This window comes from Babylonia areolata, chromosome 9 (genome assembly GCF_041734735.1).
Source record: "Babylonia areolata isolate BAREFJ2019XMU chromosome 9, ASM4173473v1, whole genome shotgun sequence".
Lineage (NCBI taxonomy): Eukaryota > Metazoa > Mollusca > Gastropoda > Neogastropoda > Buccinidae > Babylonia > Babylonia areolata.
In genome coordinates this window covers 49960883-50021830 of record NC_134884.1, presented here as the reverse complement: position 1 = coordinate 50021830, position 60948 = coordinate 49960883, and the positions used below count along the sequence as shown (strand labels likewise).

Genomic DNA, 60948 nt, shown 5'->3' with positions numbered 1-60948 from the left:
AAATGGAGCAAAAATAACACAGGGGTGGGGGTGGGCCTTGTGTTTTAAATGTTTCTGTAGTTTCCAGCGTTGTCATTCTGCACCTGTGTTTCCAGGCATTTCACATTGCTCCAACACTGTGCTTGCATGACCAGGAAATGGCTTTGGTGACACTGCCAGTTGAAATAAAACCATGAAATGTGTGCCATGTTGTCTCATTCTTTGACAGTAACTGTTGACTGGAAGAATTGTCACTGTGCAGCATGGGGCACAAAAAATGGAGAAAGAGACAAACACTTGCAGTCCAGTTTGCTTATAATCATGTCAACTTTTATTGTGAGCAAAACAAGACAGCCATGCATATGAGAATAGAAAAAAACAACAACACAAAACTACCAAAATAATGGATTTTCTTGGGCAAACAGCGGCAGGCAGGCAGACACACACACACACACATGTACATGCACACACACACGGAATGCATTCAAGCATAGTGACGTACGCACAAAAATGTACACACACACTTACATACACATGGATATACATACACAAGCACACACACACATACAAACATGCACACACACACAAACATGCGTGCGCGCACACACAACATGACATATCAAGTGATCTGGCACCACCACAGACAGAATGGAATGGTGAACAGTGTTCATGACGACTCCTCATCCCAACAGTCATTTCACAGAGGTGAGTGTGTAATAATAACAACCCTTATTCATATCACAATAATCATCATCTTCATAATAAATGTATTCATATAGCGCTAAATCTTGTGCAGAAAGAAATTAAAGCCTTTCATTTCACACCCAACTTTTACAAGCATTGAATACATGGAAACAGAACAACTCATGAATACATGGAAACAGAACAACTCATGAATACATGAAAATAGAACTCATGAATACATGGAAATAGAAGAACTCATGAATACATGGAAACAGAACCACTCATGAATACATGAACACAGAACAACTCATGAATACATGAACACAGAACAACTCTTGAATACATGGAAATAGAACAACTCATGAATATATGGAAACAGAACCACTCATGAATACATGAACACAGAACAACTCATGAATACATGGGAATAGAACAACCCGTGAATACATGGAAATAGAACAACTCATGAATACATGGAAACAGAACAACTCATGAATACATGAACACAGAACAACTCATGAATACATGAACACAGAACTCATGAATACATGGGAAAAGAACAACTCATGAACACAGAACAACTCATGAATACATCATTACATGGAAACAGAACAACTCATGAATACATGAACACAGAACAACTCATGAACACAGAACAACTCATGAATACATGGAAACAGAACAACTCATGAATACCCGGAAATAGAAGACAAAAGAATATTTGGAGAGAAAGAGAGGAGTTTTTTTGGAAACGGGTCGGCAGGTTTTAAGGCCAGACTTGAAAGAACTGAAATCAGACACTGATGAAGCGAAAGGGAGATTGTTTTAAGTGCAAGATCCAGAGATGGAGAAAGAATGGAAGCCAGCTGTGGGAAGGTGGGAACACCCAAACAGAAAGGGGCTGAAGATGGAAGCCAGCTGTGGGAAGGTGGGAACACCCAAACAGAAAGGGGCTGAAGATGGAAGCCAGCTGTGGGAAGGTGGGAACACCCAAACAGAAAGGGTCTGAAGATGGAAGCCAGCTGTGGGAAGGTGGGAACACCCAAACAGAAAGGGGCTGAAGATGGAAGCCAGCTGTGGGAAGGTGGGAACACCCAAACAGAAAGGGGCTGAAGCTGTGGCAGCTCCTGGATTTCTGTAGTTACACAGGTTGACACAATACATCAACACCATTGTATTTGCACCAACAATGTCTGTATGCACAACGCTGTATGCAGATCAACATTTTCTGAATATGTTGACCAATCTGTATATATGTACACCAACAATATGTGCTCAGCCCCATCCTGCCTTGAGAAACCTCACAACTGATAACTGACATGGTCAGCAAGAGTTTTCAGCATCATCTGTTTTGAAATGATTCTTTATATGACTCCTGGTCACCAACCAAAGCCCTCACACCTTGTTATGATGTAAGCTAAATATATACCTATGGAGAAGGAGGTGTGTGCGTGTGAGGGTTTGTTGTGTTACAGCAGATGCCCAAATTCAGCAGTAAAATGAGGACAGTTTACACAATACGGTCCACCAACAGTCAAGAACCATTTAGGAACCTGCAGTTTTCTGCTTGGCAGCAAGGTGAAGAAATGCTAATTTCTGGCCAACAGCAGCACATGCAGCCAATGTAGCCAGTGCCACTGATACCAGAAATGCTTTCTTGCACAACATACACTTCCTGTATTTATACACACTTCCTGTATTTCCTAAAACAATAACGCATTTCAATGTTTCATTCATAAACCACTGAAAGAATGTCAATTTTGGACAAAAACATCCGCTTGATGAAGCTTGCATAATTCAAATAATCTCCTGACTTTTGTTTTGCCATTTTTTGGTAACATTCATACTTTTAATGTTCTATCAAATGGTCTTTCTCTTTTGTCACGTCACTACTTCCTGTCCCTTCCTGTCACGTCACTACTTCACCATGTCCCTTCCTGTCACGTCACTACTTCACCGTGTCCCTTCCTGTCACGTCACTACTTCATGTCCCTTCCTGTCACGTCACTACTTCACCGTGTCCCTTCCTGTCACGTCACTACTTCATGTCCCTTCCTGTCACGTCACTACTTCATGTCCCTTCCTGTCACGTCACTACTTCATGTCCCTTCCTGTCACGTCACTACTTCATGTCCCTTCCTGTCACGTCACTACTTCACCGTGTCCCTTCCAGTCACACCACTACTTCACCGTGTCCCTTCCTGTCACGTCACTACTTCATGTCCCTTCCTGTCACATCACTACTTCATGTCCCTTCCTGTCATGTCACTACTTCACCATGTCCCTTCCTGTCATGTCACTACTTCACCGTGTCCCTTCCTGTCACGTCACTACTTCATGTCCCTTCCTGTCACATCACTACTTCATGTCCCTTCCTGTCATGTCACTACTTCACCATGTCCCTTCCTGTCATGTCACTACTTCACCGTGTCCCTTCCTGTCACGTCACTACTTCACCGTGTCCCTTCCTGTCATGTCACTACTTCACTGTGTCCCTTCCTGTCACGTCACTACTTCATGTCCCTTCCTGTCATGTCACTACTTCGCCGTGTCCCTTCCTGTCACGTCACTACTTCACCGTGTCCCTTCCTGTCACGTCACTACTTCGCCGTGTCCCTTCCTGTCATGTCACTACTTCACCGTGTCCCTTCTTGTCACGTCACTACTTCACCATGTCCCTGCCTGTCATGTCCCTTCCTGTCACGTCACTACTTCACCATGTCCCTTCCTGTCACGTCACTACTTCACCATGTCCCTTCCTGTCACGTCACTACTTCGCCGTGTCCCTTCCTGTCATGTCACTACTTCACCATGTCCCTTCCTGTCACATCACTACTTCATGTCCCTTCCTGTCACGTCACTACTTCACCGTGTCCCTTCCTGTCACGTCACTACTTCATACTACTTCATGTCCCTTCCTGTCACGTCACTACTTCATACTACTTCCTGTCCCTTCCTGTCACGTCACTACTTCATGTCCCTTCCTGTCACGTCACTACTTCATACTACTTCATGTCCCTTCCTGTCACGTCACTACTTCATGTCCCTTCCTGTAATGTCACTACTTCATGTCCCTTCCTGTCATGTCACTACTTCACCATGTCCCTTCCTGTCATGTCACTACTTCATGTCCCTTCCTGTCATGTCACTACTTCATGTCCCTTCCTGTCACGTCACTACTTCACCATGTCCCTTCCTGTCATGTCACTACTTCATGTCCCTTACTGTCACGTCACTACTTCACCGTGTCCATTCCTGTCACATCACTACTTCACCGTGTCCCTTCCTGTCACGTCACTACTTCATGTCCCTTCCTGTCACGTCACTACTTCACCGTGTCCCTTCATGTCACATCACTACTTCATGTCCCTTCCTGTCATGTCACTACTTCATGTCCCTTCCTGTCACGTCACTACTTCACCGTGTCCCTTCCTGTCACACCACTACTTCACCGTGTCCCTTCCTGTCACGTCACTACTTCATGTCCCTTCCTGTCACGTCACTACTTCCTGTCACATCACTACTTCATGTCCCTTCCTGTCACATCACTACTTCATGTCCCTTCCTGTCATGTCACTACTTCACCATGTCCCTTCCTGTCATGTCACTACTTCACCGTGTCCCTTCCTGTCACGTCACTACTTCACCGTGTCCCTTCCTGTCATGTCACTACTTCACTGTGTCCCTTCCTGTCACGTCACTACTTCATGTCCCTTCCTGTCATGTCACTACTTCACCGTGTCCCTTCCTGTCATGTCACTACTTCACCGTGTCCCTTCCTGTCACGTCACTACTTCGCCGTGTCCCTTCCTGTCATGTCACTACTTCACCGTGTCCCTTCCTGTCACGTCACTACTTCACCATGTCCCTGCCTGTCATGTCACTACTTCATGTCCCTTCCTGTCACGTCACTACTTCACCATATCCCTTCCTGTCACGTCACTACTTCACCATGTCCCTTCCTGTCATGTCACTACTTCACCATGTCCCTTCCTGTCACATCACTACTTCATGTCCCTTCCTTTCACGTCACTACTTCGCCGTGTCCCTTCCTGTCACGTCACTACTTCACCATGTCCCTTCCTGTCATGTCACTACTTCACCATGTCCCTTCCTGTCACATCACTACTTCATGTCCCTTCCTGTCACGTCACTACTTCACCGTGTCCCTTCCTGTCACGTCACTACTTCACCGTGTCTCTTCCTGTCACGTCACTACTTCATACTACTTCATGTCCTTTCTTGTCACGTCACTACTTCATGTCCCTTCCTGTAATGTCACTACTTCCTGTCCCTTCCTGTCACGTCACTACTTCATGTCCCTTCCTGTCATGTCACTACTTCATGTCCCTTCCTGTCACGTCACTACTTCACCATGTCCCTTCCTGTCACATCACTACTTCACCGTGTCCCTTCCTGTCACGTCACTACTTCATGTCCATTCCTGTCACATCACTACTTCACCGTGTCCCTTCCTGTCACATCACTACTTCACCGTGTCCCTTCCTGTCACATCACTACTTCACTGTGTCCCTTCCTGTCACATCACTACTTCACCATGTCCCTTCCTGTCATGTCACTACTTCATGTCCCTTCCTGTCATGTCACTACTTCACCGTGTCCCTTCCTGTCACGTCACTACTTCACTGTGTCCCTTCCTGTCATGTGACTACTTCACTGTGTCCCTTCCTGTCATGTCACTACTTCACCATGTCCCTTCATGTCACATCACTACTTCCTGTCATGTCACTACTTCACTGTGTCCCTTCCTGTCACGTCACTACTTCATGTCCCTTCCTGTCATGTCACTACTTTACTGTGTCCCTTCCTGTCATGTCACTACTTCACCGTGTCCCTTCCTGTCACGTCACTACTTCACCATGTCCCTTCCTGTCATGTCACTACTTCACCGTGTCCCTTCCTGTCACGTCACTACTTCATGTCCCTTCCTGTCACGTCACTACTTCATGTCCCTTCCTGTCACGTCACTACTTTACTGTGTCCCTTCCTGTCATGTCACTACTTCACCGTGTCCCTTCCTGTCATGTCACTACTTCACCGTGTCCCTTCCTGTCACGTCACTACTTCATGTCCCTTCCTGTCACGTCACTACTTCACTGTGTCCCTTCCTGTCATGTCACTACTTCACCATGTCCCTTCATGTCACGTCACTACTTCACCGTGTCCCTTCCTGTCACGTCACTACTTCATGTCCCTTCCTGTCATGTCACTACTTCACCGTGTCCCTTCCTGTCACGTCACTACTTCATGTCCCTTCCTGTCACGTCACTACTTCACTGTGTCCCTTCCTGTCATGTCACTACTTCACACGTCACTACTTCACCGTGTCCCTTCCTGTCATGTCACTACTTCACTGTGTCCCTTCCTGTCACGTCACTACTTCATGTCCCTTCCTGTCATGTCACTATTTCACACGTCACTACTTCACCGTCTCTCTTCCTGTCACGTCACTACTTCATGTCCCTTCCTGTCATTTCACTACTTCACCGTCTCTCTTCCTGTCACGTCACTACTTCATGTCCCTTCCTGTCATGTCACTACTTCACCGTGTCTCTTCATGTCATGTCACTACTTCACACGTCACTACTTCACCGTGTCCCTTCCTGTCACGTCACTACTTCACACGCCACTACTTCATACGTCACTCTTCATGTCACGTCACTACTTCACTGTGTCCCTTCCTGTCACGTCACTACTTCACCGTCATGTCATTACTTCACCGTCTCTCTTCACGTCACGTCACTACCACACCGTCTCTCTTCACGTCACGTCACTACCACACCGTCTCTCTTCATGTCACGTCACTACGACACCGTCTCTCTTCATGTCACGTCACTACCACACCGTCTCTCTTCACGTCACGTCACTACCACACCGTCTCTCTTCAGGTTTCCTCCAGGAACAGCAGTACCACTGGTATCATCATAACTGTAACAGTTATTGTCCCCTCATTATGTAATGGTTGACATAACACACTCACAGCCCATGATCTGTGCACTGACACGACACACTGACAACCCATGATCCGTGTACTGACACGACACATTCACAACCCATGATCCGTGTACTGACATGACACACTCACAGCCCATGATCCATGTACTGACACGACACATTCACAACCCATGATCCGTGTACTGACATGACACACTCACAGCCCATGATCCATGTACTGACATGACACACACAGCCCATGATCCATGTACTGACATGACACACACACAGCCCATGATCCGTGAACTGACATGACACACTCACAACCCATGATCCGTGTACTGACACGACACACTCACAGCCCATGATCCGTGTACTGACACGACACACTCACAACCCATGATCCGTGTACTGACACAACACACACAGCCCATGATCCGTGTACTGACATGACACACACACAGCCCATGATCCGTGTACTGACATGACACACTCACAAACCATGATCCATGTCGGCCAGACTCACAGCCCATGATCCATGTCGGCCAGACTCACAGCCCATGATCCATGTCGGCCAGACTCACAGCCCATGATCCATGTCGGCCAGACTCACAATCCATGATCCATGTCAGCCAGACTCTTTTCCAGCAGGCGTGTCATGGTGGTCAGCAGCGACAGGGGAGGTTTGTTGACAGGGATCTGACCCCACTGACCTTTCTCCTCTGACCTGTGGTCCAGACACTGCTGCAGCACGGCCTCCAGGCGGGGCGCCACAGAGGGTGGGGCGTTGTGGAACAGGGACCCCCCACCAAACACCCGGGGTAGCTGGCTGGACAGCACGTCACGACACAGCGTCTGCAGGGTGGCAAAAACAGTCATGTGCTAACTATACCGGTCTGAGTGAACGGGCACACAACCATAGGCATTTGTGTGTATGCAGGCAAGCATGCATACACACACAAACACTAACACACACACACATACACACACAGACTTCTAACAAAATGTGCACAGCTGGAAAAAAACTTTTTTTTTCTCCAGTGTTGAGACTGACCCCATGTTATATAACTCTGCCACCTCACTAAATGTCATCTCCAGTTCTGTTAGCTGTTTAGTTCAACAAAACAATTACGGACTGTAAAAACAGATATGACCTTCTCGTTCACAGATATGAACTGAAAGTGGATTGAACACACGCACATACACCCACACCCACACCCACACATGACCTGTAAATAAACTGACATTACCTGTAAATTGTTGATGATAACACTGACATCATCTGTAAATTATTGTTGGTGACTACACTGACATTACCTGAGAATCATTGTTGGTGACAACACTGACATTACCTGTAAATTGTTGTTGGTGACAACACTGACACTACCTGTAAATTGTTGGTGACAACACTGACATTACTTGTAAATTGTTGGTGACAACACTGACATTACTTGTAAATTATTGTTGGTGACAACACTGACATTACTTGTAAATTGTTGGTGACAACACTGACATTACCTGTAAATTGTTGGTGACTACACTGACATTACCTGTACGTTATTATTGGTGACTACACTGACATTACTTGTAAATTATTGTTGGTGACAACACTGACATTACCTGTAAATTGTTGGTGACAACACTGACATTACCTGTAAGTTATTGTTGGTGACAACACTGACATTACCTGTAAATTATTGTTGGTGACAACACTGACATTACCTGTAAATTATTGTTGGTGACAACACTGACATTACCTGTAAATTATTGTTGGTGACAACACTGACATTACCTGTAAGTTATTGTTGGTGACAACACTGACACTACCTGTAAATTATTGGTGACTACACTGACATTACCTGTAAGTTATTGTTGGTGACAACACTGACATTACCTACAAGTTATTGTTGGTGACAACACTGACATTACCTGTAAGTTATTGTTGGTGACAACACTGACACTACCTGTAAATTATTGGTGACTACACTGACATTACCTGTAAGTTATTGTTGGTGACAACACTGACATTACCTACAAGTTATTGTTGGTGACAACACTGACATTACCTGTAAGTTATTGTTGGTGACAACACTGACACTACCTGTAAATTATTGGTGACAACACTGACATTACCTGTAAGTTATTGTTGGTGACAACACTGACATTACCTACAAGTTATTGTTGGTGACAACACTGACATTACCTGTAAATTGTTGGTGACAACACTGACATTACCTGTAAGTTATTGTTGGTGACAACACTGACATTTCTTGTAAATTATTGTTGGTGACAACACTGACATTATCTGTAAATTATTGTTGGTGACAACACTGACATTATCTGTAAATTATTGTTGGTGACAACACTGACATTATCTGTAAATTATTGTTGGTGACAACACTGACATTATCTGTAAGTTATTGTTGGTGACAACACTGACATTATCTGTAAGTTATTGTTGGTGACAACACTGACATTACCTGTAAGTTATTGTTGGTGATGACCATATAGCACCTGCTGGCATCAGTCTGGCACCAGCCACCACAGTCAAAGAAGTGACAGTCGTCATGCGTCCGGCATTGTGACGTGTGAAATGTCTCCATCATGCGGCTGTCAAAGAACACACTGTCGGCATCAATCAGCTTAACGCTGCCGTCGGCGCACACACCAAAATTGCTTCCCTTGACATCGCAGAGGTGCAGCACCTGGGGGAAGTCCTGCTCCAGTCGCAGGATCAGCTGCAGAAGCTGGAGCAGCACGATAGCTTTCTGCCCCCACGGCACACGCTGCGACGGTGCCTCTCTGAAGGACAGCGTGGCCTCATCCAGCAGGCCAGGGGGACAGGACTCCTGGAGGTACATTGGTCCACACGTGCCGTAGATCCTGGGAACAACACCGCTGCCCTCCAGGGCTTTGACCATGCGGTACTCTGACTGGTCCATCAGCATCATCAGAGTCCGGAACGCCGTGTGCTGGGACGCTATGCTCCCTGAGTATCTACTCACCTCTCTCTCCCACATCAGCCGAGTCAGGTTGGTTTTGGATGGGAAAGGCACAAACCCCAACTCCCATTTCAACATGTTGTGGATCACTTCGCCCATGTGCTGATGAAAGTCTGCCGTTTCCTGGTCATAGGGAAAGGACTCTGGGTGGTTGGACAGCACCGTGCTGGAGTTGGCGTTGGGGAACTTGAGAATGGCGGCAACAGATTGGCCAGGAACACAGAAGTCAGAGCAGGACATGATGCTGACTCGTTTCCCCGCGTGGAAATCGGTGCACTCACTGAACCGCACCTGTCTGCTGTCACACAGCGGCTGACACAGCGACCCTGTAATGAGGCCGTCCCTGTACGCTTGACACTGAAACATTCAACAACACCCCGTGGGATGACTATCCTTGACACTGAAACATTCAACAACACCCCGTGGGATGACTATCCTTGACACTGAAACATTCAACAACACCCCGTGGGATGACTATCCTTGACACTGAAACATTCAACAACACCCCGTGGGATGACTATCCTTGACACTGAAACATTCAACAACACCCTGTGGTGTGACTATCCTTGACACTGAAACATTCAACAACACCCCGTGGGATGACTATCCTTGACACTGAAACATTCAACAACACCCCGTGGGATGACTATCCTTGACACTGAAACATTCAACAACACCCTGTGGGATGACTATCCTTGACACTGAAACATTCAACAACACCCCGTGGGATGACTATCCTTGACACTGAAACATTCAACAACACCCCGTGGGATGACTATCCTTGACACTGAAACATTCAACAACACCCTGTGGTGTGACTATCCTTGACACTGAAACATTCAACAACACCCTGTGGAGTGACTATCCTTGACACTGAAACATTAAACAACACCCCGTGGGATGACTATCCTTGACACTGAAACATTCAACAACACCCCGTGGGATGACTATCCTTGACACTGAAACATTCAACAACACCCTGTGGTGTGACTATCCTTGACACTGAAACATTCAACAACACCCTGTGGAGTGACTATCCTTGACACTGAAACATTAAACAACACCCCGTGGGATGGCTATCCTTGACACTGAAACACCAAACAACACCCCATGGGATGGCTATCCTTGACACTGAAACATTAAACAACACCCCATGGTGTGGCTATCCTTGACACTGAAACATTAAACAACACCCCGTGGGATGGCTATCCTTGACACTGAAACATTAAAAAAAACACCCCGTGGGATGGCTATACTTGACACTGAAACATTAAAAAAACACCCCGTGGGATGGCTATACTTGACACTGAAACATTAAACAACACCCCGTGGGATGGCTATCCTTGACACTGAAACATTAAACAACACCCTTTGGTGTGGCTATCCTTGACACTGAAACATTAAAAAGCACCCCGTGGGATGGCTATACTTGACACTGAAGCATTAAACAACACCTCGTGGGATGGCTATCCTTGACACTGAAACATTAAACAACACCCTGTGGTGTGGCTATCCTTGACACTGAAACATTAAACAACACCCAGTGGTTTGGCTATCCTTGACACTGAAACATTAAACAGCACCCAGTGGTTTGGCTATCCTTGACACTGAAACATTAAACAACACCCAGTGGTTTGGCTATCCGTGACATTATACAACAGCCAGTGGTGTGACTATCCTTGACACTGAAAACACCAAACAACAACCTGTGGTGTGGCTATCCTTGACACTGAAACATTAAACAGCACCCTGTGGTGTGACTATCTCTGTACACTTGACACTGAAATAACATATTTGACTTCTGTACACTTTGCTCTCACCAACAGTTTGCCTGTCGAAATCTACTGAGAAATATCAACATTACGATACTAATTTTAGTGGCACATTTTAACCTCTTCAGTGCCCCATGACGAATACATACATCATGAAAAATGCATTGCCATCTGACCCATGACATATATATATATATATATATATATATATATATATATATATATATATATATACAACAGCATCATTGTTGGATTTTTAAGTTGCATTTTAAAGTTGATGTGTCCAAAAGACACCATTCAGAAAGCTTGATACGTCTACTGACATTATCTGTGAGGAGCAACAGCCAGTCACACTCTGGTTGGTAGTTACTGGATATTACTGTCAGTACCCCTCTCAAAAAATTTCAAGATGGTGGATGGCGAAACACAAGGAGAAGGAAAAGGGTGAACAAACAATCAACGGACCAACAAAACGACGAAATAGAGAAAGAAGAGAGATAGAAGGGGGACAGAAAGAAAGATTAAGAACAGGGAAAAACACTCTGACTCTCTCTATAGAGACAGGCTGAGGAAGACTCTTGCTTACTCAAATGGAATAATTTTGTTTAGTTTTATTTAGGCATTTAATTGTCTCATTGAACAATCCTATTCAACAATCAACCCCTGGTTTTCTTAACTAGGACACAGTATTGATTCAAATCAACAAAGATATCAATTTCAAAATCAAAATCAAGATAATTTAAACACTAAAACAACAGAGATAGATTTTAGACCACACAAGCATCATCCCATCCCATCTATAACTCTAAGATGCCGCAGATCTATTGAGACGGGGTAGCAGAATTTCGGAAGTTTACGGGCTAGACCAGGGACAATTTTTGGTGTAGATTTAAACAAGGGCAATTGGGCAAGGTCGGAGGGAGGCGTGGGTAAGGAGAGAACAAGGATATGGCAATCAACGCAGTCAAAGAATGAAGAACGGGCCCCTGGAAATAGCACATAACACAATACATACCAACAATGCTAAGCAACTCTCTCCTTCTTTCTCTACAAGGGCCATTATATAAACAAAGAAACAAAAAAAAGTTCTTCCACTTGAATAAGCTTAAAACTGTACAGATCTATCAACTAACTTAAGCTTATTATTAGTCTACTCATTTAGTGTCAGGAATATTGGACTAAATTATGAACCTTAATCACACACACATTATTAGCATTATTTAAATACTCTTTCAAACAAGAAGCCTACTAAATATTCTAGAAAATCACAACTGGCTCTACCCAAATTTCAATATGGCTGCCCATGCCAAAAAGAACATGGTAAACTAGATCCAATTCTCCCCGTAACTTGGTCTAATATCTTAGTCTTGTCTAAGTCATGGCATAGTCAGTGACAACATATAGGCTTACCTTTTAGTCGATTTAACTTATAATCTTAATGTAACTTACTAACCTTGAATTAAAAAAACCCTTTATGCCAACTTGTTTCCTCAGATTGACATATACTGGCTCCCTGCCCCTTCTCAACCAGTCAAGAAAAAGATGCTCTCTAACTCAAGAAAACAGGAAGTGAGGTAATGGGACTTGGTTTTCTTTTTCTAAAACAATTTCCAACCTACAAATATAATTACTTCTGATAACTTTCTCCTCAAGATTTATTACAGACAAAGAATAAAATAGTAAGCTAGGGCACAATTAATATTCATTAGGATCCACTTCATAACATTCTCTTTACAAACAACTCTCCAAGGGAAAACAACTTATCAAAAGACTAAAACTGTGTGGTTGCTTCCCTTTGACTGTGCTTTTGTTTACCTGTCTGTCAGGCTGTCTACATTGTGATAAAACTGGAAATTCCATGAAATTGCAAGATGATATAAACAATTCACTAAATTGGTCAACTAAGTGGAATTTGTATTTTAATGTGTCCAAATCTAAAATTGTACACTTAGGAAAAAATAATCCAAAACATGACAATGTTATGAAAATAGACAGAACCACTAGTGTTATTTTGGAGTGTGTTGAGGAAAAAGGCCTGGGCGTAATATTTAATCAAAATTTGTCTTTTGATGCCCACAATCAGTCAGCTATAAATAAAGCAAATAAGATATTGGGTATTATAAGGAGAACTTTTACTTTTATGGATAAAGATATATTTGCTAACCTCTATAAGACAATTGTACGGCCAATACTAGATAATGGAAATATAATTTGGTATCCCAGATTAAAAAGTCAATCTGTAGGAAATGAACGGGTTCAAAAGAGAGCAACAAGAATGGTGTCAGAACTGAGGGAAATAGATTACCAAAATCGGTTGATACAGCTGAATTTACACTCGTTGAAATACAGACGCTATAGGGGAGATATGATACAAGTTTTCAAGATCATAAACAAAATTGATGACATTGACCCGAACACTTTTTTCACAACTAACAAATCTGATATAACCAGAAGTTCAAATACAAATTTTTATACACAATTATGTAGGACAAATGTTCACAACTCATCCTTCAGCATCAGAGCATGGAATGCACTATTAAAGGTAACAAAATCAGCTAACACTATAACCCACTTCAAAAATCTTCTGGATAACGACCCTAGACCATTAGCTCAGAAATATGATTTTGACAATTAATTGATAGGCAAATTAGCATGCAAATGCAAACCTCAAAATACATATTTCAAGAAGGGACGTGGAAAAGCCGTGAGGCTCATTATAGTCCCAACTTCTGTATCTGTATCTCTATCAGATAGTGTGTGTGTGTGTGTGTGTGTGTGTGTGTGTGTGTGTGTGTGTGTGACAGAGACAGAGACAGTGGGGGTTTTTTTTGTTTTGGTTTTTTGGTTGTTGTTTTTTTTTCCCTTTAATATTGAAAGGAAAAACCAAACATATGGACAAAATGATAAACTAATGGCTCCTGAGATTTTGCCATTACTCTCTATACATCTCACGTAGTCCGTGATGTAGGTCAACGATTCCAGGTCTTCACACTTGACGAACATCTCAAACAGCTGGTGACGGAAAGTATAGGCCAGAGACAGGCCGGCCAGAAGGAACGACACCACAGCCACGGAACAGAAGAACACTGTGGGACCACACCTGTATCGCCGTCCTGACCTGAACCATCGCCGCATCCTGCACCACGTAACAAACCGTAACATGCTTCGCTGTGGGGCTTCTTTCTCTGTGACTGAAGAGCGAGTGTGCTGACTGCTAAAGGTATGCCCATGAAGTTAACTGAAAGTGAAACAAAAGCAAACTATTGTTACCACTTCATGAAAATGCATTACAAAGTGCACAGTTAAACACTATTGAATGTCCCTAGCCAGGCCTTCTAAGGTAACCTTTCTCATTTCCTGAAATGGATCTGCGGTTTGATCTGCGAATCCGGGATCCAGCTGGGAAGTCGGTTCTTCTTTTTTTTCTTTTTTTGTTGTTGTTGTTTTGTTTTGTTTGTTTGTTTCTTTGTTTTGTTTTTCTTCCAAATTTCACCCACATTTTTACCCTCATTTGCCCAGTTTCCCCCAACCCTCCATTCATCCACATCTCCCACGCCTTCTAACCGATAATACTCAGATGTATTCATAAATACTTTAACAAAATGTCTTCAATCACCGATATGTGTGACGGGACATTGAACAAAAAATTCCTTCCTTCCTTCCTTCCGTTCATTCCTACCTGACAAGTTTGCGAGTAAAACTGTTTGTTTTTCTTTAGTTTCTTTTTTCCCTTCATTCTCTTTTCGGTGTCACATCTTTTGGGCGACTGCTGCTCAGTTTTACAACATCGGCGATCTATCAACGATGGTTTCGTCAGTGTTCCTTTTGTTTATATCCGCATTAAAGTTACCGGGTCAGTTACATTGCAATACGTTTGAGAACTTTACCAAACAGGCGATTTCTATTATATAGACAGCAGCTTCTCGGTGTCCTGTCAGACTGATACAACGACTGTGGCAGTGTGAAGAGATAACCGTCAACATTTTCTTTTTTTAATCAATCACTCAGACCAAGCGTATGTTGGTACGTTCTCCCAAACAAGGCAGCAACGTTTCTGGAATGTCACTCTGTCAGGCACTGACTTAAAGAACTGTTGGAAATGCTTCAGCATTGCATGGTAGATAATTTTTATCTACAACAAACACTTCGATGACAGAGCTCTTAAGCAGGACACCAGAACTTGAAGGCACAGCTTTCCCTGTTATAAAAGGGGGGGGGGGGGGGAGTGAAGTTCGACACAAGGTCAAGTGCATGCTTGGGCTGAAGACAGACATCTTTTATTTCCACACACTGAGGCCATCTGATATCACTTCAAGTGAAATTTTAAGACGTTAAACTGAAGACAACAACACCCAGTAAGGCCGGAAACCCGTCTGCCTGTTGCTCCACTGAGAACTCATGCACAGATGCAATGCAGACAAAACTTGTCCAAGCCATGAACTGCTTACAGTGCTGGCCACCACCGAAATCCATGTCACCATCTCACGTTTTCTTTTACTCGACCAACACGAACTTCGCTCTCAAAGTTCAGCCGCCATGTCTATCCACGAGGGCTGTTCATGGCACCGAATGAGCTCGTTCTGAGATGTGGCTTTCTGGGAACACCTTAGACCGACCAGCAGACTACAGTAATCCAGTTTCTCGAAAGTTTCTTCCTTCAGCCCTGATGCACAGTCATCCTCTCAAACCACTAGTCAAAGGCACCCGATCATGTTGACTGGGGTATGGCGGACTGGGAATATTGCCCTCGAAGAGAGTTCGGGCGTCTTCAGATGTCTCAGTGGAACTTCTTCCCCCACAACCGCTTCTTGACGAAAAGGAACAGAAGCCAGTCACCCGGGACCAGGTACAGTGACGAGTAAGGCGGATGAGTGACCAACCTCACGTTGTTTTCGGCCATGAGAAAGGCAAGAGTTGCTGCTGCAGTGCGAGCTTTGGCTTCACGTTGACAAGGTGACCAGTGGAGCAGCAGGCCAAGGTGTGCGTTCACATGTGTGGGCGGCGCTTCTACCATTCGTCGAAGACTTTATGTGGGCAATTATTGATATACCAGGTCACTGTCCTCCTCTTCCCGACTCGGAGAGGTATCACAACTATATTGCCAGATTTGGAGAAAGAAATCGCTCCCATTTCTCAGTTGCCAGCACACCTTGATCATTTGAACTTCACAGGTGGGTCCTCACCTTGGAAAACCTACACAGACGGCTAGTTTCCGGATCGTATTGAAAGACCAATGTTTCTTCGCCAGTCAGGATTTTCCAGACGCTATTTCAACGTCCTCCATTGGATTTCCCTTGCATTTGGTACATCATTCTTCTCAAACACCTGGAGCTCTTCAGTGAATCTGTTAAGGACCCAAAGGGTGCAACGCTTGCTGACTGACGCCGAGCTGATCAGTAGTGCAGAACTGTACTCAGGTTTCCCAATAAAATGCCCAGTTCCTGCAGTATCTCTTAGAATGTTATTCTTGGATCGTCCTTGATCAATGACTCAGGCTTCCCAATTAAATGCCCAGTTCCTGCAGTATCTCTTGGAATGTTATTCTTGGATCGTCCTTGATCAATGACTCAGGTTTCCCAATAAAATGCCCAGTTCCTGCAGTATCTCTTGGAATGTTATTCTTGGATCGTCCTTGATCAATGACTCCGCCACAGTTACTTTGTCCTCGGTAACGGCTGCTGTATACTGGACGGCCAGTTCGTTTGTCACTGAGTATTGAAGTGTCAGTTTGTTTGTTTGTTGTTATTGTTTTTTAGCTGAAATTCTCTGGACCACCTGAAAACTGTGACCCTGGACGATGACTGCTTTCCTTAACACACAGACAAACTCGAAAGGCATTTTTCCGGAGTCACGCCTTTTCGAAAGCCGGCCATACAAACTCATTGCACGAAAATCATGTTTGCTGAGTTCAGCGTTGGCTTGAAAAGCACAGTCACCCTGGCAGTACATTTTGCCTTGAAGTTCAAAATTCAACGGCCGGAAAATGCACATGAAAGCTCTGACAAAATAGCTATTATCATTACGTAATAATTTCTTTCGTCACTTTATTAGTTACGTCGCATCTCTGAACATAAAGAGAAGCCCTTGTATAAACCATTTACAATATTCCAACATGCCAGTCCATTGCACCACTTGTGTACAGCGTTAGGATTCTGGAAATCCCCCCACCCCCACCCCCACCCCCCAACCCCATACCCTTCCACCTCCAACTACCCTCTCCATAACCTGAAGTCATGATGAAAATAAGTATCCTACCTAGATAATGTGCCAAAAATATGTACATGCACATATAAATAAGCACTACATACAGCAGTTAGCTATGAAAAAGACTTCCTGTTCGAAATGATGTACCCCCAAGGTTCAGTTCTTGGTCCAACATTATTTAGTCTGTGCACTCAGCCACTGTCCGACATCATCAGACAACATCGATGTCATTTTCACAGTTTGCAGATGACACCCAACTCACTAAAGCTTCTCCCCCAAATTATTTTGCTATCCTCCGCAAAATCAGAGATGTGAAGGAGTAGATGCTGACAAACAATTAACCATAAACTCAATTACGCCAAGACAGAAGCCATACTTGTTCATGCCAGCTGCCAGGTGTTGGCATCTGTCAATCAGTGTCAGTCTAAAAGTAGCCTGTCTGGGTGTCACGTCTATTGATTTTAATTTTTTAATTTTTTTTATTGTCGTCTGTATCCAAAATCAGTTCTGTCCAAAGTTTCATTTTGGAAGGATCAACCATCCTTTGAGTGTACGTGATAAGGTTACCATTGAAAACTGTTTCATGGAGAAAGGCTGGGGTGGGAGAAGGGTCGAAAAGGAATTTCCAGGCAAGGGATGGAGTCATATCACTGTAAATAGACTTATCGCTAAAATATGCACTGCAGGGTCAGTAGCACGTAAAATTGGCAGTGGGAGACCTAAGACTGCATGTTCGGAGGAAAACAAGAACCGTGTTGAGGAACTGATTCAATCCCAGAAAAATCCAGGGACCCATAAATCTCTCAGAGAAGTTGCAAGCGATTTACAAGTGAGCAAGTCTTCTGTGCAAAGAATGGCGAAAGAACTGAAGCTCAAGCCCTTCAAGAGTTTTCGGGTATCAAGGAGAGACCAAAATGTTACACGGAAAAGAAATACTCGCCGCTGTTCCTTTACGATCTTTCTTCCACCCCAGCCTTTCTCCTTGAAACAGTTTTCAATGGTCTGAAGTTAACTGGGTTCGTGTTGTTGTTTTTGTTTTTGTTTTCACAGCCGGGTTTGAAATTAGCTGGGTTCGTGTTGTTGTTGTTTTCACAGTTTGAAATTAGCTGGGTTCGTGTTGTTCTTGCTGTTGTTGTTTTCACAGTCTGAAGTTAGCTGGGTTCATGTTGTTTTGTTGTTTTCACAATCTGAAGTTAGCTGGGTTTGTGTTGTTGTTGTTTTCACAGTTTGAAGTTAGCTGTGTTCATGTTGTTGTTGTTGTTGTTTTCACAGTCGCATATTATTCCCAGACCCCCCCCCTCCCAAAGCGGAGTATGGCTGCCTACATGTCGGGGTATAAACGGTTATACACTGTGTAAAAGCCCACTCGTGTACATATGAGTGAACGTGGGAGTTGCAGCCCACGAACGCAGAATAAAAATCTCTGTCTCTGTCTCCGGCTCTCTCTCTCTCTCTCTCTCTCTCTCTCTCTTTCTCTCTTTCTCTCTCACTGGCACACACACAGACACACACAGACACAGACACACACACACACACACACACACTGGCACACACACACGCACACGCACACATACGGCACACACACACACACACACACACACACACACACACACACGCACACGCACGCACGCACGCACGCACACCGACACACGGCACACTGTACACATACACCGCACACATGCACGCACACACGCACACACACACACACACACGCACACACACACATACACACACACACACACACACCGGACACACACACTCAGTGGCACACACACACTGTGACACACGCCGCACGCACGAACGCACGCATGGCACGCACACGCACAGGCACGCACACACACACACACACACACACACACACACACACACACACACACGCACGCGCGCGCGCGCGTGCTCGCACACACACATTCGCGCATAATTATGAATTTTTGGAATGAAACAACCGTCGTTTTGTGAATAGAAGAGGTGGCGAAATTTCGCACAGCTTCCATTCAGATAGAAGAAACTGGAAGAATTATCGTCTGCTTTTTGCGAGGAAGTGGCCGCCAAGAATCGATCGGACATGGATCATACGACAAAAAAGCTTGACAGTTATCAGCAGTAAGACTGTGGCACCATACAGCACTCATCGTCAGAAAGAACTGTGAAAATCTAAGACCTGTACATGGCGTGGGGAAAGAAGGAATCGTGGTTCAAGGTGGACACAGTATGGATTGCCTGGACTGGCCTTTTTTGTTTGGTAGAAGTATGAATGGATGGCACCGGCTGTCAAAATTTCTGAAGAAAAAGAAGAAAGAAAGGCAGCACAGGAGGTGGAGGGGAGGGGAGGTGTGGGTGGGAAACAGTTGCTGTGTCGAGGGGATTGGGTGGGGCGCGTGTTTGACGGGTGAGGGTTCGGGAAGAACTCTCTCTCTCTCTCTCTCTCTCTCTCTCTCTCTCCGGCAGTAAGTGTGTGTGTGTGTGTGTGTGTGTTTCAGTCGTCAGTGTCTGCCTGTCTTTGGAACAAATCACAGATGACCGGACGGTTTCAGTGCGTCTTGGATCCATTATGTAAACATCTGTTGGAACATGTGGGTAGTTTTTACTTCACTTGTGATTCATGGTCACCACAAAGTCGAAGAACCTTGAAACATCCATAATGAAACAAAATGAAGAAGTAATATATGAATGCCGTAAATTCACTGACAACAAAACAGGGCGTGAATTTAACATCAATGGCACTTGAAATTCCATCACAAGCTGTGCATTCAATTGGGGCGAAGGGAGGGCTGGGAGGAAGGGACGGGTGGTTGCGCAATGACGCGACCTTTGTCTTTAAGATGGCTCAACCCCTTTCCCGAGTCCTCCGCACCTGACTGGGACTATTCTGATAACCTCTTCCCGCCCCGCCCAACTGTTGGCTGACTGAAGAAAACTTGGCATGTTTACTGAAGGAGCCAACAAATTGTTCGCGCGCCACCAGTGTGTCCGGTTGTCGTGTCGGTGCTTCTTTTGCTGACTGATAAGACGAAGGGCGAGGAGGAGAGTTTGTCTTGAACCCTCAACTTTCACCCCTACCTCGCACACAGTACAAGACCGACTTAGTATTTGTGCGCTGTGATCGTCAGTGAACAAGCGGTCAACATGATGGTGAAAGTAGTAAGGCCTGCACTGATCGAATGAGCACTTGAGCACTGGATTAGTGCGATACCGTCTGCCGAAATCTTTTCTGCTGAGTGGATCCCAAGTGAGTCGTGACCTTATTGTCTTCACACAGACACCGATGTTGGTTGATGGTGTATGTGGTTTGAACGTGGAATGTACCATGTAAACAATATTGAGCTGATGTCAGATTTGGAGTGATAATGATATATTAACAATAATACACATTGTCATCATATCATATCATATCATATCATATCATATCAAGGCGTGCAGGCCTGACGAGGCCTTTTGCCCGCTTGATGTGGGGAAGAAAAAGAGAGTCCCCACATATGTCTGATGCATTTTTCAACATTGAGTGCGCACACTCCCTTTGGTATGTCTTCACTTTAAAAAAAAGAAGAAGAGGAAAATGTAACAGGTATGCTGTTGTGCACAGTGTTTAGATCCGCATGTGGGGTGAGGGGGGTGTTGGCCAGTGTTGCTGAGACATTGCCCAATCTGGCTTTCGATACCAGGAAGTTGTGTGTGTGTGTGTGTGTGTGTGTGTGTGTGTGTGATTTCTAATTTTAGATATTTGACAATGATAAAACATAAGTTGTTAACACCCAAGTGGAGATGGATGTGGCAACAGATAACTGTGCATGCAGAACTTTTTTTGATTTTGTTTTCTTTTTGGTCATGACTGACTCATTCAGGAATTAATGTGAAAATGAACAGGGTGAGGAAGAGGGGGAAAAGGTCAGTGAAAAATGTTGCCAATTTGAAAAAAAAAAATCATTTATTCATTTTGAGGGGAAGAAAATCTTATAAATGGAGGTGTAGAGAGGAAGTAATGTGGATGTTGCCCTACTAGAGAGATCTGCCCACCTTCTGCTCACTGGCATGCCAATAGTAGCAGTCTCCAGACACCCATCATTTATTTTGCTTCTTGTGCCTGCCACACATGTTATAAGTCTGTAGATTATTTGGCAAAACAATGAACAAGGCCTTAGGAGAGGCCTCAACCTTTGTACAAATAGAGTATAATCCAGCTATTATATTTGAGTGTATATGCTGCAGTTCCAGTGTTTTATGCACTAGCTGCCTAGCATGGTTACAGATTAGGTGTTAAAACAGACAGTGCTTCTTTCCCCCTCCCCACACCTCTCTTTTGGCAGCTTCCATGTTAGAAATTTGACCCAATGAAAGCACAGCACAAAATATCAATACTCTACTACTAGTTTTGCTTGCAGGTGTAATTACTGACTTACCTTGATTTTTGGTTCTGTAGATCAGTGTGTTGCAACACTGTGAGGCAGAAGTTACTGTCTGTATTGCAGATCAATGTGTTGCAACACTGTGAGGCAGAAGTTACTGTCTGTATTGCAGATCAATGTGTTGCAACACTGTGAGGCAAAAGTTACTGTCTGTATTGCAGATCAGTGTGTTGCAACACTGTGAGGCAGAAGTTACTGTCTGTATTGCAGATCAATGTGTTGCAACACTGTGAGGCAGAAGTTACTGTCTGTATTGCAGATCAGTGTGTTGCAACACTGTGAGGCAGAAGTTACTGTCTGTATTGCAGATCAATGTGTTGCAACACTGTGAGGCAGAAGTTACTGTCTGTATTGCAGATCAATGTGTTGCAACACTGTGAGGCAGAAGTTACTGTCTGTATTGCAGATCAGTGTGTTGCAACACTGTGAGGCAGAAGTTACTGTCTGTATTGCTACGTAATGAGGTGTTCTGGCCAGTTGCTGTTCTAGGCAGTTGTTACCTGTATTGGTAAGTAACAAGTGCTGCTCTGTGCAAATATTATCTGTATTTTTATGTAACACTTCCTGTGGTGGGCAGTTACTATCTCTATGGGTTGGTAACACTGGCTGTTCTATTTCTGATGAGTTTGTGACCAGTGTGAGTTTGTGAAGTCGGAAACAGAACAGGCAGTAAATTCCAGTCTTCATGCTCATTGTTATAACACTTATAAATATATGTTATATGTCCACACACACACACACACACACACACACACACACACACACACACACACACACACACACACACACACACACACACACACACACAGATATTACACACACACACACACACACGTGCACACGCGCAAACAGAGCTGTTCTCATCCTTCTTTTGTTACTCATATAATGAGTCATTTAGTTTAAATATCTATTGCACCGGGAATGATTAAGCGCTTATAGTTTTTAGAGGCGTTTGATTGGCTGAGAGCGGGTGGGCCCGTCTTTTCACTGTTAGCCGTGCGAAATTTGGCCAAGCAGAGCAAACCAATAGGCCTAGTTTGCATCAGTTTGACATGGTAAGTATATTTAACACCAAACATGGAGTATAATACAAACTCCTTCTATTGCACCAGCAGCAAACTTGTATTCACAGGTATTGTGACTACTGGCAGTTTGTGTTACTGAAGTCACTGGTGTGAGCAGAAAATTTGTGTATTGTATTCTGGTGACTTGGAATCAGTGTGCAACACAGACTAAGCTTCCAAACATGTTCTCTCGCTCTGTTCATTGATTCAGAGCTCAGACCTTTTGGATATTTCTCCTGTCAGCAAAGGAGTGAGCCTTCACATAACACATATCAATGTGTGTCAGGTGGGGGATGATTGATGTACATGTATCAGTGTGTCAGATGGGGAATGATTGATGTATCAATGTGTCAGGTGGGGGATGATTGATGTACATGCATCAGTGTGTCAGATGAGGAATGATTGATGTATCAATGTGTCATGTGGGGGATGATTGATGTATCAATGTGTCAGGTGGGGGATGACCAATGTATCAGTGTGTCAGATGGGGGATGATTGATGCATCAATGTGTCATGTGGGGGATGATTGATGTATCAATGTGTCATGTGGGGGATGACTGATGTATCAATGTGTCAGGTGGGGGATGATTGATGTATCAATGTGTCAGATGGGGGATGATTGATGTATCAGTGTGTCAGATGGGGGATGATTGATGTATCAGTGTGTCATGTGGGGGATGATTGATGTATCAGTGTGTCATATGGGGGATGAGTAATGTATCGGTGTGTCAGGTAGGGGATCATTGATATATCAATGTGTCAGATGGGGGATGATTGATGTATCAATGTGTCATGTTGGGGATGACTGATGTATCAGTGTGTCAGATGGGGGATGACTGATGTATCAATGTGTCAGATGGGGGATGACTGATGTACATGTATCAATGTGTCAGATGGGGGATGACTGATGTACATGTATCAATGTGTCAGGTGGGGGATGACTGATGTACATGTATCAGTGTGTCAGATGGGGGATGATTGATGTATCAGTGTGTCAGGTGGGGGATGACTGATGTATCAGTGTGTCAGATGGGGGATGACTGATGTATCAATGTGTCAGATGGGGGATGACTGATGCACATGTATCAGTGTGTCAGGTGGGGGATGATTGATGTATCAGTGTGTCAGATGGGGGATGACTGATGTACATGTATCAGTGGTCAGATGGGGGATGACTGATGTACATGTATCAGTGTGTCAGATGGGGGATGATTGATGTACATGTATCAGTGTGTCAGATAGGGGATGATTGATGTATCAGTGTGTCATGTGGGGGATGACTGATGTATCAGTGTGTCAGATGGGGGATGACTGATGTACATGTATCAGTGTGTCAGATGGGGGATGACTGATGCACATGTATCAGTGTGTCAGATGGGGGATGGCTGATGCACATGTATCAGTGTGTCAGATAGGGGATGGCTGATGCACATGTATCAGTGTGTCAGATGGGGGATGGCTGATGCACATGTATCAGTGTGTCAGATAGGGGATGGCTGATGCACATGTATCAGTGTGTCAGGGGATGATTCATGTACATGTATCAATGTGTCAGATGAGGGATGGCTGATGCACATGTATCAGTGTGTCAGATGGGGGATGATTGATGTACATGTATCAGTGTGTCAGATGGGGGATGATTGATGTACATGTATCAGTGTGTCAGATGGGGGATGATTGATGTACATGTATCAATATGTCAGATGGGGGATGGCTGATGCACATGTATCAGTGTGTCAGATGGGGGATGATTGATGTACATGTATCAATGTGTCAGATGGGGGATGGCTGATGCACATGTATCAGTGTGTCAGGGGATGACTGATGCACATATATCAGTGTGTCAGGGGATGACTGATGTACATGTATCAGTGTGTCAGGGGATGACTGATGTACATGTATCAATGTGTCAGATGTGGGATGATTGATGTATCAGTGTGTCAGGTGGGGTATGATTGATATACATGTATCAGTGTGTCAGGTGGGGGATGACTGATGTACATGTATCAGTGTGTCAAGTGGGGGATGATTGATGTACATGTATCAGTGTGTCAGGTGGGGGATGACTGATGTACATGTATCAGTGTGTCAGGTGGGGTATGATTGATGTACATGTATCAGTGTGTCAGGTGGGGGATGACTGATGTACATGTATCAATGTGTCAGGTGGGGTATGATTGATATACATGTATCAGTGTGTCAGGTGGGGGATGACTGATGTACATGTATCAGTGTGTCAAGTGGGGTATGATTGATGTACATGTATCAGTGTGTCATGTGGGGTATGATTGATGTACATGTATCAGTGTGTCAAGTGGGGTATGTTGATGTACATGTATCAGTGTGTCAGGTGGGGGATGACTGATGTACATGTATCAATGTGTCAAGTGGGGGATGACTGATGTACATGTATCAGTGTGTCATGTGGGGGATGATTGATGTACATGTATCAATGTGTCAAGTGGGGGATGACTGATGTACATGTATCAATGTGTCAGGTGGGGGATGACTGATGTACATGTATCAGTGTGTCAGGTGGGGTATGATTGATGTACATGTATCAGTGTGTCAGGTGGGGTATGATTGATGTACATGTATCAGTGTGTCAGGTGGGGTATGATTGATGTACATGTATCAGTGTGTCAGGTGGGGGATGACTGATGTACATGTATCAATGTGTCAGGTGGGGTATGATTGATGTACATGTATCAGTGTGTCAGGTGGGGGATGACTGATGTACATGTATCAATGTGTCAGGTGGGGTATGATTGATGTACATGTATCAGTGTGTCAGGTGGGGTATGATTGATGTACATGTATCAGTGTGTCAGGTGGGGGATGACTGATGTACATGTATCAGTGTGTCATGTGGGGGATGATTGATGTACATGTATCAGTGTGTCAGGTGGGGGATGACTGATGTACATGTATCAATGTGTCAGGTGGGGGATGACCACAGCAGAATGGATGAGCTAGAGGAAGGCACGTGGGCAGCAGACCCGAACCAGGAATCCCTGGAAGAGTCGGAGAGTGTTCGACGCATCAAGGAGGAGTGGACACGGCTGCAAGTGGAGGCCGACAGCCTGCAGTCACGGCTGGTGCAGGATGCCGGGGAAGTCCGGGGTGGGAGGGAGGGGGTGGACAGCGGGTCAGACGATACGGGGCTGGTGGGACAGGTAGAGTGGCATCAGGTTCGAACCTTGCCTCGCTCCCGCATGCCCTCGCTGGACGCCATGAAGGGTTCCACGTCCACCTTCCCCTCCATCAATGCTCGCTCCAGTCTGCGCAAAAAGTGAGGGGCTGGCTTTCCTGTCTCTTCTTTTTCTCTCCATGTATTCTCTCTTTCTCTTCTTTTTCTCTCCATGTATTCTCTCTTTCTCTTCTTTTTCTCTCTATGTATTCTCTCTTTCTCTTCTTTTTCTCTCCATGTATTCTCTCTTTCTTTTCTTTTTTTCTCTTCTTTTTTCTTAAAAAATAGAATGTTTGAGGGATGTGGTCGTGGTCAATGTTTATGATTGTGGTAAGTTTGAGGGATGTGGTCGTGGTCTTCATTTTAGGGGTGGTAATACTCATCAGTGTGGAAGTTATTGTCAGCAGGTGATATAGTGGGTAGCGTCCATACATGTTGAATCAGAACAGACACAGGCGAACACTGCCACAGTCACCCTGCAGCAGTGCAGGGTCTCCTCTGGCATGAGGCATTATGGTGACCTGACACTGATGGGTCCCTGTGTGCTGTGAGACTGGGAAGTTTATTTCTTCACATGTTTACATCCTTTTCATTGCTTGTGCTTTCACTTTTCTCTCCAGTGAGAGCATCCAAGAGTGTCAATGACATAATGTGAAAAGTGACTTAAGCAAGATGACATGTTTTTGTGACATAGGCTATTATCTGATTGTGACTTCGATTGAAATGCAGGAAATCATATTATTCATCATATCGTCCACTCAAATGTCTGTGAAACCACAGAAAGAATGCTGCATACTTTCATACCTGATTATCTTATAAAGGGGTTTCTTTTTAAGCGGTAATTGAGGTATTTGTATAATGAACAAAGTATGTACTGGACGCTTTTTGCAGCATTCTGGAAGGGAGAAGTGGAGAGCACCCCCTGGACCTGAAGGTGGAAAGAGAAGCCCCCCAGAAAGTGAGGCTCAGCCAGACAGCCTTCTGCTTTGGCAGTCACACCCCCACACAGACAGACATCAGGTGGACACCCCCGGCCAATGCACACCTCTTCACTCTCCTGCTGTATGACATCCAGGTGGACGGAGGTCAGGGCTGGACAGCCCTCACTCAGAGTCGTCTGCCCATTCTGCGTGTCTACTTCACCTCAGAGAAGATCATCATGGGACGCTTTTCACGCGCACAGGAAGCGGAGCCGGTAAGTGTGCGGGTGCGGGTTCGAGCCCTGGAGAAGATGGTGCGACAGGCAGAGGAAGTCATGCTGCCCGGGCCCTGGAGTGATGAGGTCTGGCTGACACTGGAGGGGTCACAGGTCACTTGCAACACTGCCATATGATTGGCTGACACTGGAGGGGTCACAGGTCACTTGCAACACTGCCATATGATTGGCTGACACTGGAGGGGTCACAGGTCACCTGCAACTCTGCCATATGATTGGCTGACACTGGAGGGGTCACAGGTCACTTGCAACACTGCCATATGATTGGCTGACACTACAGTGGTCACAGGTCACCTGCAACTCTGCCATATTATTGGCTGACACTGGAGGGGTCACAGGTCATTGCAACACTGCCATATGATTGGCTGACACTGGAGGGTCACAGGTCACTTGCAACACTGCCATATGATTGGCTGACACTACAGTGGTCACAGGTCACCTGCAACACTGCCATATGATTGGCTGACACTGGAGGGGTCACAGGTCACTTGCAACACTGCCATGTGATTGGCTGACACTGGAGGGTCACAGGTCACTTGCAACACTGCCATATGATTGGCTGACACTGAAGGGGTCACAGGTCTCTTGCAACACTGCCATATGATTGGCTGACACTGGAGGGTCACAGGTCACCTGTAACACTGCCATATGATTGGCTGACACTACAGTGGTCACAGGTCACCTGCAACTCTGCCATATGATTGGCTGACACTGGAGGGGTCATTGGTCACCTGCAACTCTGCCATATGATTGGCTGACACTGGAGGGGTCACAGGTCATCTGCAACACTGCCATATGATTGGCTAGTGCAGTCAGCGCAGTATGTACAGCATACTGCACATTCACACTGCACACATAAGGCATACAAATTGCATACACATTGCATGCACAAGGCATACACAATGGATACACACGGCATACACAATGGATACACAAAGCATACACAATAGATACATGAAACATACACAATGGATACACAAAGCATACACAGGGCTGTCACAGTGTATACACATTGCGTACAAAAAGAATGCACATCGCGTACATAAAGCATACACATTGCATACATAAAGCATGCACATTGCATACATAAAGCATACACAGAGTATACACGAGACATACGCAATACATGCACAATGTAGTCACAGTGCACGTACGATACATGTGGTGGATTTGTGAAATGCTGATGAACGGTATCATTGTGGTATTGCATGTGTTACCTATATAAAGTTGAAACACGGTTATTTATACATATCACAGATGGAATAGAGTGTCGTTATATGCCTGCCAATAATGTTGGAACAGAGTGTCCTTATACACTTGTCAGTAATGTTGGAACAGTGTCGTTATACGCCTGCCAATAATGTTGGAACAGTGTCCTTATACACCTGTCAATAATGTTGGAATACAGTCGCTATATACCTGTCAGTAATGTTGGAATAGAGTGTCGTTATACGCCTGCCAATAATGTTGGAACAGTGTCCTTATACACCTGTCAATAATGTTGGAACAGTGTCCTTATACACCTGTCAATAATGTTGGAACAGTGTCCTTATACACCTGTCAATAATGTTGGAACAGAGTGTCGCTATACACCCGTCAATAATGTTGGAACAGAGTGTCGCTATACACCTGTCAATAATGTTGGAACAGAGTGTCGCTATACACCCGTCAATAATGTTGGAATAGAGTTTCGCTATACACCTGTCAATAATGTTGGAATAGAGTGTCGCTATACACCTGTCAATAGTGTTAGAACAGAGTGTCCTTATACACCCGTCAATAATGTTGGAACAGAGTGTCGCTATACACCTGTCAATAATGTTGGAACAGAGTGTCGCTATACATCTGTCAGTAATGTTGGAACAGTGTGTGGCTATACACCTGTCAATAATGTTGGAACAGAGTGTCTCTATACACCTGTCAGCAATGTTGGAACAGAGTGTCGCTATACACCTGTCAGTAATGTTGGAACAGTGTCGCTATACACCCGTCAATAATGTTGGAATAGAGTGTCGCTATACACCCGTCAATAATGTTGGAACAGAGTGTCGCTATACACCTGTCAATAATGTTGGAACAGTGTGTTTCTATACACCTGTCAATAGTGTTAGAACAGTGTGTCGCTATACACCTGTCAGTAATGTTGGAACAGAGTGTTTCTATACACCTGTCAATAATGTTGGAACAGAGTGTCGCTATACACCCGTCAATAATGTTGGAATAGAGTGTCGCTATACACCCGTCAATAATGTTGGAATAGAGTGTCGCTATACACCCGTCAATAATGTTGGAATAGAGTTTCGCTATACACCTGTCAATAATGTTGGAACCATTTGTCTCTATACACCTGTCAATAGTGTTAGAACAGAGTGTCTCTATACACCTGTCAGTAATGTTGGAACAGAGTGTCTCTATACACCTGTCAGTAATGTTGGAACAGTGTGTGGCTATACACCTGTCAGTAATGTTGGAACAGTGTGTGGCTATACACCTGTCAGTAATGTTGGAACAGTGTCGCTATACACCTGCCAATAATGTTGGAACAGTGTGTGGCTATACACCCGTCAATAATGTTGGAATAGAGTTTTGCTATACACCTGTCAATAATGTTGGAACAGTGTGTCGCTATGCACCTGTCAATAATGTTGGAACAGTGTGTGGCTATACACCTGTCAGTAATGTTGGAACAGTGTGTGGCTATACACCTGTCAGTAATGTTGGAACAGTGTGTGGCTATACACCTGTCAATAGTGTTAGAACAGAGTGTCTCTATACACCTGTCAGTAATGTTGGAACAGTGTGTCGCTATACACCTGTCAGTAATGTTGGAACAGAGTGTCTCTATACACCTGTCAATAGTGTTAGAACAGAGTGTCGCTATACACCTGTCAATAATGTTGGAACAGAGTGTCGCTATACACCCGTCAATAATGTTGGAATAGAGTGTCGCTATACACCTGTCAATAATGTTGGAATAGAGTGTCGCTATACACCTGTCAATAATGTTGGAATAGAGTGTCGCTATACACCCGTCAATAATGTTGGAATAGAGTTTCGCTATACACCTGTCAATAATGTTGGAACCATTTGTCTCTATACACCTGTCAATAGTGTTACAACAGAGTGTCTCTATACACCTGTCAGTAATGTTGGAACAGTGTGTCGCTATACACCTGTCAGTAATGTTGGAACAGAGTGTCTCTATACACCTGTCAGTAATGTTGGAACAGTGTGTGGCTATACACCTGTCAGTAATGTTGGAACAGTGTGTGGCTATACACCTGTCAGTAATGTTGGAACAGTGTCGCTATACACCTGCCAATAATGTTGGAACAGTGTGTGGCTATACACCTGTCAGTAATGTTGGAACAGTGTCGCTATACACCTGCCAATAATGTTGGAACAGTGTGTCGCTATACACCTGTCAATAATGTTGGAATAGAGTGTTGCTATACACCTGTCAATAATGTTGGAACAGTGTGTCGCTATACACCTGTCAATAATGTTGGAACAGTGTGTGGCTATACACCTGTCAGTAATGTTGGAAAAGTGTGTGGCTATACACCTGTCAGTAATGTTGGAACAGTGTGTGGCTATACACCTGTTAGTAATGTTGGAACAGTGTCGCTATACACTGCCAATAATGTTGGAACAGTGTGTCGCTATACACCCGTCAATAATGTTGGAATAGAGTGTCGCTATACACCTGTCAATAATGTTGGAACAGTGTGTGGCTATACACCTGTCAGTAATGTTGGAACAGTGTGTGGCTATACACCTGTCAGTAATGTTGGAACAGTGTGTGGCTATACACCTGTCAATAATGTTGGAACAGTGTGTCGCTATACACCTCTCAGTGATGTTGGAACAGTGTGTGGCTATACACCTGTCAGTAATGTTGGAACAGTGTGTGGCTATACACCTGTCAGTAATGTTGGAACAGTGTGTGGCTATACACCTGTCAATAGTGTTAGAACAGAGTGTCTCTATACACCTGTCAGTAATGTTGGAACAGTGTGTGGCTATACACCTGTCAGTAATGTTGGAACAGAGTGTGGCTATACACCTGTCAGTAATGTTGGAACAGTGTCTCTATACACCTGTCAATAATGTTGGAACAGTGTGTGGCTATACACCTGTCAATAATGTTGGAACAGAGTGTCGCTATACACCCGTCAATAATGTTGGAACAGTGTGTCTCTATACACCTGTCAATAGTGTTAGAACAGAGTGTCTCTATACACCTGTCAGTAATGTTGGAACAGTGTGTCGCTATACACCTGTCAGTAATGTTGGAACAGTGTCGCTATACACCTGCCAATAATGTTGGAACAGTGTGTCGCTATACACCTGTCAATAATGTTGGAATAGAGTGTTGCTATACACCTGTCAATAATGTTGGAACAGTGTGTGGCTATACACCTGTCAGTAATGTTGGAACAGTGTGTGGCTATACACCTGTCAGTAATGTTGGAACAGTGTGTGGCTATACACCTGTCAATCAAATCAATCAATCAAAAACACTTTATTAATCCACAGGGAAATTAAGTTGTGCAATCACAGGCTCATTGTAAACACTGGCATAAAATCATGCGCAACATAAGAAGAGATTAAAACTAGTCAAATAAGAATTCCCAATAGCTGACGATATACTAACCCCCCACCCCCCACACACACATACTCATGTTAAGACAATAGGGTATTGCACAACAATATTAACAAATGAAAACATCCAACAAAAAAAGGGTATAAGATTACTAAAAATGACATGCGAGCACGCACGCACACGCACCCACACACACATACACACACATGCACACACACACACACACGTTACAATGTTGGAACAGTGTGTGGCTATACACCTGTCAATAGTGTTAGAACAGAGTGTCTCTATACACCTGTCAGTAATGTTGGAACAGTGTGTCGCTATACACCTGTCAGTGATGTTGGAACAGAGTGTCTCTATACACCTGTCAGTAATGTTGGAACAGAGTGTCGCTATACACCCGTCAATAATGTTGGAACAGTGTGTCTCTATACACCTGTCAATAGTGTTAGAACAGAGTGTCTCTATACACCTGTCAGTAATGTTGGAACAGTGTGTCGCTATACACCTGTCAGTAATGTTGGAACAGAGTGTCTCTATACACCTGTCAGTAATAATGGAACAGAGTGTCTCTATACACCTGTCAGTAATGTTGGAACAGTGTGTGGCTATACACCTGTCAGTAATGTTGGAACAGTGTCGCTATACACCTGCCAATAATGTTGGAACAGTGTGTCGCTATACACCCGTCAATAATGTTGGAATAGAGTTTCGCTATACACCTGTCAATAATGTTGGAATCATTTGTCTCTATACACCTGTCAATAGTGTTAGAACAGAGTGTCTCTATACACCTGTCAGTAATGTTGGAACAGTGTGTCGCTATAACACCTGTCAGGAATGTTGGAACAGAGTGTCTCTATACACCTGTCAGTAATGTTGGAACAGTGTGTGGCTATACACCTGTCAGTAATGTTGGAACAGTGTGTGGCTATACACCTGTCAGTAATGTTGGAACAGTGTCGCTATACACCTGCCAATAATGTTGGAACAGTGTGTCGCTATACACCCGTCAATAATGTTGGAATAGAGTGTCGCTATACACCTGTCAATAATGTTGGAACAGTGTGTCGCTATACACCTGTCAATAATGTTGGAACAGTGTGTGGCTATACACCTGTCAGTAATGTTGGAACAGTGTGTGGCTATACACCTGTCAGTAATGTTGGAACAGTGTGTGGCTATACACCTGTCAGTAATGTTGGATCAGTGTGTGGCTATACACCTGTCAGTAATGTTGGAACAGTGTCGCTATACACCTGTCAATAATGTTGGAACAGTCTGTCGCTGTACACCTGTCAATAATGTTGGAACAGTGTGTGGCTATACACCTGTCAGTAATGTTGGAAAAGTGTGTGGCTATACACCTGTCAATAGTGTTAGAACAGAGTGTCTCTATACACCTGTCAGTAATGTTGGAACAGTGTGTCGCTATACACCTGTCAGTGATGTTGGAACAGAGTGTCTCTATACACCTGTCAGTAATGTTGGAACAGAGTGTCTCTATACACCTGTCAATAGTGTTAGAACAGAGTGTCTCTATACACCTGTCAGTAATGTTGGAACAGAGTGTCTCCATACACCTGTCAGTAATGTTGGAACAGTGTGTGGCTATACACCTGTCAGTAATGTTGGAACAGTGTCGCTATACACCTGCCAATAATGTTGGAACAGTGTGTCGCTATACACCCATCAATAATGTTGGAATAGAGTGTCGCTATACACCTGTCAATAATGTTGGAACAGTGTGTCGCTATACACCTGTCAATAATGTTGGAACAGTGTGTGGCTATACACCTGTCAGTAATGTTGGAACAGTGTGTGGCTATACACCTGTCAGTAATGTTGGAACAGTGTGTGGCTATACATCTGTCAATAGTGTTAGAACAGAGTGTATCTATACACCTGTCAGTAATGTTGGAACAGTGTGTCACTATACACCTGTCAGTGATTTTGGAACAGAGTGTCTCTATACACCTGTCAGTAATGTTGGAACAGAGTGTCTCTATACACCTGTCAATAATGTTGGAACAGAGTGTCTCTATACACCTGTCAATAATGTTGGAATAGAGTGTCGCTATACACCTGTCAATAATGTTGGAATAGATTGTCGCTATACACCCGTCAATAATGTTGGAATAGAGTTTCGCTGTACACCTGTCAATAATGTTGGAACCATTTGTCTCTATACACCTGTCAATAGTGTTGGAATAGAGTGTCACTATACACCTGTCAATAATGTTGGAATAGTGTGTCTCTATACACCTGTCAATAGTGTTAGAACAGAGTGTCTCTATACACCTGTCAGTAATGTTGGAACAGTGTGTCGCTATACACCTGTCAGTAATGTTGGAACAGAGTGTCTCTATACACCTGTCAGTAATGTTGGAACAGTGTGTCGCTATACACCTGTCAGTAATGTTGGAACAGTGTGTGGCTATACACCTCTCAGCAATGTTGGAACAGTGTGTGGCTATACACCTGTCAGTAATGTTGGAACAGTGTCGCTATACACCTGCCAATAATGTTGGAACAGTGTGTCGCTATACACCTGTCAATAATGTTGGAATAGAGTGTCGCTATACACCTGTCAATAATGTTGGAACAGTGTGTGGCTATACACCTGTCAATAATGTTGGAACAGTGTGTGGTTATACACCTGTCAGTAATGTTGGAACAGTGTGTGGCTATACACCTGTCAGTAATGTTGGAACAGTGTGTGGCTATACACCTGTCAGTAATGTTGGAACAGTGTCGCTATACACCTGTCAATAATGTTGGAACAGTGTGTCGCTATACACCCGTCAATAATGTTGGAATAGAGTGTCGCTATACACCTGTCAATAATGTTGGAACAGTGTGTGGCTATACACCTGTCAATAGTGTTAGAACAGTGTGTCGCTATACACCTGTCAGTAATGTTGGAACAGTGTGTCGCTATACACCTGTCAGTAATGTTGGAACACAGTGTCTCTATACACCTGTCAGTAATGTTGGAACAGAGTGTCTCTATACACCTGTCAATAATGTTGGAATAGTGTGTCTCTATACACCTGTCAATAGTGTTAGAACAGTGTGTCACTATACACCTGTCAGTGATTTTGGAACAGAGTGTCTCTATACACCTGTCAGTAATGTTGGAACAGAGTGTCTCTATACACCTGTCAGTAATGTTGGAACAGAGTGTCTCTATACACCTGTCAGTAATGTTGGAACAGTGTGGCTATACACCTGTCAATAATGTTGGAACAGTGTGTCGCTATACACCTGTCAATAATGTTGGAATAGAGTGTCGCTATACACCTGTCAATAATGTTGGAACAGTGTGTCGCTATACACCTGCCAATAATGTTGGAACAGTGTGTGGCTATACACCTTTCAGTAATGTTGGAACAGTGTGTCGTTATACACCTGCCAATAATGTTGGAACAGTGTCTCGATATACACCTGTCAGTAATGTTGGAACAGTCTCGATACATGCCTACTCTCTCTATGAAGTCAGCAACTGAAGAAAACTCTCTCTGTATATACAGTCAGCAACTGAAGAAAACTGTATGTATATATAAACAGTCAGCAACTGAAGAAAACTGTATGTATGTATGTTTTTATAAACAGTCAGCAACTGAAGAAAACTGTATGTATATATAAACAGTCAGCAACTGAAGAAAACTGTATGTATGTATGTATATATAAACAGTCAGCAACTGAAGAAAACTGTATGTATATCTAAATAGTCAGCAACTGAAGAAAACTGTATGTATATATAAACAGTCAACAACTGAAGAAAACTGTATGTATATATAAACAGTCAGCAACTGAAGAAAACTGTATGGATATATAAACAGTCAGCAACTGAAGAAAACTCTTAGAGAGAGAGAGAGAACGAACGAACGAACGAACAAACAAAATTGTTTTAATTAACTTTGGCCATGGACCACAATTCAAAACCAGATGTTGCTTGGATTAGATTTAAATGGAAAACAGTGTTGGGCTTCTCAAGTTAGAGAAATATTATGTACAACAGGTTTTAATTTTGTGTGGTTGCAACAAGGTGTTGGTGATGTGAAAGGATTTCTTATTACTTTCAAGCAAAGACTTATAGATATCTTCATTCAAGAATGGTCGGGTACTGTTAGTGATAGAGACAGATGTTATTGCTACAGATCATTCAAAGTTATATTTGAAAAAGATAAATACATAACAAATACTGATGAATATTGTTTCAGAGTGGCGTTGTCTCAGGCCAGATTTAATGTGCTTCCTTTAAATAACAATGTTAATAGGTACACTGAAAATGATGTTTTAAAACATTGTCCTTTTTGCCAAGGTGAACTAGAAGATGAATACCATTTGTTGTTTGTTTGTTCTGTATATATTGATTTACAGACAAAATTTCTTCAAGGCTGTTTAAACATGTCACTTAGTTCACTTCTCCGATCAAACAACAAGCAGAGAAATTGCCATGTATCAAAATTTATTTTCCATGCAATCAAAAGGAGAAATCATATACTCAGACCTAATTAAGTAGAATTGATGTCAAGTCCATGAACATTATGATATTGTGTCATATATTCGTTATAATACCCCTTCCCATGAGGGAGAGAGAGAGAGAGTCAGCAACTGAAGAAAACTCCTTGACACTTTTTTCTCTTTTCTGCTGTCTATGACGTACTATCTGTGCTGTTTTGCTCTGGTGATTAGGTAGCGAGATGTAAACAGTGGGATGGGCACTACTGTCCATTCTGCAGTGTTATTTGCCTGCAGTGTTATTTCTGGTGATTAGGTAGTGAGATGTGAACACTGGGATGGGCACTACTGTCAGTTCTGCAGTGCTATTTCTGGTGATTAGGTAGTGAGATGTGAACACTGGGATGGGCACTACTGTCAGTTCTGCAGTGCTATTTGCCTGCAGTGTTATTTCTGGTGATTAGGTAGTGAGATGTGAACACTGGGATGGGCACTACTGTCAGTTCTGCAGTGTTATTTGCCTGCAGTGTTATTTCTGGTGATTAGGTAGTGAGATGTAAACACTGGGATGGGCACTACTGTCAATTCTGCAGTGTTATTTGCCTGTTTGGCAAGGTCTGTATCTGTTGAAAAAGTGTCTTGAACTCAATCACGGCAAAGTGAACCAGGCCAAAATGCATTTGATATTACGACAAATTTAGATATTATGCTGTCTTTTTATAGATATGTTATATATATATGTACTTGTTCCTGTATCTGTTTGAGAGAAAAAAGGATCTGAATTTCCACTGGCCATCAGGATACCAGCAGCATGTGTATATGTTGAAGCACTTACATTGATATGTTACTTGTGTGTGGTGACAACATACAACATATCAGTTTTTCTAATTATGAAATGGACTTGCCACAAGGTAATGTACTTTATTCATGTTCATTACATATCAGAATGTCTCATGATGAAATGTAGTACATGTACCCATAAGATAATGTGTCAGTTAATTTCATCATATGTATATCAGGATATTTCAGAATGAATAGGCTGCCCAGAAGATAATGTATTAGTCTTGTTCATCATATGAAAAGACTATGTACCCACAAGATATTGTATTTTTCATGTTCATCATATGTATATCAGGATATTTCAGAATGAATACACTACCCACAAGATGATGTATTGGAATGAAATAAGACTTGCCACAGATAACATGTTTTGGTCATGTTTCAGCTCAGTGTATCATTCTGGTATATAACATGTTTTGTTCATGTTTCAGCTCAGTGTATCATTCGGTACCAGATACATTGAAGGTGTGCTGAGAACATGCAGAATCATTAATGGCCCAAAGATTGCTTGATATCCTAAACTGCAGTCTGTTATTATTGTGAGGTTTTTGTTCTTTAATTTCACATCTTTTACCACTGCACGTGATATTGAATGAAGGGTAGGGGGAAGGTATGGTGAACAACAACAACAATAATAATCATGATAATGATCAGAATAATGATAAGAAAAATTGTTGTTGTTGTAGCGATTCTTCTATGATCATGATCATATCTGTCCTTGACACATGATGCATTCAATGATTCATGTTGCTAAAACAGAGGATGCAGGCAAAGAGGACACAGTGCTGTTTTTTGAGGTGCTGAACATTTTGATTTCATGTTTCAAGATCCATTCCTTTGTTGTACAGAAAAGAAATATGACCATCATGTCAAACAGTGTCATTCATGATTGACTTCAAGCAGTATGTATTCATTTAAGTGGTGACAATAATATGACCATCATGTCAGTGTCATTCATGATTGACTTCAAGCAGTATGTATTCATTTAAGTGGTGACAATAATATGACAATCATGTCAAACAGTGTCATTCATGATTGACTTCAAGCAGTATGTATTCATTTAAGTGGTGACAGTAATATGACCATCATGTCAGTGTCATTCATGATTGACTTCAAGCAGTATGTATTCGTTTAAGTGGTGACATTTTTGCTGAGGGTGCTCCTAATGTTGATATTTTTACAAGTTAGGAATTTTTGGTGAGTGGAAACCCTTATTATTTATTTTGCTCAGAAACGGTGCTATACAAAGACAGGTTTAAGTTATATGAAAACTTAGCAAAATGCCAAGTGAAGAACTGATTGTCTGTGAGGACACACACAGAATTGGCAGGGTCAAGCTCACATGTGGGTGTGAGAAAAAAGACAGTGGGGGTGTGTGGGAGGGGGCTGTGGAGAGGTGGTTGTGAAGAGATCAGGTTTTTGTAAAAATGAACAAATATAAGGAGGGGGCCAGGATGTTTTGATTTGGAGATAAAAGACGTTTTAGTTAACATGGTCACAAAGAATGATATGGACACATTGAGAAAGGATGTGATTGATCTGACCACAGCTCTAAGCCAGTGGAAGTGCCCGAAGTGATGTTTTCGAATTACACGATAAAGTCAGTGAAGTGGATAATCTAAAAGAGAAGAACACTGAGCTCAAAAATGAGCTAAAACAGAATGAACAGGATTATAGTTAATCTCAGCAGAATTGTAAACAGCATGGTCGTCAATGGAATGTCAGAGTATCTGGCATCCAGAAACAGGGGCGTATATCAGTGTGGACATCACACACTGTGCATAGTGTACATCATATATCAGTGTGGACATCACACAATGTGTAGTGTACATCATATATCAGTGTGGACATCATACACTGCATAGTGTACATCATATATCAGTGTGGACATCACACACTGTGCATAGTGTACATCATATATCAGTGTGGACATCACACACTGTGCATAGTGTACATCATATATCAGTGTGGACATCACACAATGTGTAGTGTACATCATATATCAGTGTGGACATCACACAATGTGTAGTGTACATCATATATCAGTGTGGACATCACACAATGTGCATAGTGTACATCATATATCAGTGTGGACATCATACATTGTGCATAGTGTACATCATATATCAGTGTGGACATCACGTACTGTGTGTAGTGTACATCATATATCAGTGTGGACATCACACACTGTGCATAGTGTACATCATATATCAGTGTGGACATCACACACTGTGCATAGTGTACATCATATATCAGTGTGGACATCATACACTGTGCATAGTGTACATCATATATCAGTGTGGACATCATACACTGTGCATAGTGTACATCATATATCAGTGTGGACATCACACACTGTGCATAGTGTACATCATATATCAGTGTGGACATCACACACTGTGCATAGTGTACATCATATATCAGTGTGGACATCACACACTGTGCATAGTGTACATCATATATCAGTGTGGACATCACACACTGTGCATAGTGTACATCATATATCAGTGTGGACATCACACACTGTGTGTAGTGTACATCATATATCAGTGTGGACATCATACACTGTGCATAGTGTACATCATATATCAGTGTGGACATCACACACTGTGCATAGTGTACATCATATAATTATCAGTGTGGACATCACACACTGTGCATAGTGTACATCATATAATTATCAGTGTGGACATCACACACTGTGCATAGTGTACATCATATATCAGTGTGGACATCACACACTGTGCATAGTGTACATCATATATCAGTGTGGACATCACACACTGTGTGCAGTGTACATCATATATCAGTGTGGACATCACACACTGTGCATAGTGTACATCATATATCAGTGTGGACATCACACACTGTGCATAGTGTACATCATATATCAGTGTGGACATCACACACTGTGCATAGTGTACATCATATATCAGTGTGGATGTCACACACTGTGCATAGTGTACATCATATATCAGTGTGGATGTCACACACTGTGCATACAGACTGATCAAAGAAGCGCCACAAGTGAAGGTGAAGTTTAGTTCCTGGGCCTTGCCAACCAGGGGAGAATGATAATGCCAAAACAAAATGTCATGAAATCCTTGTTCAATTATTCATCTCTTTGTCTCATTCTCTGTTGATTCCCTAGTCCCATATCATACATTGACTTGTCGGATGCTCTCTCTCTCTCTCTCTTTCTCTCTCTCTCTCTCTCAGTTAATTCCTTAGGCTCATATCGTTCATTACACTTGTTAACTAATTGATGTCTCTCTCTCCGTCTCTGTCTCAGCTGATTCCCAAGACTCATATTATTCATGACATTTTGTCTAAAGTGTTTTGCAATGTAAACCATGGAAACACAAGTTATTTGTGATTAATATGATTTCATAACCAGTTTTTGTTGTTTACTTTCTGAATACTTTACTTCTCAAAGATCTTGGGGTTTTCCTTTTATTTCTTTTGAAAGAATTTGTCATTGTCAGACCCTGTACCTTTTGAGAGTGCTGTTTAAGTTTTCCTCATGAAAATGATCTGATTTGGTGAATGTTGGCTTTTCCAACACTTGTTAAACCTGCACATGTTTAGTCACATAGTATGGCGTGTCTTTTAATCCTTTGTTTTCTCAGATGATATTCATTGTTTTCTCGATATTCATTGTTTTCTCAGATGCTGTTCATTGTTTTCTCAGATGATGTTCATCAGAATGCAGCAGCAAAAGAAAGAGAAGAAAGGATGCTGTGTTAACCATGTTTCCAGCACAGTGGCCAGCCCTACTGCATTCATTGAGGATCTTGTTTCTGTTGGATGTTTGCCTCTTCTTCTACAGTATTGACATATTTTTTGAGTCTTGTATGTTTGTAGGTTAGTTTGCTGTTGTCATCACAGTATGACTGTGACAGAGTCCTTCAGGTGTGGGACTTGTGATGCTGTGTTCACCACTGGTCGGGGTTCAGGTCCCCTTGGGAAAGGCACTTCATGGTGCCTGCTGCCATGGTTTCATGGTGTACATAGATAAGAACATTTATACCTGCTTCAATGTGCACATGTTAGTACTTATACTTAGTGTAAACTGTGCATCAGTATGATCAAGTGATACACAGCAGAGTATTTGTTTTCCAGTGATACACAGCAAAATATGTCAACTCATGTTTACCAGTGATACACAGCAAAATATGTCAACTCATGTTTACCAGTGATACACAGCAAAGTATGTCAACTTATGTTTACCAGTGATACACAGCAAAGTATGTCAACTTATGTTTACCAGTGATACACAGCAAAGTATGTCAACTCATGTTTACCAGTGATACACAGCAAAGTATGTCAACTTATGTTTACCAGTGATACACAGCAAAGTATGTCAACTTATGTTTACCAGTGATACACAGCAAAGTATGTCAACTTATGTTTACCAGTGATACACAGCAAAGTATGTCAACTTATGTTTACCAGTGATACACAGTGACGTATGTTAAGTATTGTTTACCAGTGATACACAGTGACGTATGTTAAGTATTGTTTTCCAGTGATACACAGTGACGTATGTTAAGTATTGTTTTCCAGTGATACACAGTGACGTATGTTAAATATTGTTTTCTAGTGATACACAGTGACGTATGTTAAGTATTGTTTTCCAGTGATACACAGTGACGTATGTTAAGTATTGTTTTCTAGTGATACACAGTGATGTATGTTTAGTGTTGTTTTCCAGTGACACACAGTGACGTATGTTAAGTATTGTTTTCCAGTGATACACAGTGACGTATGTTAAGTAGTGTTTTCCAGTGATACACACAGTGACGTATGTTAAGTATTGTTTTCCAGTGATACACAGTGACGTATGTTAAGTATTGTTTTCCAGTGATACACAGTGACGTATGTTAAGTATTGTTTTCCAGTGATACACAGTGACGTATGTTAAGCATTGTTTTCCAGTGATACACAGTGACGTATGTTAAGTATTGTTTTCCAGTGATACACACAGTGATGTATGTGAAGTATTGTTTTCCAGTGATACACAGTGACGTATGTTAAGCATTGTTTTCCAGTGATACACAGTGACGTATGTTAAGTATTGTTTTCCAGTGATACACAGTGACGTATGTGAAGTAGTGTTTTCCAGTGATACACACAGTGACATATGTTAAGTATTGTTTTCCAGTGATACACAGTGACGTATGTTAAGTATTGTTTTCCAGTGATACACACAGTGATGTATGTTAAGCAGTGTTTTCCAGTGATACACACAGTGATGTATGTTAAGCAGTGTTTTCCAGTGATACACACAGTGATGTATGTTAAGTGTTGTTTTCCAGTGATACACACAGTGATGTATGTTAAGCAGTGTTTTCCAGTGATACACACAGTGATGTATGTTAAGTATTGTTTTCCAGTGATACACAGTGACGTATGTTAAGTAGTGTTTTCCAGTGATACACAGTGACGTATGTGAAGTATTGTTTTCCAGTGATACACAGCAAAGTATATTAGGTTACGTTTTCCAGTGATTAACAGCAAAGCATGTTATGTTTTCCAGTGATACACAGCAAAGCATGTTATGTTTTCCAGTGATACACAGCAAACTATGTTGAGTTATTTTTTCCAGTGATGCAAAGTGAAGTATGTTGGATAATACTTTCCAGTGATGTAAAGTGAAGAATGTTAAATCATAGTTTCTACAACTTTCAATTGATGCAAAAGGAAGTATGTTAGCTAATACTTACCAGTGATACAGACAGAAGAATGATGATTTGCACTGTTTACAACAAAACAGCAGCCATGCCAAGTGAAGATTGTTGAATCATTCTGTTATTTCCATGTCTCCACACAACAGGGCCCTGGGTTCAGTCCAGCCTTTGACCTTTGATGTCTGTGCAACCAGCTGTTCAAAATGTCTGTCCATTTCTGCAGCTTTTTTTTCTCTTGGTGCAGACAACTCTGACAGCACCACACCCACACCCTCCCCCCTCCCAACCTGGCATTGCCCGGAAAGCCCAGAACAATGCCAAAGCCCAGAACAATGCCACATCAGAAATGGAAAAAGAATTTTTAAAACCTGTAGGGTGTAAAACAAAACACCTTTCAATAAGAGGCATCTGTCAGTGGTAATAGTGTGTCTTACTGTACTACCTGCAGCCTTTATCAGCTTTTTCCATTTACAGACACCTGTGTTTTGTATCATGTTGTGTTGAGACAACTGTCAGTGTTTGTGAAGGTCCAGTTGTGCTTTCCTCATTTGGTTGTCTTTTTGTATCATGTTGTGTTGAGACAACTGTCAGTGTTTGTGAAGGTCCAGTTGTGCTTTCCTCATTTGGTTGTCTTTTTGTATCATGTTGTGTTGAGACAACTGTCAGTGTTTGTGAAGGTCCAGTTGTGCTTTCCTCATTTGGTTGTCTTTTTGTATCATGTTGTGTTGAGACAACTGTCAGTGTTTGTGAAGGTCCAGTTGTGCTTTCCTCATTTGGTTGTCTTTTTGTATCATGTTGTGTTGAGACAACTGTCAGTGTTTGTGAAGGTCCAGTTGTGCTTTCCTCATTTGGTTGTCTTTTTGTATCATGTTGTGTTGAGACAACTGTCAGTGTTTGTGAAGGTCCAGTTGTGCTTTCCTCATTTGGTTGTCTTTTTGTATCATGTTGTGTTGAGACAACTGTCAGTGTTTGTGAAGGTCCAGTTGTGCTTTCCTCATTTGGTTGTCTTTTTGTATCATGTTGTGTTGAGACAACTGTCAGTGTTTGTGAAGGTCCAGTTGTGCTTTCCTCATTTGGTTGTCTTTTTGTATCATGTTGTGTTGAGACAACTGTCAGTGTTTGTGAAGGTCCAGTTGTGCTTTCCTCATTTGGTTGTCTTTTTGTATCATGTTGTGTTGAGACAACTGTCAGTGTTTGTGAAGGTCCAGTTGTGCTTTCCTCATTTGGTTGTCTTTTTGTATCATGTTGTGTTGAGACAACTGTCAGTGTTTGTGAAGGTCCAGTTGTGCTTTCCTCATTTGGCTGGCTGGCTGGCTGCTTGGTTTCATCATTCCTTGTTGACTGATCACACTTATCTTTGAGACAGGATGGTTTTGAGGAGTATATCTGAATGGTTGGTGTATTTTCTGATCACGCTATGGACTGTTTTTCTCATGTAAAGAAAGATGGGGTTTGGGGGGGTATGGGTGTTCAGGGGTGTTTACTTTTTATGTTGTTGTTTTTGGGATTGAGAGCGGTGTTGGGAGTTTGGGATTTTTTGTTTTGTTGTTGTTGTTGTTGTTGCTTGTTTAAATGTTTACAAAGAAGCCATTACAGTTTGTTTCCAGTGGTGATGGTTGTGACAGGCGGTACAGTTTGTTTCCAGTGGTGATGGTTGTGACAGGCGGTACGGTTTGTTTCCAGTGGTGATGGTTGTGACAGGCGGTACAGTTTGTTTCCAGTGGTGATGGTTGTGACAGACGTACAGTGTGTCTGTATTGGTGATGGTTGTGACAGGCGGTACAGTGTGTTTCCAGTGGTGATGGTTGTGACAGGCGGTACAGTGTGTCTGTATTGGTGATGGTTGTGACAGGCGGTACAGTGTGTCTGTATTGGTGATGGTTGTGACAGGCGTACAGTGTGTCTGTATTGGTGATGGTTGTGACAGGCGGTACAGTGTGTTTCCAGTGGTGATGGTTGTGACAGGCGTACAGTGTGTCTGTATTGGTGATGGTTGTGACAGGCGGTACAGTGTGTTTCCAGTGGTGATGGTTGTGACAGGCGTACAGTGTGTCTGTATTGGTGATGGTTGTGACAGGCGGTACAGTGTGTTTCCAGTGGTGATGGTTGTGACAGGCGTACAGTGTGTCTGTATTTTCTGCATTGTTCCAGTGGTGATGGTTGTGACAGGCGGTACAGTGTGTCTGTATTGGTGATGGTTGTGACAGGCGGTACAGTGTGTCTGTATTGGTGATGGTTGTGACAGGCGGTACAGTGTGTCTGTATTGGTGATGGTTGTGACAGGCGGTACAGTGTGTCTGTATTGGTGATGGTTGTGACAGGCGGTACAGTGTGTCTGTATTTTCTGCATTGTGCCTTTACAACAACTGTTGACATTCCAAACAATTTGCTGTGGCTGTGAGTTTTGTGTACTGCATATCAGTAGAAAAAATACGATGAAATATCTTGCCTTAAAAAGAAGCATTTCAGTCATTAAACAACATTTACCACAGACTGTTGTGTTTGTTGATCACATGGATGCTCTATTTTGGATGAGAAACATGGTTTTATAATGTGTGTTGACTCCTGTGTGTACATGTAATCACCCAGTCTTGGTGGTCTGTGTCAGTGTGTGTGTGAGCGCAGTGATGCCAACTGTTACGATTTCGCCGTATTTTGTTACGCTCAACTGCATTTTGTTCTGATGTTACGCCAACGTAAAAATTGTTCCGACCAGTTCACTTTCGGCTACATTACCTGGTCACTCTGGACCTATCAATCATGAGGTCACTCTGGACCTATCAATCATGAGGTCACTCTGGACCTATCAATCACGAGGTCACTCTGGACCTATCAATCACCAGGTTACTCTGGACCTATCAATCACCAGGTTACTCTGGACCTATCAATCACGAGGCCATGACAGTCACTACCAACCTTCTCACGGGATGATGTTCAAGTAATCATGTGCATGTTTACATTGTTGAGTCCAAGTGTTCCTACTGAATTCAAAATGTTCCTACCCAATCTCACGATTGTACCTACAAACACTTCACATGGGTTGGCATCTCTATATGTGCACAGACCTTTCCAGTCACTGTCTTCATTATGACGGGGGAAACAGCATGGTACAGACCTTTCCAGTCACTGTCTTCATTATGCCAGGGGAAACAGCATGGTACAGACCTTTCCAGTCACTGTCTTCATTATGACAGGGGAAACAGCATGGTACAGACCTTTCCAGTCACTGTCTTCATTATGACAGGGAAAACAGCATGGTACAGACCTTTCCAGTCACTGTCTTCATTATGACAGGGAAAACAGCATGCTACAGACCTTTCCAGTCACTGTCTTCATTATGACAGGGGAAACAGCATGGAACAGACCTTTCCAGTCACTCTTCATTATGACAGGGAAAACAGCATGGTACAGACCTTTCCAGTCACTGTCTTCATTATGCCAGGGGAAACAGCATGGTACAGACCTTTCCAGTCACTGTCTTCATTATGACAGGGGAAACAGCATGGTACAGACCTTTCCAGTCACTGTCTTCATTATGACAGGGGAAACAGCATGGTACAGACCTTTCCAGTCACTGTCTTCATTATGACAGGGAAAACAGGATGCTACAGACCTTTCCAGTCACTGTCTTCATTATGACAGGGAAAACAGCATGGTACAGACCTTTCCAGTCACTGTCTTCATTATGACAGGGGAAACAGCATGGAACAGACCTTTCCAGTCACTGTCTTCATTATGACAGGGGAAACAGCATGGAACAGACCTTTCCAGTCACTGTCTTCATTATGACAGGGGAAACAGCATGGTACAGACCTTTCCAGTCACTGTCTTCATTATGACAGGGAAAACAGCATGCTACAGACCTTTCCAGTCACTGTCTTCATTATGACAGGGGAAACAGCATGGTACAGACCTTTCCAGTCACTGTCTTCATTATGACAGGGGAAACAGCATGCTACAGACCTTTCCAGTCACTGTCTTCATTATGACAGGGAAAACAGCATGGTACAGACCTTTCCAGTCACTCTCTTCATTATGACAGGGAAAACAGCATGGTACAGACCTTTCCAGTCACTCTCTTCATTATGACAGGGAAAACAGCATGGTACAGACCTTTCCAGTCACTGTCTTCATTATGACAGGGGAAACAGCATGGTACAGACCTTTCCAGTCACTGTCTTCATTATGACAGGGAAAACAGCATGGTACAGACCTTTCCAGTCACTGTCTTCATTATGACAGGGGAAACAGCATGGTACAGACCTTTCCAGTCACTCTCTTCATTATGGCAGGGAAAACAGGATGGTGGTGTGTGTCTATCGAGATCGATGATGACCATCATTGTCATCCAGCTGGGGGATGGGGGGAGGGTGGTGGGGGGGGGGGGAGGATGCTCATGAATCTATCTGTGAATGCGCAGATGGCTGAATAGTCTGCGCACGAAATGTTCGCTGACAGTTGGGGCAGACAAAGACAGGCATACCATTGTCAGGGAGCTTGTTTGCCCGTGACTTTCTGGCCTGCCTCTTCTGAACAGCTGCAGCAGTCCTGTTGGCCTCGCACAACTTGGTGCCTATGTGCACAGCAGCGCGCCATTTGTCACGGTCCACTGCAGATTCCTCCCAGGAGTCCGGGTTGATATCAAATGCTTTCAGAGAGACTTTCAGAGTATCTCTGAAGGGCTTCTTCTGACCTCCATGTGATCTCTTCCCTTGTTGCAGCTCGCCATAGAAGAGCCTTTTGGGCAGCCGATGGTCTGGAATGCGCGCCACGTGTCCAGCCCAGCGAAGCTGGGACTGCATCAGGATGGTGAAGATGCTGGGAAGGGTGGCTTTGCAAGCACCTCCGTGTCTGGGGTCCTGTCTTGCCACTTGATGTTCAGTAGCTTCCTGAGGCATGTTGTGTGGAAGTGGTTCAGCTTCTTGGCATGTCGTTGGTACACTGTCCAAGTTTCGCAGGTGTACAGTAGTGTGAGGAGAACTACTGCTCTGTAGAACTTTAGCTTGGTCTCAAGACCAATGCCTCTTCTGTTCCAGACATTTGCATAGAGTCTACCAAAGGTTGCGCTTTTTCTTGCAATCCTGACGTTCACTTCATCGTCGATGGTCGCATTTCGTGACAGTGTGCTGCCAAGGTATGTGAACCTCTCTACTCACGGTGTCGAAGGCCTTAGTGAGGTCGACATTGGTCGAAACAGGATGCTACAGACCTTTCCAGTCACTCTTCATTATGACAGGGGAAACAGCATGCTACAGACCTTTCCAGTCACTGTCTTCATTATGACAGGGGAAACAGCATGCTACAGACCTTTCCAGTCACTGTCTTCATTATGACAGGGGAAACAGCATGGTACAGACCTTTCCAGTCACTCTTCATTATGACAGGGAAAACAGCATGGTACAGACCTTTCCAGTCACTGTCTTCATTATGACAGGGGAAACAGCATGGTACAGACCTTTCCAGTCACTGTCTTCATTATGCCAGGGGAAACAGCATGGTACAGACCTTTCCAGTCACTGTCTTCATTATGACAGGGGAAACAGCATGCTACAGACCTTTCCAGTCACTGTCTTCATTATGACAGGGAAAACAGCATGGTACAGACCTTTCCAGTCACTGTCTTCATTATGACAGGGAAAACAGCATGGTACAGACCTTTCCAGTCACTGTCTTCATTATGACAGGGGAAACAGCATGGAACAGACCTTTCCAGTCACTGTCTTCATTATGACAGGGGAAACAGCATGGTACAGACCTTTCCAGTCACTGTCTTCATTATGACAGGGGAAACAGCATGGAACAGACCTTTCCAGTCACTGTCTTCATTATGACAGGGGAAACAGCATGGTACAGACCTTTCCAGTCACTGTCTTCATTATGACATGGAAAACAGGATGGCAGGTCAGGTTTTCAACTGGCTAAAAAAAACAACCAAAAAAAACCCAAAAAAAACCTTGGACATAGCTCTTGTCCATCTGGTTTTCATCAGACTTAGGGTTATGACTACCCATGATGCACGTTGAAATGCACAGTCAACATTCAAGGTTACAATGTGGCATGATATGATTATTTCAAGAAATTTGAGGTAGACAATAGATAAGGTTTTGCGTACCGTCTCCATCAAAATTGAGAGCAGAAAGTTCACAGAGTTGATGTCAAGGGTCAGACTTTAAGGTAACAATGTGACATGATGAAAAACGCAAAAGAGGGACATGAGTTTTCTTCCAGTTTTAATCAGATAGGTACAGTGACTGGTTATTGCTAAACCAGACGTTTTTTGTTTTTTTTAACTGCAAGATTAGAGGTCAAAGGTCAAGGTCACAATAATATGCAATCAATAATGTCCTGTTGGAAGATGCTCTGCTAAGCATTTAATTGTAACTTTTGTTCCTCTTCCATCATTTCCGAGTTTGATTGATTTGGTATCACACACCAATCTTGAAGGCCTTGCCTATCTATTTGTTTTTGATGTTGTTTTTTCCACTTGCAAAGTACAGAATTGATATCATCATTGTGAATATAAACAGACTGATGTGAGTGGTTTCACACACACACACACACACAAACTTAGGCACACACGAACATTAACAAACAAAATGACTCGTGTTCTTCATGCACATGCTGTGTCTATTTCTCCATGCAGGGAAACTCTTAATGCAGATATATATTTTTAGAAAGTCCTGGTGCGATGGTTGAAATGCTAACACACAGTGCCATTGTATCTGAAGTCACACACAGACAGTGCACAGAAACCAGTTTTCTGTACTGCATTGTTCCGACACCCAGACGGAAACCAAGTCAACTGCAGAGAAGCAAATAACAAAGAGAGGATATCTGGACACGTTTTCAAAACATTCATTCAAATCACAATTAAAAATGATATATATGGATACAATTTCTCTACAACAACAACGAAAGAATATCAACAAAACACACCAACATACTGCTGTATAATGTGAAAGAGAAATAGGATCAAAACAAAAAAAGGGTTCACAATGTTTTAACAAATCAAATGTTGACACATTGCTTTACACATACCCAGCATCTCCCCTGCATGACTTCACAGAGAAAAACACAAGTGAGGCTTTCAAAAGTGATCTGGAAAACTGAGTTGTGAAGTAAAAAGAACAGTTTCAATTCTTGAGATATTTCAGAACAATTTGAAATAAAGTGAGGGAGAGAGAAGAAACCAGGTGCAGTATTTCAAAGAAGACGACTGAATCAGACATATTCTTTATATCAACATGATAATAAACATGTGTGCAGTTTTGAAGTGCATCTCTATGCCATAACATAGTTGTCACAATATTTTTTGGTGACTGGAATAGGTATGTATGTCATTTTTTTTTCTTTCCTTTTATGGGCAGTCTATACTTATATCAGATGTGCTGAATTCTTTTAAAATGATTCTTTTCTCTTCTAGAATTATACTGTATTATATATATATATATATATATATATATATATATATATATATATATAAAATGGTTCAATAATCAATCATTATTTGGGGAAGAGCACAGTGCATTATATTTCACCCAAACCAACTTTTTCACTGAAGTTCACAACTGCAAACAACAACAACAAAACTACCAAAAAGAAACCAAACCAAAAACCTGTCCTCCTTCGAAGCAGTCACAAAGGAAACATGCATGTCTGTAACACTGCTACGTGAATGTAAACTATCAAATGAAAAACTGTCACAGATTTTGGCAACAATGTGTCACAAAAACAGAAGGGTCCTTTTGCCATTAGCCTATCACTTGTGACACAAACAGAAGGGTCCTTTTGCCATTAGCCTATCACTTTGCCATTAGCCTATTACATTGCCATTAGCCTATCACTTGTGACACAAACAGAAGGGTCCTTTTGCCATTAGCCTATCACTTTGCCATTAGCCTATCACTTTGCCATTAGCCTATCACTTGTGACACAAACAGAAGGGTCCTTTCCACAACACCCAGTATATCACATGACCCATTCCCCAACACCCACTATATCACATGACCCATTCCCCAACACCCACTATATCACATGACCCATTCCCAACACCCAGAGTGTCACATGACCCATTCCCCAACACCCAGTATATCACATGACCCATTCCCCAACACCCAGTATATCACATGACCCATTCCCCAACACCCAGAGTGTCACATGACCCATTCCCCAACACCCAGAGTGTCACATGACCCATTCCACAACACCCACTATATCACATGACCCATTCCCCAACACCCACTATATCACATGACCCATTCCCCAACACCAAGTGTCATCATCACTTGGCCCACTTTCCGTAGCCAGGTCGGATTCCGTTAGCGTTGATGACATTGACGACCATGCTGTGTTTGAACTCATTCCACTCCCGCTTCTGTTCCTGCTGCATGTACTCCCTCTGGATGTCTTCCTGGTGACACCAACACCACACACATGTACTTCTGGATGTCCTGGTGACACCAACACCACACACCTGTACTTCTGGATGTCCTGGTGACACCAACACCACACACATGTACTTCTGGATGTCCTGGTGACACCAACACCACACACATGTACTTCTGGATGTCTTCCTAGTGACACCAACACCACACACATGTACTTCTGGATGTCCTGGTGACACCAACACCACACACACATGTACTTCTGGATGTCCTGGTGACACCAACACCACACACATGTACTTCTGGATGTCTTCCTAGTGACACCAACACCACACACATGTACTTCTGGATGTCCTGGTGACACCAACACCACACACACATGTACTTCTGGATGTCCTGGTGACACCAACACCACACACACATGTACTTCTGGATGTCCTGGTGACACCAACACCAGACACATGTACTTCTGGATGTCCTGGTGACACCAACACCACACACACATGTACTTCTGGATGTCCTGGTGACACCAACACCACACACATGTACTTCTGGATGTCCTGGTGACACCAACACCACACACATGTACTTCTGGATGTCCTGGTGACACCAACACCACACACATGTACTTCTGGATGTCTTCCTAGTGACACCAACACCACACACATGTACTTCTGGATGTCCTGGTGACACCAACACCACACACACATGTACTTCTGGATGTCCTGGTGACACCAACACCACACACACATGTACTTCTGGATGTCCTGGTGACACCAACACCACACACATGTACTTCTGGATGTCCTGGTGACACCAACACCACACACATGTATTTCTGGATGTCCTGGTGACACCAACACCACACACACATGTACTTCTGGATGTCCTGGTGACACCAACACCACACACACATGTACTTCTGGATGTCCTGGTGACACCAACACCACACACATGTACTTCTGGATGTCCTGGTGACACCAACACCACACACATGTACTTCTGGATGTCCTGGTGACACCAACACCACACACATGTACTTCTGGATGTCCTGGTGACACCAACACCACACACACATGTACTTCTGGATGTCCTGGTGACACCAACACCACACACACATGTACTTCTGGATGTCTTCCTGGTGACACCAACACCACACACACATGTACTTCTGGATGTCCTGGTGACACCAACACCACACACATGTACTTCTGGATGTCCTGGTGACACCAACACCACACACATGTACTTCTGGATGTCCTGGTGACACCAACACCACACACATGTACTTCTGGATGTCCTGGTGACACCAACACCACACACACATGTACTTCTGGATGTCCTGGTGACACCAACACCACACACACATGTACTTCTGGATGTCCTGGTGACACCAACACCACACACATGTACTTCTGGATGTCCTGGTGACACCAACACCACACACACATGTACTTCTGGATGTCCTGGTGACACCAACACCACACACATGTACTTCTGGATGTCTTCCTGGTGACACCAACACCACACACACATGTACTTCTGGATGTCCTGGTGACACCAACACCACACACACATGTACTTCTGGATGTCCTGGTGACACCAACACCACACACATGTACTTCTGGATGTCCTGGTGACACCAACACCACACACATGTACTTCTGGATGTCCTGGTGACACCAACTCCACACGGGGCCCAACAAATCCATTCTGTATATAGTTACTTGGAAATTTATCCGGTATTCCAAAGCAAGCATAACAGCAACTTATTCAACAGTAAATATAGATAACATACTTTAAAGATAAAATGACCTTTCAATTTCAAGTGTGGCAATGACAAGAACTTCCCCTGCATCATTATTTTCAAACACCGATCCATCTGTAAACACCTGAAGGTGGTTTTGATACTTTTCATATAGATGAGTGTTTGGATTCAATTTCTTAATATTGAAATTTTATCCCTTTTCACATCCCAATAGTTGACATCAAAAGTCGGTTTCAGTGTTTCCGACCATGATGTGGGTGAGGAAGTCAATGCAATTGCCACATTTTTATATATCTATTCCTGAGCTTTTGATTAAGTCAGAGGTATATGTTGCGGTATATGTTGCGATTGTCATTTGAGATGAAATAGTGCTGGCCCTTTTCGGAAAGTCTCTGTCTGATCTAATTTTCAACTCCTCTCCAGTATTGTTATATATTGGAGAGAGAGACAGAGAAACACAGAGAGAGAGTGTGTGTGTGTGTGTGTGTGCATACGTACATGCATGCATGTGTGCGTGAGTGTGTGTGTGTGTGTGTGTGCATATGTGCGTGTGTGCATGCATATGTGTGTGTGTGTGTTTGTGCATACGTGCGTGTGTGTGTGTGTGTGTGTGTGTGTGTGTGAGACTTAACAAAACAATGTTCACAAACATGTGAAAACAGTGGGTTTTATACACTGGTGTAAGGCCAGTTTGTAATTGTGAAAAACAACTCACTGAGTGCAAAACAAAAGGGCTCCCTTCACCCGACCTCCACCCTCCCCCATCCCCCACCTCCACCATCCCCCTACCCCCACCTCCACCTCACCTCCACTCTCCCCCCCCCCCCCACCTCCACCCCCCCCACCTCCACATACGTCCACCTCCCCCCCCCCACCTCCACCCTCCCCCTCTCCCCACCTCCATACTCCCCCTCCCCCCACCTCCACCCTCCCCCTCACTTCCACCCTCCCCCTCCCCCCACCTCCATACTCCCCCTCCCCCCACCTCCACCCTCCCCCCACCTCCACCCTCCCCCTTGCCCCCAAGCCTCTACATACTTCCCCCCACCCCCACCCCCCAAAATAGACCACAAAAACGGAAATGATATGATGGAAACTGTTACCTTAGTGAGTTCTCCAAAGGTGCGCGTGTTTGACTGTTTGAATAACTGCACTGTGACTTCGTCCAGTTCTGGTGGGAAAGACACCAATATCATACACGATGATACAATGACAATACACCCGATAATGGTTATATGATAGAAAGATAAATATCACACAGTATCATCAATATGATAATGAGATGAATATCGCACAATAACAGTAATATGATAAAATGATAAATACATATAATAACGGTAATATGTTAAAAAGGTATTAAATATCACACAATAACAGCAAAATGATAAAAACATAACAGCAGCAATATGATAAAAAGATCAATACAATACAATAGCAATATGACACAAAGATAAATACCACACAAAAGTAATATGACAAAAAGTCAAATACCATACAATAAGAATAATGTGATAAAGGCATAAATACTACACAATAACAGTAATATGACAGAAAGATAAATGCTACATAATAACAGTAATATGATGAAAAGATGAATAGCATATGATAACAGCAATTTCGTGCAAAGATAAATACTACATAATAACAATAATATAATAAAGCATGAACTTTTACAGAACTGGTTTATTTACTTATGTTGCCATATAAGTTGTCGAATTTAAAATTCCAATGAGACATTTGCATCAGATATGGAGGAAGAGAAAGCCTTATTGGTTACGTTCAAGTAACTTCAGCTGTCAATTTTTCTGTTCCCACAAAAGCTTTGCAACATTTTCCACACACACAAATATAAGAACAGTGATGTTTTAATATTGCAGTTGTCACTTCTTCTAGGGAAAAGGGTATGAATGTGTCTGTAAAGAAAACAAGGGGAGCAATTACCTGCTTGATATGTTCAAGTAAGTGCTCTGATGCTCATGTACTGGTGTTGAAACAAACACAAAAGTCAAGCTCCCCTATCATTATGCTGTCATGACTACCGTTCCTGTTTGAACAGGGCACAGGTTTTGTGTGTTTGGTTATTATGCAGGGTTGTCATGACTACCGTTCCTGTTTGAACAGGGCACAGGTTTTGTGTGTTTGGTTATTATGCAGGGTTGTCATGACTACCGTTTCTGTTTGAACAGGGCACAGGTTTTGTGTGTTTGGTTATTATGCAGGGTTGTCATGACTACCGTTTCTGTTTGAACTGGGCACAGGTTTTGTGTGTTTGGTTATTATGCAGGGTTGCCATGACTAACATGTTGTTATGACTGAGGAGAAAAGAACCATCTTTGAATGGGGAAAAAACAAACTAACAGGCACAATAGCCTAATGGTTAAAGCATTGGACTTTCAATCTGAGGGTCCTGGGTTCGAATCTCAGCAACGGCACCTGGTAGGAAAAGGGAAGAGATTTTTTTCTGATCTCCCTGGTCAACATATGTGCAGGACCTGCTTATGCCTGATCCCCCTTTGTGTCTATACGCAAGCAGAAGATCAAATACGCACGTTAAAGATCCTGCAATCCATGTCAGCATTTGGTCGGTTATGGAAACCAGAAGATACCCAGCATGCACACCTCTGAAAACAAAGTATGGCTGCCTACATGGCGGGGTAAAAACGATCATACATGTATAAGCCAACTCGTGTACATTCGAGTGAATGTGGGAGTTGCAGCCAACAAACGACGAAGAATGGGGAAAAAAAAATACAACAAGAGGCAAAGCCTTCAAGACTCATGGAATCATGAGGAGAAAAAAAGAGACATTTAAAAAATCGTTGAAAAGTGCTCTGTATAATATGATATATAAAATAAGCTTGGGAGAAAAAAAAGAGAAAAAAAGGGCATGCGAGCGGGATCGAACCATGCTTATCCCATTCCAAAGCAAGCAGAATCCCCACTGCTGCTGCATCTGACGTCACCTGACTAAATTTAATACTTAAAGCTATGTCCCTTCTTTGTGTGATAAATAGATGCGATCTTAGTGGACGTAATAACGCCGTTTAAATCATGTTTTTGTGTGTTTTATTATATCTCGATTATTCTTTTATTTCGGCGGTATAGGAGACTGCTATCCCTTCAAGCACAAAGCAAAACCTCTAGATCTGCATGAACCAGTCGAGGCCTACAAGCTGAAAGAAGCGAACGATTCAATTTTTCTTTTATGTTCATTCCAGTAGAATATTTATATGCAGTAAACACGTTGATGGTGTAGTTAGCATTACTGTATGTGTTCTGTCCAGAATTTGTATTTCTTTCTTTTTAACTGTGAACAAGAAAAACGAGGTCATGTCTTCGAAAAGAACCTGGAAGACAAACGCCAAGCCTACAGAGTCCAGGGAAGAAGACAAGAATGACTGCAGGATTCTTCAAAGACAAAAAACTAAAGTTATAAAAACCTTTTGGGTGGTAGTTGAATCCTCTTTGTTTTGACACGACGTTTCGGACCATTGGCCCGTTGTCAAGTGATGAGAAGAGGACAGTGTGAATAGGAAAGCCTATGTGAGGAAAGGGTGATGACATCTCACTACTTTCTGTTTTGATGGGCCATGCACACTAAACACTTGCTGATCACCATTCAGTGCCATACGTACTCACACACACATCCATGCACGCACACACACACACACACGCACACACACACACGCATACCCACACACACACACACTCTTAAAAAAAAAGAAAAAAGAAAGAGGCATGCACCTATATATTGTTTCTAAAAAGAGGGATAGGAGGTAAAGAAAGAAAAAGGACAGAGAGATCAAGGCAGAAGGGCCCAGGCACTAGACGTCAGTGACTCTGATGTTCAATCCACTCGGCTGTGCGGTCCCCAAGCGGTCAATGACGCGGCTCTCCATGTACTTTCTGTACGTACTGTCACTGGGGTTCTGCCACACAGCTGAGATTCTTGCATGGGTGAAGCTGTGGTGTGGGCCAGTAAAATGCTGGCCGATAGGATTGTTGTAGCCTAGCTTCATCGACCTCAGGTGTTCGGAGAAACATTCGCCCAGAGAACGGTAGGTTTCCCCCACATACAGTTTGGAGCAGAGGGTGCAGGACAGAATGTATACAATGTCAGTGGACTGGCAGTTGAGATGACATTTCACAGTGAAAGTGCCAGAGGGTCTGCACCTTTCAACCTCACCAGGGTGCAGACCCTGTGGGGATCAAAAGTGCAAGACCTGTCCCTTTATAGACACCTCAAGTTCAGTCGTTGGCCCACACCACAGCTTCACCCATGCAAGAATCTCAGCTGTGTGGCAGAACCCCAGTGACAGTACGTACAGAAAGTACATGGAGAGCCGCGTCATTGACCGCTTGGGGACCGCACAGCCGAGTGGATTGAACATCAGAGTCACTGACGTCTAGCGCCTGGGCCCTTCTGAAGATCCCACATTGAAGATCCCAAGTCAGAGTCAAAGAAAGACATACTGAAGAGCGCACGCAGCACCATCCAGCTGAAGCTGCGGCAGATGCAGGATTCCTGGTTGAGCAACAAAGCTGATGAGATCCAGGGTTTTGCAGACAGGAGGAACTTCTATAACGGCCTGAAAGAAGTCTACCGTCCCACCACCTCCGGATCTGCTCCACTCCTCAGTGCTGATGGTTCTACCCTAATCACTGACAAGGACGGGATCCTTGAGAGATGGGCTGAACACTTTGACAGCGTACTGAACCGCCCTTCTACTATCAATGATGAAGCCATTGACCGACTCCCCCAGGTGCCAGTCAGTGAGTCGGTGGATGCCATTCCAACTTTGGAGGAGACCCAGAAAGCTATCCGTCTGCTATCCAGTGTCAAAGCCCCTGGCTCAGACTCCATCCCAGCTGAGGTCTACAAAGAAGGTGGTATGGCGCTGACTGAGAAGCTTCATCAGCTATTCCAGCTCATCTGGCAGCATGAAGCAGTTCCACAGGACTTCAAAGACGCATCCATCATACACCTGTACAAGCGCAAAGGAAATCGTCAGGCCTGTGACAAACATCGTGGAATGTCCCTGCTGTCCGTCGCAGGCAAGACTCTGGCCAGAGTGCTACTCAATCGTCTCATAGTGCACCTTGAGCAAGGTCTCCTACCAGAGAGCCAGTGTGGCTTCTGGGAAGAACGCGGGACTATCGACATGGTGTTTGCTGCCAGGCAGCTCCAGGAGAAATGTCAGGAACAGAACGCCGACCTTTACTACACCTATGTCGATTTGACCAAGGCCTTCGATACTGTTAGCAGAGATGGCCTTTGGAGAATCATGGCGAAGTACGGATGTCCCAGAAAGTTCATCACCATCATACGGCAACTACATGATGGGATGCTGCCCCGAGTCCAAGACAACGGAGAGACTTCAGAACCATTCCCTGTCTCCAACGGAATCAAGCAAGGGTGTGTTCTTCCCCCCACCCTGTTCAGTTTCATGTTTTCAGCCATGCTGACAGATGCCTTCAGATACGCTGACGTAGGCATTGGCATCAGGTACCACACAGATGGCTCACTCCTCAACCTCACAAGGCTTCAAGCAAAAACCAAGGTGAGGACAGACACCGTCAACGACTTCCTGTTTGCTGATGACTGCGCTCTCAACGCTGCCTCCGAAGCTGTCATGAAACACAGTGTCGACAAGTTCTCTGCTGCCTGTGACAACTTTGGCCTCACAATCAGCACAAAGAAGACTGAGGTGATGCACCAGCCAGCTCCAGGAAAGCCTTACGTTGAACCAAACATCTTCATCAACGGGCAACGACTGAACGCGGTGGACAAGTTCACATACCTGGGCAGTACACTCTCTCGCACAGTTGTCATCGACGACGAGGTGAATGCCAGGCTCGCCAAAGCCAGCGCTGCCATCGGCAGACTCCATAAGAACGTTTGGAACAGGAGAGGCATCACCCTGGAGACAAAGCTCAAAGTATACAAGGCCATAGTTCTCACCACACTGCTCTATGGATGTGAATTATGGACGGTCTACAAACGCCACGCCAAAAAGCTGAACCACTTCCACACCACCAGCCTCAGAAAACTTCTCGGCATAAAGTGGCAAGAGAAGATCCCTGACACAGAGGTGCTCACTCGTGCAAACTTGCCCAGCATCTGCACCATCTTGATGCAGGCCCAGCTGCGCTGGGCTGGCCATGTAGTTTGCATGCCAGACCACCGGCTCCCCAAGAAACTGCTGTACGGTGAACTCCAACATGGCAAGCGCTCCCATGGAGGCCAAAAGAAGCGCTTTAAAGACACTCTAAAAGCTTCTCTGAAGGCCTTCAACATCAGCCACGATACGTGGGAGCTGAATGCAATGGACAGACCAAAGTGGCGTTCAGCTGTCCACAAAGGCGCCAGATCCTGTGAGGCCAACAGAATCGCTGCAGCAGAGCAACGCAGACAGGCCAGGAAAAGCAGTGCCAGCAAGTCCCCGACAGCCGCCACCATCCCCTGTCCACACTGCGTCAAAACCTTCCGGGCGTGGATTGGCCTGACCAGTCATCTGCGCACCCACAGAGCCCAACTCACCCACCCCCAGGATGACTAGATGGTCCTCGTTGATCCCGATGGACGAACCACAAAACCTGCTTGTAGGCCTAACTCCGTGGGATTTCGGAACAAACCTCAAAGAAATAAACCATTAATGATTCGGAAAAATCGGCTTAATTCGGGAGACTTACAACCTGTTATTGGTATGACTGTGAAGATTTGAAGATTTTTTTTGTACTATTTTAAAATTTGGTATTGGCAGACAAAGTATTTCCAGAGAAAGTGGCAATGTCAAAGTTTACCATGGACACTCAGACACATGCAGACACACACACACACACACACACACACACACACACACACACACACACACAACCGAACATCGGGTTAACATAGACACACTTTGTTTACCCAGTTGATGGAGTCTCCCGTCAGTCCGACAGATGAGTAGGCAGGCAGGCTTATCTGTCGGTGTGTGTCCTCATATGGGAGAAGAGGCCGATTCTGGATGCGCAGCACTTCCCACAGGTGTTGCAAGGGAAAACGTCTCCAGAAGTTGAGCTCTGCTTCCTTCGTTCACGCTTCTCCTTAATAGCCAGCGTTCTCTTGTTTTCAAATGTCTTTATGCCACTAGAGCACAGCATCCTCCAGCGAGAGCAGTCAAGGGTATCAGTTTCCCAGGAAGCGATGTCTATGTCACAGGCTTTGAGATTTGTCTTCAAGGTGTCCTTGAAGCGCTTGCAGGGTCTTCCAAGTTCATGGTGGCCTTCCTTCAGTTGGCCATACAAAAGGATCTTCGGGATCCTGCTGTCTGTCATGCGGAACGTGTCCTGTCCAGCGTAGCTGGCACTGGATCAGCAGGCTTTCGATGCCGGGCAGGCCACACCTCTCTAGGATCTGGAGCCTGGAGATCCTGTCTTGCCACTTTATGCTGAGGATCTTTCGTAGGCATCTCTGGTGAAACTGCTCAAGTTGTTGAATGTGACGGCGATACGGCGTCCATGTTTCACAGCAGTACAACAAGGTGGTCAGCACAACAGCTCTGTAGGTTTTCATCTTGGTGCTGAGCCTGATGCCTTTGTTGTTCCACAGCCTGTTGTTGAGTCTGCCAAAGGCAGAGCTGGCCTTGGCAATGCGCAGCGTCACTTCTGTATCAAGGGCTCCGTTGCTGCATAGGGTGCTGCCCAGATAGCAAAACTTGTCGACTTACTTGATCTCT

At 43.6% G+C, this 60948-nt stretch overlaps 3 protein-coding genes across 7 annotated transcripts in view; 1 reads left to right on the top strand and 2 right to left on the bottom strand.

Annotated features, from left to right (window-relative positions):
• Window positions 1–287: 287 nt before the first annotated feature.
• Window positions 288–15219, bottom strand: LOC143285570 (divergent protein kinase domain 1C-like). The gene is made up of 4 exons (XM_076592966.1): window positions 15072–15219; window positions 14345–14630; window positions 9099–9977; window positions 288–7473 (listed from the first exon to the last, which is right to left on the bottom strand). The coding sequence occupies exons 2-4, from the start codon at window positions 14552–14554 to the stop codon at window positions 7228–7230; spliced, it is 1335 nt and encodes a 444-aa protein (XP_076449081.1). The 5' UTR covers window positions 14555–14630; window positions 15072–15219; the 3' UTR covers window positions 288–7227.
• Window positions 15220–19651: 4432 nt separating this feature from the next.
• Window positions 19652–45568, top strand: LOC143285569 (uncharacterized). Of its 5 annotated transcripts, XM_076592963.1 has the most exons (5): window positions 19677–19805; window positions 20077–20825; window positions 26006–26355; window positions 27145–27448; window positions 41077–45568. In XM_076592963.1, exons 3-5 carry the CDS (start codon window positions 26027–26029, stop codon window positions 41218–41220), a joined length of 777 nt encoding a protein of 258 aa, XP_076449078.1. In that variant the 5' UTR covers window positions 19677–19805; window positions 20077–20825; window positions 26006–26026; the 3' UTR covers window positions 41221–45568. The 5 variants fall into 5 exon arrangements, with proteins under 5 accessions (XP_076449076.1, XP_076449077.1, XP_076449078.1 ...); XM_076592961.1 differs by lacking the exon at window positions 20077–20825 and having other exon boundaries at window positions 19652–19805; XM_076592964.1 differs by lacking the exons at window positions 19677–19805; window positions 20077–20825 and adding an exon at window positions 21348–21481.
• A 4108-nt stretch (window positions 45569–49676) lies between these two features.
• LOC143285568 (cyclic nucleotide-binding domain-containing protein 1-like) overlaps window positions 49677–60948 on the bottom strand; it is a 63556-nt gene continuing 52284 nt past the window's right edge. The window contains exons 13-14 of the mRNA XM_076592960.1: window positions 54331–54398; window positions 49677–51485 (exon numbers count right to left, since the gene is read on the bottom strand). Coding sequence (XP_076449075.1) covers window positions 51357–51485; window positions 54331–54398 — 197 coding nt within the window. The 3' untranslated portion in view covers window positions 49677–51356. The remainder of the gene's footprint in view (window positions 51486–54330; window positions 54399–60948) is intronic.

Bases quoted from the DNA above. Each gene is read 5' to 3' on its own strand.
- LOC143285569 (XM_076592961.1), top strand. From the start codon at position 19,764: ATGGCGTGGGGAAAGAAGGAATCGTGGTTCAAGGTGGACACA. The intron at 19,806-26,005 runs GTATGGATTGCC...TCAATGTGTCAG, and splicing joins CGTGGTTCAAGGTGGACACA to GTGGGGGATGACCACAGCAG. The intron at 26,356-27,144 runs GTGAGGGGCTGG...CGCTTTTTGCAG, and splicing joins CGCTCCAGTCTGCGCAAAAA to CATTCTGGAAGGGAGAAGTG.
- LOC143285570 (XM_076592966.1), bottom strand. From the start codon at position 14,554: ATGTTACGGTTTGTTACGTGGTGCAGGATGCGGCGATGGTTCAGGTCA. The intron at 9,978-14,344 runs GTGAGATGTATA...TGAATGTTTCAG, and splicing joins TGACCTACATCACGGACTAC to TGTCAAGCGTACAGGGACGG. The intron at 7,474-9,098 runs GTAATGTCAGTG...GCCACCCTGCAG, and splicing joins TCACCAACAATAACTTACAG to ACGCTGTGTCGTGACGTGCT.